This window comes from Podarcis muralis, chromosome 12 (genome assembly GCF_964188315.1).
Source record: "Podarcis muralis chromosome 12, rPodMur119.hap1.1, whole genome shotgun sequence".
In the NCBI taxonomy this organism is placed as follows: domain Eukaryota; kingdom Metazoa; phylum Chordata; class Lepidosauria; order Squamata; family Lacertidae; genus Podarcis; species Podarcis muralis.
In genome coordinates, this window is record NC_135666.1 from 29947714 (window position 1) to 30008661 (window position 60948).

The 60948-nt window shown below is 43.7% G+C and overlaps 2 protein-coding genes and 1 non-coding gene across 4 annotated transcripts; 2 read left to right on the plus strand and 1 right to left on the minus strand.

The window, feature by feature from the left end:
- Positions 1 to 10696: 10696 nt before the first annotated feature.
- On the plus strand, positions 10697 to 31605 carry TAC1 (tachykinin precursor 1). 2 transcript variants are annotated; one of them, XM_028751182.2, is made up of 6 exons: positions 10697 to 10814; positions 11037 to 11308; positions 19686 to 19782; positions 21725 to 21748; positions 24911 to 24964; positions 30900 to 31605. In XM_028751182.2, exons 2-6 carry the CDS (start codon positions 11183 to 11185, stop codon positions 30947 to 30949), a joined length of 351 nt encoding a protein of 116 aa, XP_028607015.2. In that variant the 5' UTR covers positions 10697 to 10814; positions 11037 to 11182; the 3' UTR covers positions 30950 to 31605. The 2 variants fall into 2 exon arrangements, with proteins under 2 accessions (XP_028607015.2, XP_028607017.2); XM_028751184.2 differs by lacking the exon at positions 24911 to 24964.
- Positions 31606 to 36998: 5393 nt separating this feature from the next.
- Positions 36999 to 37076, plus strand: TRNAK-CUU (transfer RNA lysine (anticodon CUU)). The gene has a single exon. It is a non-coding gene; the product is annotated as a tRNA-Lys (tRNA).
- Positions 37077 to 44479: 7403 nt separating this feature from the next.
- Positions 44480 to 59441, minus strand: ASNS (asparagine synthetase (glutamine-hydrolyzing)). Its single transcript, XM_028750877.2, has 12 exons — positions 59252 to 59441; positions 57490 to 57756; positions 56375 to 56612; positions 53197 to 53382; positions 52551 to 52652; positions 50762 to 50889; positions 49226 to 49352; positions 48795 to 48901; positions 48138 to 48238; positions 47580 to 47661; positions 47035 to 47190; positions 44480 to 44939 (listed from the first exon to the last, which is right to left on the minus strand). The coding sequence occupies exons 2-12, from the start codon at positions 57736 to 57738 to the stop codon at positions 44730 to 44732; spliced, it is 1686 nt and encodes a 561-aa protein (XP_028606710.1). The 5' UTR covers positions 57739 to 57756; positions 59252 to 59441; the 3' UTR covers positions 44480 to 44729.
- Positions 59442 to 60948: the final 1507 nt, after the last annotated feature.

Genomic DNA, 60948 nt, shown 5'->3' on the forward strand with positions numbered 1-60948 from the left:
AGCCCGACTCTGGCTCTCCTAGAAGCCATATACTTCTTGGAAACTTTGTTTGGGTTTAAGTGCAACTAGCATTAGTTGGACTGAAGTCATTCTGTATGTGGCAAAGATGAGCACTTTGAAGTGGAAACAGTATACATTGCAAAAGAATAACAAAAAAATCCAAGCCATTTTATGTGAATATGAACATTTTCTACAATAAATGCAATACACGGCATGATTGAAAAAGAACAAAACAGTGTCATCCACTTTACACTTAAACTTTGCACAATCTGCTTGAAACTTCTACTGTGAAACTCCTTAAAATCACACTGGAGCTATGCAAAGGAGGAGGTTGTTTTCATTATAAACTGAATGCCTGATGCTGAATATGATGATTTGCCACTAAAAGCATAAGACTTCAAGGCGGTGTGTGATTTTCTGCCTAATGGTTCAAGCTACAGTGGTACCTCGGGTTAAGTACTTAATTTGTTCTGGAGGTTTGTTCTTAACCTGAAACTGTTCTTAACCTAAAGCACCACTTTAGCTAATGGGGCCTCCTGCTGCCGCCGAGCGATTTCTGTTCTCATCCTGAAGCAAAGTTCTTAACCCAAGGTACTATTTCTGGGTTAGTGAAGTCTGTAACCTGAAGCGTATGTAACCTGAAGCGTATGTAACCTGAGGTACCACTGTATATGCATTGGAAAACGTCTTTTGAAACCATGATTTGCCCAACACTGCATTGTTAAAACAAGTGATACTTGATTCAGATCCTTGTTGACTGTGTATGGAATGATTCTAGGCGATGCAAAACAAGCTTGCCAGAAATATTCCCATCAATGCCCCCACTTATATATATATATTTAACAGAGTAGCTCGGAGGCACAAGGGCATACAGTGTCATTTAACATTGAACCACAAAGAAGATCAGATAGAATATTTGCACAAAAGCCATAGCCAAAGGGATACAGGCTAAAACTCACAATCATTCCTCTCTTTGAAAGCCTGGGAAGAGTTTGTGGTCATTACTAACCTTTTGCATTTCTCAAGTTTGAAAAATTAATTGATTCACCCACATGCTCTTATGGCTGGTTGGCAAAGCGGTGAACTATTTTTTCCCCATAGTCAACAGTGTCAAGCTGTGAAGTTATTCATGTTGACATTACTCTTTTCTTTTTCGAAAAAAGAAAGAAAAGATAGTGCCCTGGTAGAAGCCTGGCAGGTCAAATTTGAAAAAAGGTTGTCATAGATGCTGTGGAGAAGAGCCTTTTAAAATTCCAGCCTGCATCCAGTGTACAGAATGATAGACAGGAAGCTCAAAAGGAAATTGCATCTTATGAACACCATTCTTATTCATTACAGTCAATGAAACTTTTGCCCCTGGTTTTCCTGCATTTGGCTGAAAGCTTCTCTGTACACATTGTGTACAACATTGCTTGTTGTGGGCTGTATCCTCTTCTCGGCAGCCTCAAACCTACCTCTAGGCAGCATATTCATTTAAGGCAAATTAGCATCTATACTGGGCAGGTGTTGACACCCTGGGGGCAAAAAGATGGTGCGTGAACCAGGCTTGAATTTGCAGGTGATGATTTCCTTGTATCCTGGATGACAGCACAGCAGCTTAGCATTTAACCGAGGCACCTTGAGAGAACAGCAAAGTAAAAGTTGTAGTAATAGCTGTATCCTCCAGAGTCCATTCTTCCTCGGGCTATAAAGAAGGAAGCTACATCTATTAGTAGTCTATTTAAGGGTTGGTGTCTCCCATATGCATGCCACCACAGGTGGTGCTTCCCTCAGCAAAGTCTGGTAGAGGAAACAGCTTTCTTATCTTGGTTTCTCATGGTAAAAGTACAATCTGCAGGAGTTGTGCCATATATTGGGACCAGGGGAACTGTAGGGGTACTATAATAAATTGGGTGTTGCTGTTGATATTTAGAAACCACACTGCGATGTTTAAACAAGGAGGGAAACGGACATCAGTTCTGTAAAAGAATTAGCAGTTGCCATTTGTGGTTGTGTGTTATTTGTTAAAGGTGCCACACTCATAGATTCCATCTAAAGGAAGTCCATTGCACTGCTCAGAGTGCCCCTGCCTTCTGAAGTTAAGTTAGGCAGCTGCAGGGAATAGGGGATGATCCGAAGGGAGACGCTTTTCAGACATTTCCAAGAGCATCAAAAGGAGCCTCTTTTAAAGCATTTATTATTATTATTATTATTATTATTATTATTATTATTATTATTTGAAAAGAATGTGAAGATGCTCACCTATGAAGAGTGAAGGCTTTGTTTGCCTTCAGTGACACCAGCCCATACTGAAATATTATTGGTTGCACTATAGCTTTGTCACAGCATTCCATGATCCCTGATTGGCTAGCATCATCCAGCTAGTGGACCCCAGAAGCTTGGCGCTATCTCTCCACTGGCCTTTTGCCCTCGATAATGTGATAGTATAATCAACTGCCAATGCAGCACCAGATGTTATTCCCTTCACTGTGTGAACCCTAGTTGGCCGGGATTACTCATGTGGCTAATCAAGGAAGACGAAAATGCAGTGATGAGAAGATGGAATATGAGGCCAAAAAAAATAATAATTGTGGAGATGGGAACAATGGGAGCAAACAGGATAGGGGAAACAGGAAATGTTTTTGCAAGTACTCTAGTATTGGGGAAACCACTATATCAAAATAAGAGAACATTTGGGGCACCACTTCAGTAGTTGCTCCCTCAATAAGGAACCTGCTTCTCATAAAATTCTAAGATCTTTTTTTTCACTAAGCACCCATAAGCCAGCCAACATGTGGTGTTTTTGCTCAGCTTTTCCTGATTATATATAGTCTAAGATATATAGATATGGCTTTTTAATTGGGCTGTGCTATTTTATCCTTACAGTCTGTGTCATTCTAATATGTATAATGTTAAGCATGTAGGATTCTTAAGCAAGGGAAGTGTGTGTGTGTGTGTGTGTGTGTGTGTGTTTCTGTAAATGAATCATCCATGTTCAGGTACAGTATACCTCTGAAGAAGAGATCCTGGGAACACAGAATTGCAATCTTCTTGCTACCTGCTGAATTGCATGGACTTTGATCTGACCTACCAATACAATTGTTGGGTTATTATGACCAAATGGCTATATTGAAAGTAATCGCACCATAATCATACATTCTAAAATTGCTCATTTTTTGCGGCACAGATGATGAAAGAAGACCATCTGCCACTATAAAAACCTATAAGAACGCAAAATTATTTATTATCTGAGATGCAGGAAGGATTATTCTCTTCTAAGAAAAAGGTTTGGAAGGTGAATGATAAAAAATGTTCTAGTTTTAATGAAGTTGAACAAGAGAAAAACAGGCTGCATTATATATCCTTGGTTTGTAGACCTAAATTCTAGGAATACCCCTTTTCTCCTTTGATGTGGTTTGACATGAAGTGTATAGATCATTTAGTATGCTTGTTTGGTGCATAAATTCCTCCGCTCATGAAAGGAATATCTCCTTCCCTTTAGCATCTAAATTATATATGAGGACATTGATAAAGGAAGATCTAATTCCTTCATTAAACAGTCAATGAATGAAGGGCCATCCATAGCAGGGCTGGGGAAGCTGTGGCTTTCCAGATGTTGTTGAACTCCAACTCCCATCAGCCCCTGGTAGCATGGCCAATGGTCTGGGGGTGATAGGAGTTGTAGCTCAGCAACAACTGGGGGGGGGGGACACAGACTCCTCATCTCTGATCTATATATATATAGTTCATTTGTATTAGCATTGACAATATATTCCATGAAGATTCCCCCGGTGGAGAGTATATTTCAAAAACCACACTTGTACCTAAAGCAGTAGAAGACAACATGTTAATATCATTGTCTGACCTCCCAGCAGGTGAGTCATTGCTGCTTACCTGGAGGGAGAAGGGCAGGGTTGAGATGGTGAGGAGGGAAGTGTGGTGCAAACACACCAACAGAGGCAGCAGATTAGCTCCACTGGTGTATTTGCACTGCACCAGCCACTCTACCACCTCGTCCCTCCCCATCTCAGTAAGCAGGAGGGACTCACCTGCCAGGAGAACAGGTAAGCACCTCCAGCCCACCACATTGTTTGCTACTAGCTTGAAGTTATTAGCTCATGGAGTTAAATATCTCCAGAAACCTCTGTCAACTACTTTTGCCATTTTTCTGGACATTTATTGTTGGTTTGCAGATAGTTGCCTTTGTGATATTATCTTGTGTTGATTGCAGAAGTCATTGTATCACTGCCCTGTTTGTATCACAGAGCAAGTCACCTTTTAAACAAAAAAAAAACACTTCTAGGATGAGATTTTAGCAAGTCACAGTTTCATCACTGCAGCCGGAACACAACCATGGGATCAGAGCAAGCCTTTTTTGCAACAGGGAGACCTAATTGCTTCCTCCTGAATCCTTCAAAAGCACCATCAAGCCTTTCATCCGTAACATCAAAATGAATTCTAGAAGATGCAAATGAAAAAAAAAAATCAAATGTAAATTTCCCAATATTCTCTGATGTATATCATATATAGGCATGTGGGAAGGAGAGAATTGGTGCCAAATATTTCATCATTCATTTCAGTGGTCCAAAGAATACCAAGTCAGTTCCCAATGCATTGCTCTTCTCTGATGTACATTTCCCAGTCTGCTTGAAACTAGCACAGAGAGAAGCAGCTGGCATCTGTCGTTTTTCAAAAGCTACTCTGTTGTCATCAGCAGGAAAGAACCAATCATTTTAATAAGCATATCAATGCAATTCTTTTTGATGTGATTGCTATTGTTTCTTGCAGGTATCAGATATTCTGTATCAAGCATGTCCATATCACTACTCATGTTTAATAAGAAGGAAAATCCACTGTGTTTAGTGGGGCTTCCTTCCAAGAATCATAGTGTTGCTTAAGTTAACAGAGTGCTGCATATGAATCCAACACATTTTTGCTCAGAAGTGAGTTCATTGAGGTTCAGTGAGGATTACTTCCAGGTACATAGGATTAGAGCTCTAAACTGGTGCTTTTCCTTCTTGTGGGTGGGGTTGGGTGGCAATGATCAAATCTGAGTACCCTTGGATTGTTTTGAATGCATGTCTGAATGCTTTAACTGGTCCGTCAAAGCCATTCCTGGGGTGTGGCCGCTGTCGCATGCTGACAACTTCTATGAACTACAGGTGAGCGCTGAGTTCAGGGTGGGGACCAAAGGTGGACAAACTACCCCAGAAGGAGCATGATGTGTCCCCACCCATGGTACTACCCCTCCCCTAACACCCCACACATTCCATGATATATTCTTCTGAATACTCGTGGCTGGAAACCGCAGAAGAGGAGAGTGGTTTTCTGCTTGGGTCTTGCACCTTAGGCACCAGGTTGGCAAAGACTTGGTGAAGAAGAAGAAGAAGAAGAAGAAGAAGAAGAAGAAGAAGAAGAAGAAGAAGAAGTAGTTTTATTTATACCCCGCCCTCCCCAGCCAAGACTGGGCTCAGGGAGGCTAACACCAGGTATAAAAACAATTGATTAAAATACAACTTAAAAACAAGATTAAAATACAACATTAAAATGCAGCCTCATTTAAGTAGAAACTCAAATCAAAAACTTTTTGTGGATGAAAACGTCAAATCTTCACCAAGGCCAACTATCCAGACTGGTCCTATGTGGCCAGAAAAAAGCCAGGGAAGTCCCCAAATAGGAGTTCCATCACAGAAGGTGAAAGGAAAAAGGAAAGAGGGGAAGGGGATCAAGTTGATTCCAAGCCAAAGGCCAGGCAGAACAACTCTGTCTTACATGAATACTATTTTCTCTTACATGCCTTTTCTTTTTAAAAATGGTTAGCAGCTAGTGTCAAACTTTGAATGAAATGGCTTGTCTAGAGGAGAATATTCAACATCCTGACAATGTGCCTACTGGGAAAGAGCCAAGGTTAAATGAGCACAATCATGCCTAAGTAACCTTGAATCTAATAAAACAAAACAGCTCCAAGATCTGTTAAGGGAACTTAAGTTGTTATTCAAATGGAATGCCATAACTCACGCAGGGCTGTCATCCTGGGGAGGGAATGTAGATCACAAGCAACCTTCTCTGTCACAACGAATGTTCGCTTTACATTCACACACAAAATGAGATCCACCGTGCCAAAAAAGCTGTTGTCGCTGAGAGTGAATTCACACGTGGACACATTCATCACTGTGTGAGATGGTCACCACTGATTAAACAAGGCAGAGGGAAAGTTCAGGTGCCCTGACACCACTTTGGACTATACTTTCCATTGGAGGCAATTCATGTATTCAGCTGCAAATCACTGAGTAATGTATGTGAATGTGTACATCAAACTTGAGCTACATTTTACTTTATATGCTCTTCTTATTTTACATTTATTTAACATCAACAGTGTGCGAGTGCTCTCTCTCCTTGTAGTAGTAGTAGTAGTAGTAGTAGTAGTAGTAGTAATAATAATAATAATAATAATTTATTAATTGTACACAGTGCTTTTTTCTGGGGGTACCGGCACCTTTCCCCCACAAATGTTAAAAGTGTGGCATTTATTAGAATTACTTCATAACGAGTACCAGCACCTTTTTTTCTTAAAAAACAACAACACTGTTTGTACCCCACCCATCTGACTGGGTTGCCCTAGCCACTCTGGGCAGCTTCCAACACAGGATACACCAGACATTTGCTTGCAAAAAGGTCAGTGAGATATAGGGGTTAGAGCAGCCTTAGTCCCCAGATGTTATTGAACTACAATTCCCATCACCCCTAGCTAGCAAGGCCAGAGCTCAGAGCTGATGGGAGTTGTAGTCCAACAACATCTGGGGACCCACAGGTTGAGAACCGCTGGGTTAGAGTGTCAGATTATGTTCTGACTGAGCTTTCAAAGGTTTGATGCTTCTGACTATCAGCTGCTGGGAATCCAAAATGGGGAGAGTGCCATTGCGCTCGTGTCTTATGAGTTTCCCTTCGGCACCTGGTTGGCCACTGTGAGAGGAGGATGCTGGACTTTGATGAGCCTCCCATCCGATCCAACAGGGCTCTTTTTATGTTCTTCTGTCCCTTAGAGAAGACCCTGGTGGAAAAAAGGACCATCATGGAAGGAAGCCGGAGATGATTCAGGCATATTGCTATGCACAAATAAATGTTCATTAGCAGACTGAATGTAATTTTCTATGATAAATCCAGCCACAGGGAACATGGCACAGGAGTGCCTTTTGAGATGCAAACCACAGGAATATAATATGAGAGGTTTTATAGACAAACAGGGCAAAACTGTTCCAGACTGAACCACTTTAACTGGGGCTGGGGGTTGCATGCCTGAACACATATCTATTGTTGCATGCCACTCCAATCTCCGAGTGGGGTTCCAGGCGCCTGCCAAGGGTTCATGATTCCTCTGGGAAATGAGGCAAAGTGGAGACTGTGGTGTCTTTATAATATATGGTTTATTTCCACCTATATACAATCCGAGCCTACAATGGACGGGCTCACAGCGTAAACACCCCAAAAGGGCCTTGTTTCTCCCATAGCTGCAACCTTGGATTCAAACAGAAATCAAACATTGCTCTCGAATATTGCTCTCCCTCTCATTCTCCAGATTGCTGCTTTCCTTGCTAGGTCAAATCACTGCTCCTGTTAACTCTAAACTGTTGAGTTATCTGTTGAGGGAGGGGCCCCCACATATTTGCTGTCTCACACCGAGCCCCTTAAACACCCTTAATGTCTCATCGCCCACCCAGGCTATCACCTGCCAGTGAGAGCTGTTTGACAGCAGAAGTTGGGGACTCTCCTTCCTTTGAGGTTTTAAGCAGGGGTAGGATGGCCATCTGTCATCTATGCTTTAGCTGAGATTTCTGCATTGCAGGGGGTTGGACTAGATGACCCTTGGGGTTCCTTCCAACTCTCTGATTCTATGAGCTCACCAGGAGGCTCGCCTGGCTATTCCAAGAGTTAGGAATTTTGATTAAATTTTAACACCTGCTGGATCCAGCGATTAGAGGGGGCTGGCACCCAGGTTAAGACCCCAACTCATAACTATACAGTGGTACCTCAGCTTACAGATGCTTCGGGTTACAGACACTTCAGGTTACGGACTCCGCTAGTAGTACCTCGGGTTAAGAACTTTGCTTCAGGGTGAGAACAGAAATCGCGTGCTGGTGGCATAGCGGCAGCGGGAGGCCCCATTAGCTAAAGTGGTACCTCAGGTTAAGGACAGGTTCAGGTTAAGAACGGACCTCCAGAATGAATTAAATTCTAAACCCGAGGTACCACTGTATTTTAAATCTCCCTGAGCATAAAAATTAGAGAAGGACTCTAATATATATTTCTCTCGGGCAGCGAATCAGCAAACGTCTCTAAAGCATGTGCAAAACTATTCAAGGATCAGAATAGGTGCTCCTGAATACAGAGTGAGCAGGAACTTTCTGTCCAGAATATTTTTTTTCTTCCCACATAAGAGTAAAGATTTCTCCTAATTGGACTGATTTGTTCAAATAATCCTCTCTTGCCACTAATCACACCCTGAGCCATTAAGTGGAAATTACTGTCAAGACAACTTTCTTTCTTGCTGTAAAGAGAATAAAAAGGAATGGGGGAATCTACAGGTGAAGGCAAGTAGACCAGTTCAGTTTCCATCACGCCACTACCACCTGCCAGAAAACCTTTTGGATGAGTACCTGATATCATATCTGACTCATAGGTTGAATCAAATGAGGGTTATTTTCTGTCCATCATCAATCAGCAGGGTAAAAACACAAAAGAATAAAATACATGGGTTATTTTTTTAAAACAACCACCACAACAAAGTACACAGAGCTAAAATCTTATGATGAGTTTTGTAAACTGGCCAAGAAAGTTCATCAAACTGAGATGGTTTGATCATGCCCTCTAATAGCCAACTCCAGTGGCTGAGTGCCTATCAGTCTGGAAGTATATGGTTCCCCTTGAAAATAAGGTTGCTTTTAGAGACATGTGTATAGCAGGGGTGGCTCACCTGTGATCTTTCAGATATTGTTGGATTCTCATTATCCCTGACTATTGGTCTGACTGGGGCTGATGGGAGTTAATCTAAGCAGCTGTACTTCATTTTCATTTATTTCATTTCATTTACAGTGGTACCTCGGGTTACAGACACTTCTGGTTACAGACACTTCAGGTTACAGACTCTGCTAACCCAGAAATAGTACCTCAGGTTAAGAACTTTGCTTCCGGATGAGAACAGAAATCGGGCTCTGGCGGCGCAGCGGCAGTGGGAGGCACCATTAACTAAAGTGGTGCTTCAGGTTAAGAACAGTTTCAGGTTAAGAACGGACCTCCAGAACGAATTAAGTTCTTAACCCGAGGTACCACTGTATTAAATGGGAGGATCCCCTCGGGGGAGGGTTACAATATAAAAAAAGGGGGGGGGAGTACATAACATAGTCACAAACAGAAACAATAGCGCCCACAGCATTTCATTAGCAGTACCTGGGAATTGCAATGGCTGTTTTGTGTGAGCCACCCTCAAACACAGAGCTGCAATCTTGGGTCTTGGATTGCACTGTTGCACAAGCAGAATTTAAAAGATATTGCCCACTGAATTCACCTTTCTGGGTCAGCAGAAACAGAGGAAAGCCTTTCTCCTTCAGACAAGATTGTCTCTTTGTTCCTGAGGTAGCCGTTACTTATTAAAGTAGAGGAACCTAACCTTGGCTCCTGCCCTAGCACCAAGATCCTAACATGAGATCTTGAAATGACACTAGATGGATTCATTCTGCAGCTCCACTCCCCTGGCTTCTAACCAAGTAGGTCAAAGTTTTCTACATTCCTCAAAATCCATATAACATGAGTGAGAGCCGTTCATATCCTTCAAAGTGCCAAAATATATGAAATCTAAGTACCACAATGCAATTGGGTTGTACCTTGATGTACAACTGGGCAGGAGGCAGAGCAGACTTCCTTCTCATTGCAGTTCAAGTTCTGAAGCAGAGGTGGGGGGGGGGTGCTGAAACAGGGGTGTTAGCAGTCCTACTGCCTAGCAAATGAATGTCCTTGTCCATCACTGTGGCATTTAGCAACTGAGCCTGGAAATAGTACATGATGGAGAAAGCAAGGAAAAAGTTTGCAGACCAGCAACCCAAGATTGATTTCTCTGCATCTGCATTATCAATGGCATAAGCATTTCGTGCAGCCAAGTCACACAGCTTATGCAATCATTTGCAAATTTGATGTCTCTATCATCTATCTATCTATCTATCTATCTATCTATCATCTATCATCTATCATCTCCTGATCTAGCAGTTTATTTAGGGCTTTGTAAAGAAGAAGTCATCCTCCCACTCCTTGAAGCGAGGCCTTGAGGCCCCTCTTCTTCAAACCAAGCTGGGCCTGGCATCCAAAAGCATCTTCACAAAGTCACCCCGGATGAGTCACTAAGATCTGCTTTGATGATTCATTGGGGGCCTCCTGGGACAATGGCACAAGAAGCATCTTGGGGAGGCCTGGAAGGAGAGGGCTCCTTCCTACGTAGATACAAACCCCAGATTGCATCATCTGGAAAAACCACACAGAAGACGGCTCTCTGCATACGGACTCTCAAGTAGGGGGCCACCCCCCCCCAAAAGAAGGAAGGAAGGAAGCGAGCGAGCCCTGAGGTGACTGGATGCTGATCCGTCTCCATCACGCCTTGGGGCGGCCTGTGCAGGTGGGGTCTTCTCATGTGACTCACATGATAAAATGATAAATACCAGGGAGCAATTAGGCTGAGGCAGAGGAAGCTCTCTGGCCCTCCCCACCGCCAGGAATATAAAGTGGAGAGGGTTGGCTTGCTGTGCATTCATTGAGCCCCACACCCAGGAAAGCAGCAGCGTCCTCTCTCAGTAAGTGCCCTCTCCTTGCTTCAGCGTTGGCTCCTTGCCTTAGGCATCACTTGCATCCAGGTTCCTGCATCTCTCCGCAGCATCCAGCGGGAGGACCAGCCGCCTTTGCCTTCTTTTCATCTCGTCTAGGCTGAGATGCGCTGGCAAGGAGGGGAAAGCCTGTATTCAACACACGCCCACCCCTCACTTTTCTCTCTCTCTGTCTCTGTCTCTTTGCTACAGCTTCTCAGAACTTTTCAGCAGCCGTAGGGCGAGAGGAGGGGACGACGGTCCGGGCTTTTCCTCGACGCCATCCTTTCCACCTCCTGCCGTCCCCACCAAGGGTTCCTCGGGCTGCTTCTCGACGTGGAGGAAAGCGGGCGGCGACGATGATGAAATACTTGGCGGTTTTGACCGTGCTGTTCCTAGTCTCGGCTCAAGCCTTTGCGGAAGAGCTGGGAGACAACGAGGAGCTGAATTACTGGTCGGACTGGTCCGATGGCGACCAAAACAAGGTGAGCGAAAGATGCTTTTCAAGCCCCGACGGCTAAGTCCGATGGTGGCTTTTTTTTCCCCACGGTGGCGCACGGGCGGTGGGGCGTTACTGGGATCGTGCTGGTTTTTGCTGTTGAGTTTGAACTGGTTCTAAAACCAGAGATCACGTCTGGGGAAAGTTCTGGACTTCACGGGTGCACAGCGATTTTCTCCGGGGTGTGTGTGTGTGTTTATTAGAAAGTGAGAGGAAGGCAAATCCAGAGGGTTGTTTTTTTTTTCTTTTTTCCAAAACCCTCGTCTGTCCATGCAACTTGCCAACATGTTTCTCCCCAGCAAAGGAATTCACAGCGTCGTCGGAGAAACTGCGGACGGTTCTGTGGATGCCCCGTTAAAGATTAGAAGCAAAGGAGACCGAGAGAGAAAGATATATTTTTTTCATCGCTAGCTATACTCAGAGCAGATCCCTTAAAAGTAACGGGCATGGATCCCGTATGTACATTAATTTCAACGGATCTACTCTGAGTAGGGCTTAGTTGGACGCCACCCAGCGCACTTGCTTTTTATTTCTTCTTTCATATTAAGGCTGCCGTCCTTTCCTTGCAAACGGCCAAGCCCCGACGAACGCAGGGTGGGTGGTTTATTCGTCGGACAGCGCCGCAAAACTCCAATCCGATGCGCGCTTAATCTGAGAGTAAATCCGAGCCAAGAGGGTGGGAGTTTGCTTCGGAGTTAAGCGTGTTTTAGATTCGGCTGGTTGCGCAGCCAGAGCTGAGAAAATGGGAAATTTTTATTCGTATCGGATACCGAAGATGCAGTATGTCTTTTAAGAACTCCTATACCATTCTAGTGGAACTTAACTTCTGAGCGGATTGCACTGGGAAGCGGCGCGCAGGGGTCGTTCGGAGTTTGATCCTTAAAATTCCCATTTCTTCCCCTGCCAGACCCCACAGGAGATAATAGATAACAAAGTTGAGAGGCTACTTCTTTGAGATTTGAACTTCCTTCCCCACCCTCCCAAGACTGGTTACATTAGCTCATGGGGCAAAAGTGTCACACAGGTTCCAGGTATAGGATAGAGGGATAGAAATACAGTGGTACCTCGGGTTACAGATGCTTCAGGTTACAGGCACTTCAGGTTACAGACTCCGCTAACCCAGAAATAGTACCTCGGGTTAAGAACTTTACCTCAGGATGAGAACAGAAATTGCGTGCTGGCATTGCGGTGGCAGCAGGAAGCCCCATTATCTAAAGTGGTACCTCAGGTTAAGAACATTTTCAGGTTAAGAATGGACCTCGGAACTAATTAAGTTCTTAACCCGAGGTACCACTGTAGGGAAAAGTCAGCTCTAAAGCGCTCCTGTCCTGTGGAATACCATTTCTGTCAAGCTCCACAGGTGCCCGCTATCTTTACCTTCTAGAAAGACACATTTGCTCCAACAGCCTTTCCAAGCCAGATAGGTGGGTCTTTGCCCTTGGTGTCTAGTTTGTATTGCATTACTTTTGTACTAAATGTATTGGTTGGTTGTGTGTTTGTGTTTTGCTGCTTTTTGCTGCTTTTGTTGTGCATCACCTTGGGGCGATTGCTTGGAAAGCAAATAATAAATTATTATCGAGAATAATAACAACAGCTCTGCCGGGTAGTGCCTGAATATAGGGATAAGAATCTGTGGGTCTCCCAGGTGCTATTCAGTTTGCTTACCTGCAAGCCACCTGCATGCCAAGGTTAGAGTGCATTCCCCACATTCAGGGTTGCCTGCAACAGCAGGATGTGGGAAAACACAGTATCTAGACCAGGGTAGACAGAGGTTGCTGGACTCCAAATCCCACCATCCCCAATCATTGGTTTTCTGGCTGGGGCTGATGGGAGTTGGAGTCCCAATAGGATCTGTAGGGCACCACATTGACTATTCCTGATCTAGACTATGCCGGTAGCACGGTGCCCATAAAACGGAAAGATGCTTCGGAGCCACATGAAACATGTGTCCTCCTGCAACAGTTCCTGGTCTTGCTTCCAACTTTGCACCAGAAAATTTGAAGCAGGAGGCTTCTGGGCAGACATGTATCCAATTTATTTAAAGACTCCAAGGTCCTTTCCATCCTTTCAGGTCAATTCCATCCATTCCCTGCTCTGTTTCAGATTGGAGTGGTGGCAGTGGTGGTTTTCTCTTCCCCCTTCTTTTTTCCAGTACTGGATACAACATCAGTCTTTGGGGATCTTTAAGGGTGATGGGAGACAATGGCAAGGATTCTTCTCTATCTGCATACTGATGGGTAGCTATTCACTGACACGCTAACACACAAACACAAACAACAGCAAAGTGCTCCTGAACTGTAATGCAAATTATAATGGGATGAGAAATAGGGAGTGATTACCAGTGGGCACAGGATAAAAGAGGAAAATATCAAGGGCAAGCTATATATTTCTTAATAAATAGAATATGCAGGCTAAGCTGCAGCTGTCAGTTTCTCTGAACTATGTTGTTTTACCTTGTCATACTGGGGTTCTGGGAAAACTTCCATAGCAATGGAATTTTCAAATCTTTATTGGCATGTGTATACAGGATTCCAGTAGGGTTCAATAACATAAAATCACTCATCAAAAACCTGCATCTAATACTTAAGTTAATGATGGATAACATCCACAGATCCTCACTGTGTGTTGCAGAAACCAGGCTACTAACTCTATCTTATCTCCATTCTAAGTAAGCATAATGAAGGCTACCTTACATCCGTCTGCATGCCATTCCCTACTAACAACCAACTGATTAATAAACTTAGATCGAATTGTCTGATAGCGGGGCAGTGCAAAAGAACATGCGCAACTGATTCTATTTGTCTCTGCCCACAGTAACAATGGATATAGGCAATAGGTGAATTGCAATGGGCTCTTAAGTTTGCTCCGCAGCGCTGCTCTCCAAAGGCATGTTTCTTAAGCAAATAATGTGAGACCGTGTGAGATTTTGTCAGTTTCAAGACTTCCTCTGCAGTTTGCTCAAATAATACAGTTTTAGAATGTGAAATTGGGTGCATCCGTACCACATATCACTCCAGGGTTCCCCACCCCTGCAAACGCAATGAGGTGGGATCTGGACTGAATGCCAGGGATTGCTTGCTATTACTTCCCCAATGGTTTAGAACAGGGAAATTGAATCTCTTTTACCTTCCTACAATGGGGGGGGGGGGGCTTAGAAGCCTAGCTCAGTTGGTAGAGCATGGGTTGTGGGTTCAAGCCCCACATTGGGCAAAAGATTCCTGCGTTGCAAGAGGCTGGACTAGATGACTCTTGTGGTCCCTTCCAACTCTACAATTCTATGATTCTATGTGACTTTCCAGGCATTGTTGTACTACAACTCCCATCATCTCTGACCATTGGCCATGCTGGGTGGAGTTGGAGTCCAGCAACATCTGGAGAGCCACAGCTTCCTCACCCATGGAATAAGACCATCTTCTGCCAGTTGGTTAGGTTGCTTGGGCTTGACAGGGAAGATGGCACCAACACAGAAGTTAAGACCCAGAATCATGCTTCAGTTTAGTGTCATACATGCTAGTCTTTAATTTTCATTAGAATCTGTCCTCTTAGTGATGGGGGGTTTTTTTTAGTGCTGATGAGGAAATGCAAGGGATTCTGCTACACCTTGAGTAAATGCCTACTAATTTCAGGGCAGCAAAAGTACATCATTATTACATAGTCATCAAAAATAAAGAGGACTAAAGATAAAGATAAAAAGTTGCGGGGTGGGGGGGAGTAAAAGGTCGTCTCCCAAAGATTTGGAGAGATGGAGCTCCTAGAGAAACATAGCATCCATTATCCATTTTCACAGGATGCTTAATCCTCAATTATCTTTTTCCTAAACTAGCCAACACACATTCAAATGTTATCATATTTAAAGTGAGCTTACACACCAAGTGATTGCTGAAACAACCACCACAGACCAGATACAACAGCTTTCATATCATACCCCACAAAACCTTAAGTGCTGTATGGGGCTCAATAGAATCAGCTGATAGACATCAAGTGACGGTTGACTGAGGGATGGGAAATCAAGCAATGTGCATTCATGGATGCAGCTTCATCCTGACCAAAAGCCACCTGGGTTGATTAGAAATGGTTGGGCAACACAACTGAGCAGAAATAGATTGTTGTTAGGTCTTGCTCTGAACCACTAACAACACCTTGTGATGTCTGAAGGCTTAAAGAAGATGTTCTAAGTTAATCTGAAGTAGTTCAGTAAGCAAGGGACATTCTACCTATTCCTTCGGTTCTCTCTGTCTCAACATCCACTTTTAAAATTTGGTGGGTGATCAAAACTGAGTTACACATGGAATTTGATACTAGCTGCAGCATTCAACTTTCTGAGAATCTTGAATTTTAAGAAATTCTCTGTCTAGTCTGGTTGGTTGGTTGGTTGGTTGGTTGGTTGGTTGGTTTATATCCCACCATTTCTCCCAAAGGACCACAGTCTACACCGACAGACAGGCAGGTTTTCAATATAACCTCAGCAGTTAGTGGGTGCCTAAGGGTTTGACACATTTCCAGTGGCTGGAGGAAGAAAGTCTTTGTTGCTGTGCAGATTCTCTTGCCCCTCTCCGTAAAAGAATTAACAAATGTGACTTGCCATGAAGTGTTGCAGTGTGCTGTGTGTCAGGGCTGGCCCCCATCACCAGGCAGAGTGAGCTGGCTGCCTGAAAAGTGGGAAGCAGTGGCAAGATGTTGGAAAACAGAGCTGCGCATCCTGCACAGCTTGCCCAGTTGCCCCTCACCTGTCCTGCTCAGGTGCTGTTAGAAGGTGCTGTTCCATTGTCAGTGCTGAATAAGCTTCAGTCACCAATCTGCTTGCCTTTGGTACCTGGAAAGGAAGGGGATGCTATTGTCTCATTTGCCTCGGGTAGCAAAACACCATGTGGATGAGCCCTGTGCTCACAGTTCTGGTCAGCCAGCCATGCCATTTCCCCTCGCTATTCCATTCCATTCCCTCTCCAACATTTGTTTGTTTTTCTGTTTGTTTTTCTCCCAAATCAGTCAGCATACCAAGATGCTAATACTCAATCCACACTGGACTACTTTTGAAGTTTCCCATCATCTTAAAATCTTGGGGTTCCCCAGAGCCTGCTGTTGCCTCCCTCTTGTGTACTATTTTGGCGACATGAACAGCGGCACGCTCCTCTGAACTTTGGGAATAGAGGGAGTTGTGCTAAAATAAGCAAATTGTTTTTAATAAATTTAAAAATAGCGACATTGGGATCATGGTGGCACAGAATGCTGTGCTGGTGTTGATTTTATTTATTTCTTTTTTTAAGTAAGTGTTTAATACATGCCTAACCACTGCGTATGAGAAGTAACGCAAATCTAAATTGTGGGTTGAGTGAGTCACACCTTCGTTCCAGCACTTGCTTTGAACTGATTGATTTGGGGAACATCTGGATTAATTATGAAAAAAGCTCCTCTGTGCACGTCTAGAGTGCCTCTCCTAAAATCCTGAGCAGCAATATATTTTGGTTTCAGGCTAGGAAACACGCTACGTCCAGCACACTCCTACTTTTTAAAAACAAGAGACCCAGCAGGGATGGTTTTGTGTTTATCTGGTGTGCAGTGATGAGCTTTGTTGCATGTGAGCTCACACAGAAGAACATAGGAAGCTGCCTAGTTTAGACTAGAGCATCTCAAAGGGGGGGGGGGTGTGCTTCAGTGTTTCCACTCCTATCTCCAGAGCCATTTCCAGAAAGTAGCCATGGGAGACTTTGATTCAGTGCCATGGGAGTTGTTATGTAGTCTCCCCCATGCTGTTTAACATCTATATGAAGCCTTTGGGAGCTGCCATCAGGAGATCTGGAGTGCATTGCCATCAATATACAGGTGACACCCAGCAGTGGCGTAGCGTGGGGGGTGCAGGGGGGGCCGGCCGCACCGGGCGCAACATCTGGGGTTAGGGCAAATCCACAGGTTAGGGGGCGCAAATCCACGGGTTAGGGGGCGCAAATTACTTGCCTTGCCCCGGGTGCTGACAACCCACGCTACGCCACTGACACCCAGCATTATCTCTCTGCTCCAACTGAATGAAGAGAGGTGGTCGAGGGGTAGACCAATGCTTGCAAGCAGTGATGGGTCAGATATGGGCCAGCAAACTGAAGCTGAATCTTGAAAAGACAGAGGTGTTACGTGTTATAAGTTCTGAGTCCTTATATTTGGGAGGTGGCCTGCCCTGGAAGGGGCAAGTTTGCAGTTTGGGCTTTTTTTCTGGATTCAACAGTGTCACTGAAGCCTCAGGTGACCTCAGTGCCTTTTTCCAGCTCTGGTTGGTTTGCCAGCTACAGCCCCCTTTGGATAGAAATGACTAGACTGCTGGACTCCATGGTCTGGTAACTTCCAAACTGGATCATGGGACGCGGGTGGCACTGTGGGTAAAACCTCAGTGCCTAGGACTTGCCGATCGTATGGTCAGCAGTTCGAATCCCTGCGGCGGGGTGAGCTCCCGTTGTTTGGTCCCAGCACCTGCCAACCTAGCAGTTCGAAAGCACCCTCGGGTGCAAGTAGATAAATAGGGACCGCTTACCAGCGGGAAGGTAAATGGCGTTTCCGTGTGCTGCGCTGGCTCGCCAGATGCAGCTTGTCATGCTGGCCACGTGACCCGGAAGTGTCTGCGGACAGCGCTGGCTCCCGGCCTATAGAGTGAGATGAGCACACAACCCTGGGGTCTGGCAAGACTGGCCCGTACGGGCAGGGGTACCTTTACCTTTACCTTTAAACTGGATCATTGTGATGTGCTCTATGTGGGGCTGCTCTTGAAAGATAACTTGGAAACTTCAATGGGTCCAAAATTCAGCAGCTGGATTACTGGCTGGCATACCCTTCAGATTTCATATAACCCTATTTTAAAAACAGTTGCTCTGGTTTCCAGTTCGTTTTCAGGCCCAGTTCAAGGGGTCCACATTAACTGAGACGACTCAGGTCTCAAAAATGGCCTCCTTCCCTCAGACCCTCTCAGGTGCTAAAATCAGCAGAGGGAGCCCTCTTGGTGGTGGGGTGGTGGCCCTAGAGAGGGCATTCTCTGTGGCTGCCCCTAAATTGTGAGACTGCTTCCCCACAGCGCTGTATCTGGCATCTTCATTATTCAGATTTTGGTAAACACTGAAGATGCACCTCTTTATGTCTGGGTTTTGACACTTGAGATGCACATTTTTGGGACCACTTTATTTCTGTATTTTAAAGTTAATTTAAACTGTTGTGTTTTACCTGCCCTGGGACCCTGAGGTGAAGGGCTGGTAATGAATGGTAATCTCCATCGTCATAGTAATGTCTACAATGGTTGACAGCAGCTTTCTAGCGTTTGAGTTCCTAGCAACCCTTAAACTACAGGGACCAGAATTCTTCAAAGGAAAGAATGTACTTTTAATGTGCTTTAATGTGCACAAGTCTTGACTGCCAACAGCTTCCGTCCAGGAAACATGTTTTCTGTATCGTCCATTGTATGTTGGGCCCAGCTTTTGGCCCAGCATAACCAAACTTCCTAAATATAAAACAGTGGTGGCCTTTATGTGTCCCGTGTGACAGTGGATCGAGTTTAAGTCCACATGACATGGGAATATGAAAGCTCCATTGCTTACCACACCCATTTAATTTCCCTTCCATGTCAACTCTCACATATACACCTGCCACAAACAGTGTCAGAAAAGTTCAAAAGCACACGTAAGCTTCTCATGTAAAAGCTCCTTAAGAGAACTATTAGCACATCCCTTAATGAATGCATCCCCATTGGGCCAAACCACATTTGACTCACCTGATGCTCTAAAGCAAATTTAAAATGTGCTGCAAATTTAAAACAATGCAACGCTGTGTGATGATAAGGATAATGATGCTAATAGTTGGATATTTTCATGAGATTCTAAATTTAACTGAAACACTGGAGCACCGGAGGAAATTGCATCTTACACTTCCAAACATATACATTCCTCTGATCTAAACTGTCCATCCTTGTTCTTATGTTTACCTCTTCACACCTATTTCAAAATGCTCATCACAGATCTTCAGCATCAGGTGTAGTTTGCCCCTAGTTTTGGGATTTTCTGACTTTGTATTTCCACTGCCCCCTAGCGGCCTCCTTGTGACAGAACATAGGGTACCGGTAACTTGATTCCAGATTGGATTTTGATTGGAGTTCTGTCTGGATTCTGTTCAAAATCTGGCCTTAGAGGAAAAGACATTTTCCTTTGCAACAGGATCATTTCTCCCTGGAGACTTTGGGAAAAGGCAGACAAGAAAAGTGAGGAAACTAAGGCACCATATGCTGAGTGATGCTTAATACCTCCAGACTGGAGGGCTTCTTTTTTCGTTCACCCAACATTGCGCTGTCAGTATCGCACACCGAGTGCTCCGCTAATAATACAATATCTCTGTTTCAGGAGGAGTTGCCTTTACCCTTTGAGCACTTCCTCCAGAGAATTGCCAGGCGACCAAGACCTCAGCAATTCTACGGCTTAATGGGCAAACGAGATTCTGGTGAGAACCCTTTTCCGATCTCACTCTTTCATGCAGCTCACTTGATTTATATGCAAGATGGTTTCAGCTAAAACTGTCGGCTCTTTTACTGAAATTGTTTAAACTTCCCTTTCTTTGGAATCAGTTTAAAATTAAAAGCCAACCAAAATGTTTAAAAGGTTAGATTTGTGAAGAATTAAGTTTATTATTATTGTCTATTTGTTTATTTCCACCCCCTTCCCCCCTTCTTCTTTTTCCTTTTTCCTTTTTTGTTTTTGTGTATCATTTTGCTTTGTGGTTTGTGTTATTACGGTGGAAAAAAATTTAATAAAAATTTATTTTTTAAAAAAAAATTAAAGCCACCGCAACTAACATTTAGTGGCTGGACAGAATGCGTTTAGCAAAACACCAAAACGTTTACATTCCCGTCCTGAAAAGTCCCATGGAAATAAACCCCCCTGCTGCATGCAATCAAAGTATTTTCTAGTGCTGGGCTGAAGAATTTCACCCAGTGATGCTTCATCATTTGGAAATATGGGCTTAATCTTGGAGGAGGGAGGAAACTCCAAACAGCATTGGGGTCTCTGCAGTAACAGGACCACCTCACCTCCTCTACTGGCAGAAGCTGGTGAAGCAGACAGGGATGTCCAATGAAACCTAACAGCCTCTAAACCTAACCTAACCACCGAAACCTAATCATTGCTACACAAGTTGAGGGTTAGGGTTGCAGCCTCACTGTGCATAATATCAGGGCAGCCCATGGTGAGGAGCCTCAAACTCAGATGCTGAATGCAGCCCTCCAATTCTCTCAGAGCACACCCCTCCCCCAGGCCACACCCCCTCACTAGCCACACCCCTCCCCCAAGCCACACCCCTCTCCTCAGGCCACACCCCTCACCAGGCCACACCCCTCACCAGCCCTGCTTCCCATCCTTCCTGAGAGTTTTTGCATGACTAAAATATGTCTTTGAGCTCTGAGAATGCCCTTTCCTTGCCTGAATGGACAGAGAGGGGTACATACAAAGTATCTAACTGTATAAAGGTTAAATATACATTTCTTCTTCTTCATTTTTAAAGAAACGAATTGTTATTGGTTTTTAAACAAATACAAGAACCGTTAAACGCTTTTCCAGCAGTACATCTAATTGTGTATGTTTTATCCATTGACTCTAGACAGAAACTGACACCTTCAGTGTTCAAACATATAACTTAACGTGACCTCTCCACTGAGAATATTGAGCTGCTGGTATAACAAGGTCTTGATTTTGATCATTAACATGGTTAAAGAAAGGAGCCCATGTTTCTTGGAAGGTGTCTCTGTTCGTTCTGACTTTAATTGTCCTCCTGTGTCTGGTGAGACGCTCAGACACTGCTGTATCCCAGATATTACTTTCTCATATGTTCAGGGGTATTTCAGTCTGGTTCTTCCATTGTTCAGCCATCGCTAACCAATATACATGTCTTCTTCCACCCACTCATGTCTCTGTCCCCCTCCACGACTTGCATACAGCCTCTGGGGTGTTACCCAGAAGGAAAGTTGGTCCTCAGGTAAAAATATATCTCCCCACCCATCAATGCACACACAGTAGTTGCAACAATACCAGTGAATCTGCTAAATTACACTGCATATAAAACCAGTCGTTAACAAAATCCATTTCATTTTATTGCTATATTTTGCATCCGGAACATCCCTCGCAGAGGGATTTAGTGGGGAAGTTGGGGAATGTATAAAGGCATGTTCTTTTTTTAAAGGAAGTTCGTGCAGGAAGCAATCCTGGCGTATTGTGCCTGTATTGAAAAGTGTTTCGTGGCCATGAATTATTTGGAAAATAATCAGTGCATTAACTGCAATGTAACGCTACTGAGCTGGTGCTAAACACTTTTGTTCTTTTCATGAAAACGACACAATGAAATGCCATCTCTACTACTTCAGCTAATTGTTTCTTTTTTTATTGTTTTCCAGGATACAGCCCTCTCTCCCATAAAAGTAAGTTAATGCTGGTTTTGCTGGAAATAATGCTGATTCCCTCCCCTACAATAATTCCCCAGTGTGCCGTTCCCGGCTGATTTCAATGCAACTGATATCCAGGACTGCAAGTTTACACCTGTTTCTTATTGCTTCCAAACCAGAAACAGGGAAATGCTGATGTACATTCTGGGGCTTCATGTGAACAAAAGCTGCTCTGTGATTGTCTGTACAGGGGACTTTGTGTAATTGCAAACAATATAATTCACGGATAATTTTTGCCAACTGGAAGGAATCAGGTGACCACTGCATGGCTCCAATCTGAATCTTAAGTGGGAGTCAGGACTTCTGAACACAGTGGCACTTACCTCTAAGTAAACACGCATAGGGTTGCTCTGAATTTCCATTGTGGCAACAGCTTGCTTACTCAGAAGTAAGTCCAAATGAAGTGGAGTTTACTCCCAAGTAAGAGGGGTGAGAGTCCAGCTTTGGTTCCCCTGAAGGCAACATGAATTCATACTAACTTTTCAATGGGACTTAGCCATGACTATCTACTGTTGATAGGGGCACAAATGTGCCCCAGTGTGTCATTGGATCATGGCCACTTTGTGAAAGTAATAACAGTATCGCTTATAGTCAGGGCTGGTTTTAATAGGGCTTCCATACGTCCAGAATTTCCCTGACATAGCTGTGATTCATCTGTCAAAAATGGCTTCCGTGAGGAATTCTCAAAAAGCGGCTAAAATATCCAGGAAAACCTGGAGGGAAGGCAGCCCATATTGTTGGTTTTTGTGTTGGTTTCTTGGTGATTTCTGTAAAAAAAAAAAATAGGTAAAAACGTCACTCAGAGATTTTGCAAAACAAAAGCAAAACAAAACAAAACCTCATAAAAAAAAGTTTTTTTATGAACCGCCCTAGCAGGGCAGTAATTGTTCCTTGCTAATTTGTCACCCGCCTCCATGATGGAACCTGGGGAGACCCGCCCCGCTTCCTACGCCCCTGCTCCTGAGTAGGCTTGCATGGCATTGCATTGTGATACAAACTTCATAGCCCAAGGTCTCAGGGTTTTTTTAGAGTTTGCAGACACATACACAAAATAGCACATTATTACTTCTGGAGTGGGAATGTCTTGTTCTTTGAACAGCTTGCAACCATAAATGATTGTTACAATTGTTAACACATTAATGCAAACTGCACCGATAGAGATTTTGGGTCAAACAGTACAACCTTGCACATGTCTGCTCAGAAGTAAGCCCCACTGTGGTCAATGGGACTTACTCCCGAGTAAGGGTTTATAGTATTACAGCCTAAATCTAATTCCAGCACTAGCTTGAACACGTCATTTGATTTAGGTTGTTCCATGTGATACTTTATATATAAGCCTAGGCAACAAAAACTGCAGGTTGCATTTTGTTAGAGAAAAAGCATATCAACAGAGAGAGATATTTTCCCCAAAACTGTCCAAAGCCATACAAATCCAAATGCTTTGATTTCAATAAGACCAATGCTAAGAGGGGTTTTTTGGGGGGGGGGGTTGTATTTTGCCACAAATTAATAAGACTCCTAGCCATCCGGGCTGGTGGCTATATTAAATCACTAGGATTACCCATTTGAATGACAATTAAAACTCTTCCAGCCAAAACTCATACAGCTGTACATAGTGGCTGCTTTCAAAATTATAGTGTGCTGAGCAATGCTGTCTCAGCTTGGGAGACAAATCTTTTATATACGCAGATGTCTGGCTTCTGAAAGCTTTGCCATTTATTTTGTCTTGATCAATAGTTTTAAATAGACAAAACTCTCTCCGAAGGGGGAATTTATAGCTGCCACTCGGTTTTGGGGTATTAAAGAATGGGGAAGTCTTTGGTCAAGTTAGCCTATTGCAGCTGTCTCCTTTCTGTAAGCAGTGGAGCCCAGGTGAGCCTTTACAATGTATGTTCCCTTTGGGAGGAAAAAGAAATAGAGACTTTTGGTGAGTAGATGCCAGAGCTTTGATCTAATCCAGCATCATTCTTCCAAAGCTTAGAAAGGAAGAAGGGGGCAGTGGCATGAAAGAAACACAAAGGAAAAACAGATAAGTTGAAAGAAACAGGTAGAGCAATAGCTGGCAAGTAGAAGGCACAGGAGAGGATACAGGTAACATCAGGAAGAATGTGTGGAGGGGGAGTGAAAGATTCTGCCAGCATCTTCTACTCTGGGCTGGGAAAGTTGTCTGTGATGCACCTAGATTGCACATTTCTAGTAACCGGTCCTTTCTATAGCACTTCTCGGTGCACAGCTGGTGTAATGTACCTGCCACCCTCCAGAAGTTACTTAACTACGACTCTCAATATCCATGCAAAAGTGTCTCTCAGTTCAAGGTAGTTTATTCAGTAGAGCAGAAGACTAAACCTAGGGTCTTAGGGTCATGGGTTGGAGCCCAACTTTGGGCAAAAAGATTGCTGCATTGCAGGAGGTTGAACTAAATGGCCCTTGTGGTCTCTTCCAACTTGACAGATTCTATTATTTATCCTTGCAAAAATTCAATAAGAACAGCTACACTGAGGGTCACAATTTGCCCAAGGCCCTGCAGTAAGCCCTGGTGCAAAGTCAAACTCAGTACTCCGACCAGTTAGTGTGACTCTCTAAAATTCACTTTCCCTACGCACACCAAAGGCTGTTAGCCTCGTCCTCAAAAAAAGTATTTTTGCAAGGCAACATTTTCTTACAGAACTTAGTAAATGCACTGTAAAATGTGTCATCACCCCCTATTTGAGCTCATTGGATTGGGACTCTTGGCTACAAAAACCAAGGAACTGTAACTGAAGCTAAGCCCCAAGAAACCTCAAGGTATTTTAAGAGAAAGAATTAAGCCATGATGCTTCCCAGCACATATTCCACCATTAAAGACAGCTCAAGAACAACTGTGGATTTCAACCGAGGCTGGTAGCTCAGTGACCACTATTTAACTGCTAATCCAAACCCATGTTGAATGAATAAACATTGGCAATTATTTGAGCAGGACAGAGAAGTAATAGATGAGGGGTACTGCTGTCTTTTCTTACACTAAGACCTAGTGAGGTGCCATATTTAATCATTTGCAGTTTGTTTCTACTATGTATTCACCATGAACACGAATTTCCATGAGAGAGAGAGAAAGCTGTATTTCAAATGTACTTAAACACCCCCAAATATATTTTTCAGGACATAAAACAGATTCATTTGTTGGACTCATGGGCAAAAGATCTTTAGATTCTGGTATGTATAAACTACAGCGAAGCCTGCAAGCACAACCTCTCTTACCTACTATTTAAAATAGTAATAATAATAAGTATGTTCATAACATATCCATCTTCACATAGGAAGTTGCCTCCCGCCATTGGCTCATCTTGCACCTGGAACCTGAGACTTTGTGCATGCCAAGCCTGAGCTCTGCCATTGAGTTTCAGTGCCTCCCTCAGTCAAACAGCTCTTGGCTGAAGTAACAACCAGTTGCATATTTTTGGGTGGCAAAACTGCTTCGTGGAGGGGAAAGGCACCATGCCATATCTCTCCAGTCAAACCTATCTTCACATTAAGCTGTCATTCTGTTGCTGCGAGTTTATCAAGGCTTCATTTACCCACTGAAAATGTGATGTCTGCTAGTGGGTCCACAAGACATGTAATTACTGAATAACAGGAAAAAAGAGAGACCGTGGTTAGTTTAAATGTGCTCTATAGACTATTGAAAGGTTTTAAAGGAACACCCTCTGCTATTTTCTTAAGTGGCGTAGGAAACCAAACTGCCTAACATGTTTAGCAATTATTTAAGCTTGCGTTGCAAACTATTTTTCTGAAATTCCAATTGTGGGTTGCTTTATTTCCAACCCAGTAGCGTTCATCACTGCAATATTATGTCGGTACTCTGTTTAGTTTTACAAATTGCTATGAATCATGAGCAATTGAGTGTAGGGTTTATCTCTGGGTAAAGTAGCCATTAGATACTAAGGCACTTGCAAATACCAATTGACAGATTCAAGCTCGAGTTGAGATTCTGTTCCTATTGTGATATGAAAATACAAGAAGTGCGAATAACCATGTTTTAAAAAAATATCTTATTACTTCAGAATTGCTGTAATGTATAGAATAATTTACAGCTAGTTGCCTAAAGTGAGCATGAACAATAGATATTCATCACCACACTTGGAAACTGAAATATTCTAGCCTGGAAGATTAAGTTCCGGTTTCAATCATCTCAGTATTCATTGTTCTTCTCTTCTACTCTGGTGTCACCCACAGAGCCTGAGTGGCTGAAGACAATGAAATATATAGATCTGATTGCAGAAATGAAAAGAGGACAGTGTCTTTCATTGCTAGAGATATATACCAGAGTTTTGTGTACAAAAAACCCCCCTCTTATTGCATTTTGGTGTGCTGCAGAAAAACAAAACAAAAAATGGGAAGTGGTTTCTTTTTAAAGAGACATTTTCCACACTTTAGTTCAATCAAATGCTAAAGTAGTACTGACATACCCAGTAATTTATTCACTTCAGAGTGGTCCTTTTAAATTCAGTGGGGCTGCTTCAAAATGTCCGAGCAAGATTGTGACCTAGCTCCAAATTCACTGTGCAACACCAGAGCTCTGGGATTAGTCACCTACTGGAAATTATGTAACAGTAACCTGAAATTAAGAAGTCTCCTTTCTGAAAGATATTGTATAGACATTAGAGATGGCACCAGGGTTACAGGCAGACGGATAGCTTTTGAGATATTTTGAGCTGTAAGGGAGTCAAGCAAGTCATTGCCTCCCAGTTTCCCAACTGGGAATATATGGTTTGTATAAGCTACTGAGCATGCTCAATCCTTATTATGTTTTTTTGTGAGGAAAGAGTAGCCTCATTTTGTTTTGCTCTTTTTTAAAAAAAAGGTTTTGTACATCTGCCTTCCTTGGGGTTCACACAAGTATGTTGATACCTCGCTTTCGCTTCTCCAGCATCCAGTCCTGTCAACACTCAGCCACCTGAGTCTGCTGTTATAGGGAATGACAGCACTGTGCAAACATTAGCAATCGCATAATATCATTTTCTTTAGGTGTCTCTTCCTATGTTAAATAAACTGTCATTGAAAGGCTCTGCCTCTAGGAGAATTGAACCAAGGCCTGTTCCAGACCATCCAAGTGTCCCTATTTTCCAGGGACAGTCCCTGATTTAGAGAAGCCGTCCCAGTTTCTAATTTGATCCCGGAATGTCCGCTTTTCCTTAGCATCCCTATTTTCATGGAAGAAATGTTGGAGGGGAGTTATCTGGCCCCTGAGCCACCTGAAGGCAGCCCTGTATAGGGAAGGTTTTCAAATGTTTAATGTTTTATTATGTTTTTATATATGCTGGAAGCTGCCCAGAGTAGTTAGTTAGGGCAACCAAATCAGATAGACAGGGTATATATAGTATAATTACTATTATGGAATGGGTTGTCCTGTTTTCATCAGAGAAAAAATGGAGGGTGTGCTGTTCTAACTAAGGGGAAGGGCAGATAGAAACTCTGAATGCTTGTGTGGAACTACTTTAAACTGAGTTTGCTGTGTGGGTCCATTTAATGCAGCAATGTCTTCCCTGACTGTAAGTAACCAGGTTCTCAGACAGAGGTCATTCCTATTGCCTACTAAGTAATCCTTTATAAATGGAGATATACAGGATTGAACCTGGCAACTTTTGACGGTATGCAAGTCAACTACTCTATCTATGATCCCATGAACCTCTGACCAGGCATTAATCTGGACTGAGGTCTTGGCCTATTGTTCAGCGAACCTGGTGAGATTCTGCTGCTTCCTTATGCATTCAGGATTTCGGGACTTCTTTTTAGAGTAGATGACTGGTAGAATCCATCAAGCAGCCAGGCTGATACCAAGTTAGGAACATTGCTTGTACAGGAAGGGGTTGTTCACAAGTCTTTGGGGTGGTCAAAGTTCTGAAAGTGACTTTTGCTACTAATATGTGGTGCCCTTCCCTTTTCACAGGTAGCTAAGATAATTTTTCAGCCTCTCTCGTCTCCTCAGTCTAGCCCCTCTGAGGCACCAGGGAATGTAGCCAGCCTCTGTCACACTGCCTCATATGCCACCAGTTCTCCCAAGTCTTTCAGCCAGCCAGACCTCCTAGGCTTTGTGAGTCAGACAGAGGCACACTCCAGGCTTCAGACCTGCCCTGAATATTGCCAGCTGACCCATGGAGATTGTCAGCTAATGTCACAGGCAAATGAAGACTCAACCTGCCACACTGAAAGATAAATTTCTTACAAACGCAGAATGAGTATTATGCAGCACATGTAGCAGTGCCAGTTCTGCAAATCAGAGTATACAAAGTATACAAAGCACTTCGTTTGCTACACCCCCTCTAATTCCAACCTCTTAACATAATGAAGAGCAAGTTTAAACTAGAGGCATCTTTTACTACAACTGCTTCCAGTTCTGTATTTCTAATCCGTTGCAAGTGTGGATTAGAAAAGCCCCACTCGGAAAACCACTTTATCTCCAACTGTAAGAGCAAATGGGCGATTAAACTAAATCTTGACTGTACAGGCCCTGATGGAGCCCTGGTTCTTATCTTGCAGCAAATGTTGAAGACAGGAAAATTCATGTTTAAGGAAAAGTGTGCCCGTGTGGGCCTTTCTCTGCTTCCTCGGTTCGACTGACATTCTAAAAATCCACCCCATAATAGTGAAATGCAAATAGAAGGGGCAGAGAGAGCAGAGCAGCTACCTTCCACATTTAGCCTGTTGCATGCTGTGTTTTTTTTCTCCTTCTCCTTATTGGATGATGTGAATTTTCACAGCAGCTGATAATATGAAAAGCCGGTGTGAAGGGGTCTTAGCTGCTCTTCCAACACCATAGGCAGGGCCACCTTGCCTATGAAGCAGGGTGAGGCAGCCGCCTTGGGCAGCAGACCTGGGTGGAGCAGCAGATCCACCTGCTGCCACCTCTGCTGCCTTCTCCTTCTCCACCACAGCACCTCCTCCTCTCATCCCAATGCTTCTCTCCACATTCCCCTTTCATTCCAATGCTGGTTTTCACTCCTCCCTCTCATCTCAACTGGCAGCAGAGGTGCCATTTTGTGGTTCACCTCAGGTGCCAAAATACCTTGGGCTGGCCTTGATCGTAGGGTATTGCAATGCTTCAGAATTTTTCGCTATCAGAAATGAGTGGCATCTCATTTGACATCTAAGTTAACCAGTAAATGAGCAACTGTAGCCACAGATCGACAATTAAACACCTCACTTCATCCCAGCCCCAAACCAATGCTGGCTACTGTGCCACGGGGCATTTCTTGAATAAATGAGTCAGCGATGTTAGTTATTATTTGTCAAAGGATGGGGAATAAATTTGATTCTATTTGCATGTAAAGACAAACCGACCTAATTCACAAAGGGGCATATATTAGGAGAAATTCACATTTTTATGAGGACTATTTAAAAAATCACAAACAGATATGGAAATCTGGAGAACTGAAGTTAAGAATGGGGGGGGGGGCATGATAAATTGAAATTGAGAGATTTGCCCATCCCTAGTTAACTGCTTTCTTTTTGCTGCTTTCCCTAGTCTCCCTTATCTTTTCTCCTCAGCATCCTGCACCAACAGTTCTCCAAAGGACTTCCACTTTCTTTCCTCACCATTCTGAGCCCCTCTTCTTTGCCAGCTCATGTTCTAAAACCACTAGGAGCAGAAGACCAGGGGTGAGGACCATGGAGGACCCTCGAGATGCTGTTGGATTCCAACTCCCATCAGCCTCAGTCAGCATGGCCAATAGTCAGGGATCATGGGAGTTGGAGGCCGACAGCATCTGGGAGCCACAGTTGGTACAGTAACCATGACTGATTTCTAGGGAAATTAATGCACTGGCAAAGGCACACACTTCAGTTGGGATGCAGAAGCGCAACTTGAGACCTACAGAGGAGAGATCAGACAGGTGGGGAATGCAAAGCACAGTACATTTCACACATTGAAACCAAAACTATACTGGAAGGAAGGACACTCTTGGCTGCAAAACACCTGATCGCAACAGCCTTATGCACAGCTTTTTCCTGGTCTCAATCAGCTGTGAGATTTGGGGACAGGGAGGATGTCATAAATTTGGATGCTCTACCATATTAAAAGTTAACAATAATCTGCACAGAAAATAAACATGTGAGAGACTCCTGCTTTCTGTCCTCACAAGCTAGGGGATGCGCAGGCTTTAACTTGTGGGAACGCTCATTTGATCCTCCCACACCTGTAATCTGAAGTGGCTTAGCCCAGCAACAGGTACATGAGACGAGGCTACCAACTGGGCTTCTTATTTAGCAGCTTAGCATGAGCAGCCCTCTGTGCCAGTCCAAAAGTTATTGTAGCAAATGCTGTCAGCACTACTGTGGAGAGAAGGGATGAAAGGAGAGGTAGAAAGGTATAGTGAAACCATAGGACGCCACCATTTTCTCTGGTTTTACTTTTTGGTACTTTGGGGCACTATCTACAAAGGATGGGTCCCACCCAGCGCTTGCCTCTCTGGGTGCTAAGCTACCAAGACAACCCTGATTTCAACATTGGCCTCCCCAAAGTTCCATATACTCAAAGAACCACAGAGGTAGAAGGTCCTATAGACTTAACTCCATATTCGGAATTGGCAAGGCAGGATCTTGCAACTACACCATTCCTGACCAATGACTGCCTAGCCTCTGCTTCAATACCTCCATCAAAGGAGAGCCCACCCTTTCTCTTGTCAAACAGGTTCTTCTTATGTTCCTTTGTTCTCTTCTCCAGGGTAAACATATGCAGCTCTTTCAACCATTTCTCATAAGACTATCCTGTCACCCTCCTCTGGATATACTCCAGTTTGACATAGGAAGCAGCCTCATACAGAGTCAGACTATGGATCCATCAGTAATGTTCACACTGAGCAGCAGTGGTTTTGCCAGTCCTACCTAGAAGATGCTAGGGACTGAACCGGGGACTTTCTGCATGCAAATCAGATGTTCTGCTATGGACCTACAGCCCTTCTCCATCCTTCTTCAATGTCAATGGCTTCCTTAATATGTGGTACCCGAACTGAGCCTGGAAGTCCAAATGCAGGCTATAGTGGAATAAGCTTATGCTTCTAGACTGATTTACCATGATTCATACAATGTCCGATAGCCGAACGGCATTCAAATTAACATACCATGTTTTGTTGTCGTTTTGTTTCCCTCCCAGGATCTTCTGAATGGAATGCAGCGCAGATGTACGAAAGGAGACGTAAATGAGACTTCCCTGTCCATTCTATGTTGAGATTTGTTTGTTTAAATGGCCAAGTTAGTGTAATATAGAAAAGCCATTGCAAGGAATTATTTATTTAAGACTGGTCTTTCTTTTTTTAACGTTGTAAATTTAATTAAAAAAACAAAACACAATTATTTCCCCCCACCCCTTCCTATTGTGGCATTGATACATACAGTAAAGTGGTATGCGGAAGATGGATTCTACTATGGCAACTCCGTACGGAATAAAGAAATCCGTGGTGTTTCACAACAAAGCACATTATTTGATATGTTCTGTGAAAGAGATGTTCACCAAATGTTTTAAAAAAGTGGTAAAGAAATAATAATAATAAACCTTTGTTAATTTATAGCAATTGTATCAGCTTCACTACCAACGCCAACTTGCTCTGGTGTTTAGTGCCTCAATTTGTGTTCATAGCCAAAAGGGGGGGGGGGGAATGTACTGTAATTTCTGTAGCTAAACTATATTTGTATCATTGCAGCATGGTTTTTTTTGTTTGTTTGTTTCATGCACACACATATATTTTAAAAAGAGAGAGCTTTAAATGTGAATCTAGAAGTCTTTGTTTCATTATCTGGCATTTTACAGCAGTTAACACTTTAAATAAAAGAAAAATCTACTCTGGAGATTTTGCAACTTGCAGGGAATGATGTAATTATTTCAAACCGAAAGGCACTGGATGTAAACACACACACACACACACACACACACACACACACAGCAGAGTGGGCGTGCAAGCAAGATGGAGATGGACAAATTAGGTATTAGTTGTGTTTTCTACCTTCTCTTGACTCTAATCCAAGTCCGGGGTGGGGGAACCTATGACCCTACAGAGGTTGTTGGACTCCATTTCCCATGATCCCTGACCATTGACTTTGCTTGCTGGCATAGGAGCTGGAGTCCAAAAATATTCGGAGGGCCACAGGTTCCACATCCCTGATCTAAGTAGCTAATAGCACTATCCTACACAGGTATACTCAGAAGTCGATCTCATTGTTTTCAATGGGAGTTACTCCCGAGCTCATAATCTCCATAGCACAATCAATGGGTCCAAAGGGAGGCCTGAGAGTACACAGCTGGTGCCTATCAAATATGGGAGAAGCATATGTTAGGTGTCAGGGACCGTGCTGAGGAGGGCTGAACTGTGAAGGAATGGTGGGAGCAGCTAGGAGAAGAAACACTGGAACAGAGAGGGTTAACAGATTCATAGTCTCTGGACAGCATTCCCGCCCCATCCCTAAGGACACGGAGAGCCCAGAGAGTGTTAGAACAGAAAGCACAGAGGGTACAAACTCAGATTACAAGATGTAGGAGTGACGTAGATTAATAGGGATGGGAGGGGGTGAACCTTAATTGGGAGCACCAGCATTCTAGGGGGACACTTTCTTTTATCCCTCGGCTTTCCCTTCATTTGATCTGCTTATTTCAGGCTTCCTCAACCTCAGCCCTCCAGATGTTTTGAGACGACAATTCCCATCATCCCTGACCACTGGTCCTGCTAGCTAGGGATCATAGGAGTTGTAGGCCAAAAACATCTGGAGGGCCGAGGTTGAGGAAGCCTGGCTTATTTACTGCCGGGGGGGGGGGAGCCGATACCCTGAAGCCTGACATTAGGACACTGGTAGAGGTTGCCCCCAGCAAGTCAATGGGCAGAGACTGCTGTTAATATGTTAATAATAGGGTTGGAACCAGATAGCTCAACAGGGCAGAGTCATGAGCTCTTCCCTCCAGTGAAGTTGCTAGATGTCCTTTTTATTAAACATTCATTGTGATGTTATTGGGGTGGTTCTACTCAATCGTATTTCCAATACCACTCACACCTGTAAGCATTTGGGGGCAGTTATACTGTTCGTTTGCCATAGATGTGCGTGTGTCCCATAGTTCCCTGCTGGAATCCTGTAACCTTTCATACTGCAAATATTCCTGAGGGAGAGGATCATCACCATACGAAGCAACTCCTAGGGCCACAGGTCCCGTCAGCCCCAATAAAATATTTGAGCCCCTCCCCCGAGTTGACAGGCATTGCCATCCAAATGGTATGCATGTGTCACATCTTGTGATTGATTCTGTGAAACAGAGTTTACCTGCCTCCCCCCCCCCCAAAAAAAAGTATTTTATTCAGTTTGGCACTCCTGGTCATTATTCTGCTTTCATTCCACTATAGCCCAAGAAAGCCCTTCCAGATTGCAATAATGCAGTAAAACTGGGGAAGCATTGCAAAATTACTAAAGCAGAGCAATGTGTGGATGGTCCAGTATAAATCCACAACTCGTGAACTAGAATGGCAGCAATGATAGGTTGCACAAAACACTAGCAAAAAAAACTCTGAACCCAACACCTGTCCTGGAGGGGCCCTTCGCATTGGTTTTCCTTTAAAACAATGAGAGTTGGGGGCAGCTGTAGCTGTTCATCAGCCCTGTTACTTGCTAGTTGATCAGCATACCTGTAGAACTGGTGAAATCACTGAACAGGTTGAGAAGGGGGTGGGTTACTGCATAGATGCCTGGGGAGGAACGTCACCAATTGCTGCCAAGTCCTCACCTACCGGTAAGTGTTATAAAAGAGGGTGGGAGGGAGGTATTTTGACAAGAGTTTAACAAACAAACTTGTTGCTTTCTATAGAAAGCACATAAGCACTGATGGAACATAGATCCACATTCCTTAACCTGGATTACCTCCAACATTCAGCTGTGAAAAGTTTCGCTTTAATAATATAGGTTATTTTTGCACAAAGCAGGGGGTGGGGGTTGGAACTTCCAGAGAGCTACATGAGAGCTGAAGCAATTGCCTATCCTCTCAAACCAGTGAAGTGGAAACATTTCAACAACTACGGGGAAAAATGAGTGGATGTTTAAAAGACATTTTAGCGCGTGTCCTTCATGGGTACAGAGATTTATTCACTAAGTGCACGCATAGCTTTGGACTATTATGAATACTTGTTTGTTTTGTGTACCACAATATAGATTCAAGGATGCTACAAATTTACAAGCAAAACTTCTTGTCATGATGGATTTTTAATGGACCATTCAGGAGCAAAGGTTGACTGTAGTTTGGGTAAGAATGTAGAGATAGGAGTGCATTCCAGCTTTACAAACAGCTATCACAAATTGCACATCTTGCAGTCTTTTGTCCTACTGATTATATTTCCCCAGTAAATATTCTCCTATATGCATCCTGTGGTGTGTTTCTGCCAGTGCTATTTTTTTCTAGAAAAAGGGGTATTGGAACTCAACATGAATGCCTCTTTTGTTCTCTTAGAATGGCAATGGTGCCCACTTGAGAGGTGCCGGAACTGGGTTCCTGTGAGTTAGGGCTGAAAAAAGCCTTGGTTCCTACCCTGCCTAGCCTGTCCCTTCAAGATCCCCTAGTTTCCTAAATCCTTCATCATATTTAAGTGGAGAGATCAAGTCTCCCCTTCAATACACAACCTGAGGGAAGTGTATCTGAAGAAGTGTGAATGCACACGAAAGCTTATACAGTGGTACCTCAGGTTACATATGCTTTAGGTTACAGACTCCACTAACCCAGAAATTGTGCTTCAGGTTAAGAACTTTGCTTCAGGATGAGAACAGAAATCGGGCTCCAGCGGCCCGGTGGCAGCAGGAGGCCCCATTAGCTAAAGTGGTGCTTCAGGTTAAGAACAATTTCAGGTAAAGTACGGACCTCCGGAACGAATTAAGTACTTAACCTGAGGTACCACTGTACCAGAACAAACTTAGTTGGTCTGTAAGGTGCTACTGGGCAATTTTTTATTTTAATTTTTTTATTTCAACCTGAGGGAAGATGGTTGTCTAGCGGGGAAGCAGAACAATTCCTGTAGTATTTTATTACTTTGACAGGCCTCATCTTCCTGCCATTAACACCTAGATCACCTCTAACCCCCAGGCTAAGTGTAACTCCTGTGATTGGCTGCTCAGAGCCAACCTGTAAAAAGCAACCAACTTTTTCTATCACCAGTGTTCAGGGTTGTTTTGGTTTTCTGTCCCAGTTTTCTTAACACAAGAGCATCCCTCCAGTTGGCAATTATGCAGTGACACTGGGGAGCCATCGCAGAACAGCTAATAAAGCAGAATGGTTTGTGTGTGAATGGTTAGTGTAATAAACCCACTGCTACATGCACAATTATTTCAGCAGAGACATGTTGCAGAATACAAACCTGGAGGTGCCCTTAGGCTGTCACGTAACATGCACACGGAAGGAGCTCCCCAATTGTACTGTAGACATTCCTGATCAATTATGCTCTTTGTTTCTCACCCGTGTGACTTGCCCTGGCATTTCTTCCACATTGCATTGCCAGCTTAGATTGCTTTATGTTCACTGCTTCTCCATGATAGTTTTGTTCTAAGGAATAAAGGATTTCATAAGGCCCCAGTTTAATGGAGGACTTTTAATTAAAGGTCATTTCTCAGCAGGCCTTTCTAAGTGGGTAAGAGTTTCATTCTTGCCTCTCCAATAACTCAGTTGCATGAGACAGGATTCAATTTGAGCCATTTATTGCCTTTTGTCTGTTGCCCATTTCTCTCTCTCTCTCTCTCTCTCTCTCTCTCTCACACACACACACACACACACACACTTACGTACATGCAAAACTCAACTGTTGCTACCCAGCTGTTTCTCCATGTTTCACAAGGACAGCCACATTCTTTCCCGATAGGATATGATGTGATTGACACAGGTTGCCACGGTTCTCTTATACATTTTGAATATGGAGATCTGGGAATTAGTTTCCAAGGAATCTGAAACCATACTACACCATTATTTCTCTGCATCTGGGTAGTTGCTATGGCTCAAAGGGAAAGACCATAGCTCAATAGTAGAGCATCTATTGCAGATATTAATATTGCACAGCTTGAAGCAGTTGGATACATAAAAACTGACTCCTCTTGGAATAAAACATTGTCCAGACCCATGAATATTATTCTAAGCTTTACTAACCAGAACTTATTCAAAACAGGTACAAAACAATCAATGATACACCCAGAAAGTTATATAAAGCATATGCTTGTCCAAGCATAGATTCTTCTTTTGAAATACCTAACATAAGTATGACCAGAGCAAAAATCAAAGCTCTGTCTCTCCCATAGCTTGCATTCCAGCTTAAGGCTATGTGCTCCTGAAGAGGTATAATTATCACATTCTTTGTTCTCTGTGACTTCCAGAGATAAACTAACAGGCAACTACATTCAAGATGAAGATTTGTAACTGAATAACCTTCACATGATCTAAAGATAAACACCATGTGAGAGCAGCAGAGAACATCAACAGCTAATTATCACCCTGTTAATTAATAACATGGAGATAGCTTAGTGAGACTTTTAATCTCAGGGCTGTGGGTTCGAGCCCCATGTTGAGCTAAAGATACATGCATATCATGGGGGTTGTACTAGATGATCCTTGCGGTCCCTTCCAACTCTACAATTCTGTGATTCTAAAGAGCTCAGAGAGCTTCAGTATGCATCAATGGAATTTTCCAGTGTTAAACATTTCAGCAATATACATGCAGGCATTCTCCATTTCAGTGTGCAATGAAACAATTATACATAACAGCATCTGCTTTGCATGCAGACAGCCCTGGGTTCAATCCCTAGCATCTCCAGGTAGGGCGGGGAGAAACTCGTGCCTAAAATAGTGGAGGGACACTGGGCTCATCCACACATTTGTTTGACTTGCATTTTGATTGTATTGCATCCCGATTAATTCCCCCAGGTCCGAGAGCTTTTCTCTTGCTACATGGCTACCCCTTGCATAAATGCAGACTTACCCGCAGAACTGAAACTCGGTTAAGCAAAATCTCTCTTCAGGTTTTCCGCGCGTCTGATAAGATCCAATACAGCAGTTAAAATTGGCTTTTTGCAAGGCACAGAACAACAGGAAAAGCTCTCCAACCCAGAGGAATACTATCCCAAAAATGTGTCAAGTGAAAGGATGGAGGAGCCCACAGTCGGTCAGTGTCAACATTATCAAACTAGATCAATGGTCTGACGCAGTAAAAAGCAGCTTCCTATGTTTCATTTATTCATGCAAAACAAGTTTGCGTCTTGGAGTTGGCTCAGTTGGTAGAGCATGAGACTCTTAATCTCATGGTCGTGGGTTTGAACCCCACATTGAGCAAAAAGACACTTGTGGTCCCTTCCAACTCTACAATTCTGTGATTTTACATTACTTAGAAATTGGAACATGACATTATTTAAGCCATCCACACACCCCCACACACCCTCCCTCAACAGTACTTTCCCCAGTATCTTTTGAAGATCTTTCCATTCCACATTGATTTTTAGACTCCAGGCAATGAATGACTCAGTCAGCTTTCCTCTGAGATGTTGACATGCGCTTCAATGCTCACCAAACACATTCCTCACTCACCGTAGTCTCTCGCCCTTCTGTTAACATGGGTAACATCATGATTTCATTGTGCATGTGTGTTTGATGTTTTGCGAAGACCTGCGGGAGGGGGGGCGAATTGAAAAAGTTCCACACCCTGCTGACATTCCTCCTTCCACTATCATCTACAGAGACAGCACCATCTGTTAACTACTGACAGGTAACCTCACCTCCAGCTGTGTCAATTCACATCCCTGGGCACCTGCAAAATGGAGAAGGCAGCGGGGAGCTAAGTGACAAGGCATCAGAGGGACTGTGTCCAGGAGAGGAGAGGGCTGAAGGAGTCAGGAGCCGAATTGTCAGGAATTAAATAGACAAATCATGCTCAAAAGCTTTGAGTCTTGTCACACCTTGCTCTGCCAACCCAGCACCTTTCAGTTGAGGCCAGATAGGTCCTCTCCCTACTGAACTTCTGGCGTTTACTGAGGAACTTTACCCAAAAAACAAAAACAAAACAAAACCCCACAGGCATTTTGATTGACATTTTTGTATTGTATCTTTTATACCGCTTCGAGTCTAGCTAAGCACACATAAATTGTTTAAATAAATAAATATCAATTACGCTCTTCTAAGGGTAAGGAAGACACTGAACATTTATACGCCATTTGGTGGGGTTTCATTTCTGACATGTCAAATGCAGATATACAAATACGAAATTGCAAAATTTGGCATTCATGGTGTGCTTTGCAGCTTTTATTTTTCTACCTTATCAACTCTGTTTATTCAGAAAAGGCAACCCCTGCACTGCTCTTGCATTTTGTAGCTTTGATTACCGTTTCCTTTTTTTTTTTTTTTTTGTCTGTACATGTGATTTCACATTTTAAAACAACAACAACACAGAGAGACTCCCCAAGTGTCCCTATTTTCCAGGGACATCCCTGATTTAGAGAAGCCATCCCGGTTTCTGATTTGATCCCAGAATGTCCCCCTTTTCCTTAGGGTGTCCCTGTTTTCATTGGAGAAGTGTTGGAGGGTATGGAGTTATCTGACCCCTGAGCCGACTGAAGACAATCCTGTATAGGGAAGAGTTGTTTTTTTAATGTCTAATGTTTTATTATCTTTTTATATATGTTGGAAACTGCCCAGAGTGGCTGGGTCAACCCAGTAAGATGTGTGGGGTATAAATAGTAAAATTATCATTATGGAAGGGGACATCCCTATTTTCACTGGAGAAATGTTGGGGGGCATGCACACATGCAAAATAAAAATTGCAAATACTACCACTTCAATACATCTTTACATTGCCAAATGCATGCAAACACAGATTCTTTAAGCCTTTCAATGGAAAGGAGAAAAACCTCATTGGTACTCAAAGAACTAGTACTTCCATTTCAGAAATAACATGGCTGCCACTTCTCCCAAAGAATCCTGGGAGTTGTAGCTTACTCTAGCACTCTTAACAAATGAGTTTCTTCTAGGGAAAGTTCTTTAAATGTGCCTTTAAATGTGCCTTAAATGCATCGTGTGTGTGCGGCTTCTTACCCAGCTTCTCCCTGCCCCCGCCTCCCCAAGAGAAGAAAAACCACCAGAAGCATAAAAACTGAAGTTGCTTAAGGAGGTAAAGCAGAATGGCAAAAGTGCACTCTTGAAAGATGCGGAAAGCCTTTTTTTATTTTTTGTCTCTCTCGTACTAATGCTGTCATTGTAGGTGGAAAGCTTTTTGCTTCTTTCGAACAGCCAAGGCCATTTGAGCAGAGAAAGGTGTTAACTGCCGGTTCTTGAAAATGTCCTGCCCTTCCACATTATTATAACTGTAAGGACAGAATTGTCGTTTTCTCTCAAAAAGCTCCAAGGTTAATTTGTTTCATAAGCTAAAAAAACCCTAACATTTAAACTAACAGGAACTTTTCACAGGACGAGCTAGGCAAACAACAACACTGTGAGTGTAGGGGCAGGTATTTCATTAGGGTGAGTTACAGGGATGAGCTATGCTGACAATCGCCCAGGATGAACTCCAAAGTCTTTAGTTGAGGCTGGAGGAAAACAAAACCCGGAACTAGTAATCTCCTGAACCTACTTCTTTCCATCTTATCTGCTGTGCACCCTCTGCCATGGGAGTCTACGGTAATTTTTCCTGGGGTAAGTAAAGGGGCTTCAAATAAATGAGAATACATGACTGAAAGGTATTGGAAAGCTTTTAATGTTGGACATTTTACTATGTTTTTATACGTGCTGTAAGTCACCCAGAGTGACTGGGGAAATCCAGCCAGATGGGTGGGGTATAAATAATAAAATTATTATTGTTGTTATAAAGGTAAGAGCAGGCAAGTTTCTCTCAAAACAAAAGAGGAGAATGGTGCCAACTTGAAGAGGATTAGACAGATTCACAGAGGACAAGGCTATCAACAGCTACTGGCGATGGATGTTATGGCCTATCTCCACTGTTGGAGACAGCATGCCTCTAAATAAAAAGAGATGTGGGTGGCGCTGTGGTCTAAATCACTGAGCCTCTTGGGCTTGCCAATCGGAAAGTTGGCAGTTTGAATCCCCGTGACGAAGTGAGCTCCCGTTGCTCTGTCCCACCTCCTGGCAATCTAGCAGTTCGAAAGCACACCAGTGCAAGTAGATAAATAGGTACCACTGTGGCAGGAAGGTAAACGGCGTTTCCGTGTGCTCTGGTTTCCATCACGGTGTTCTGTTGCGCCAGAAGTGGCTTAGTCATGCTGGCCACATGACCTGGAAAGCTGTCTGTGGACAAATGCTGCCTCCCTCGGCCTGAAAGCAAGATGAGTGCCACACCCCATAGTTATCTTTGACTTAACTTTCCAGGGGTCCTTTACCTTTTGCCTCTGAATACCAGCTGTTTGGAATCACAGCTGGGCAGACTGCTGTTGAGCTCATATCCTGCTTGAGGACTTCCCATGGGCATCTGGTTGTCCACTGTGAGAACAGGAGGGGCCATTGACCTGGTCCAGGAGGTTCTTCCTATGTACTTACATTTTGCCTCGCATCTCAGGTTCCACAAATTCTAGAAACGTAATCTTAATTTAAAAAGGGGAACCGGGGATTGTGGTTCATCAAATGATCCACACTCCAGACCCTGGATGCTCATGTTGTCCTTCCTCCTCCTCTTTCAATAGACCGATTTCTCCCCATTACCCCAAATGTTGTTCAATGGTCCTTTCAGAACCTCCCTCCCACTTAACATTCCACACTCCAAGCCTCTTCCCAAAAACAAGCACCAACCCTGGTTCATTGTAACCTGTGCCCTATTTCCCCCTTGCTTTCGGAGAGCAGGATATCAAACGAACTATCTTCCTCTTCCTTCCTTTCCATGCTTCTTCATCTACCTTTCTGGTTTTGCTTTTTTCAAGAATTCAAGGCAATGCAGAGCAGGGGGGGGGGGGACCACAACTCCTCAATATAGGAAAGTAATAAGACTGTAAGATCTCCCTAGTTTCCATTATCAGGGGTTACTTATTTAAATTATTTTCAGCAATGAATAAAGATGTAGAATAATAACACCGACTCATCACCCTTTGCAAAAGATCTCTGGCACAAGGCATATAGTCTTGCATAATAATTGCGCCCCCACAGTTAATTGAATAAGCTTTTCTTTTTCGGCTTGGTTTTTTAAAAAATACCCCATATTGCAAGTAGTTTTTGTACAATACCTAAGATTTACCTAGGGACGCGGGTGGCGCTGTGGGTAAAAGCCTCAGCGCCTAGGGCTTGCCGATCGAAAGGTCGGCGGTTCGAATCCCCACGGCGGGGTGCGCTCGGTCCCAGCGCCTGCCAACCTAGCAGTTCGAAAGCACCCCCGGGTGCAAGTAGATAAATAGGGACCGCTTACTAGTGGGAAGGTAAAACGGCGTTTCCGTGTGCGGCTCTGGCTCGCCAGAGCAGCTTTGTCACGCTGGCCACGTGACCCGGAAGTGTCTCCGGACAGCGCTGGCCCCCGGCCTCTTGAGTGAGATGGGCGCACAACCCTAGAGTCTGTCAAGACTGGCCTGTACGGGCAGGGGTACCTTTACCTTTAAGATTTACCTAAGATGCCTAAGATACCCTTTGTTAAAGCTGGGGCTATCATCTAACTCAGAGGCTAGCAAGATTTGGTTTGGTGTGGTTAAAAATATGAACAAAATTGGTTCTCTGAACCCAATGTATCATTTTAAAACAAGAAAAGCAAGGTAAGATGGAACAGATACTGCCACCTGCAGGTGAAAAGGAAAAATTGTGTGCAACCAGGGGAGCGGGCGGAGAAGAGAGGACATGAAATGTTCTGTATGATTTGCAAAGGAGGATTTCTCAAGCTAAAGTGTGCTAGAACAACACACTTGGCACCTTCACAGTACCCAGGTAAAGGTACCCCTGCCCGTACGGGCCATTCGTGTCCGACTCTAGGGTTGTGCGCTCATCTCACTTAAGAGGCCGGGAGCCAGTGCTGTCCGAAGACACTTCCAGGTCACGTGGCCAGCGTGACAAAGCTGCTCTGGCGAGCCAGCACCAGCACAGCACACGGAAACGCCATTTACCTTCCCGCTATAAAGTGGTACCTATTTATCTACTTGCACTTAGGGGTGCTTTTGAACTGCTAGGTGGGCAGGAGCTGGGACCGAAGACGGGAGCTCACCCCGCCGCGGGGATTCAAACCGCCGACCATACGATCGGCAAGTCCTAGGCACTGAGGTTTTACCCACAGCGCCACCCACGTCCCCACAGTCCCCAGAGACACCGCCCAAAAAATCCTCCCTCACTGGCCCAAGCAGTAGACTAGACCAAATACTAGCAAATTCAGAACAAACTACTGTAGACCTTTTTTCCACACTTCCAGGTAATGGTAAAAGAGCACATCATACAGTGAGGGGCAGGGGGGGGGGGTTGATCAAGCAAATATTTTAAAAATAAGCATGTATGCAACTGCAAAGGGTTGGGGGCCCATTAAGTTTCTCCAAGATATGCTGTTGTTGATAGCACCCTTTTTTTTTTGCACATGCTCCTTGGTCTGAAACTCTTTTCCCTGAAATGATGCAACATTTGTTAGCAAGGCAAACAAATGGCAATTAAGGAAGAGCATTCTCTTTATCATCACACGGCTAGGGATAGCAGGAGAAATCCGACTTGAGTTTGCATTTCGAGGCAAAACTAATTCATTCCAAAACAATACCCAAATCGAAACACAGCCATCCTTCAAAATTTGCAGAGCAGTTCTCCAGTCAAGTCGTGTGTGCAAAAATGCATATACTAGGGCAAAGCGCAGATATAAATTCATATATAAGGGAAAAATAATATATATTAAAATGTGTTGTATTAAGAGAAAATGTTTTGGAAAAATGTATTTATTAGGAGAAATCTGTAGAAAGACACGGATGAATTTTCATTAGGACTTCTTATTTTATCTTTAAATTCACCAACTGAAGCAGAATTGTGGAGAACTGACCTGAAGACTGGAAAAATGACAGAAACCAAAACTGACAGATTTGCCAAACCCTATTGTACATCTTTCAATTTGCTGGAAGCCGCCCAGAGTGGGTGGGGCAAACCAGTCAGATGGGTGGCATATAAATAATGAATTTTTTATTATTACATACACAAAATATTTTCAGTTTTAATTTGTATTTTCTGTTCTTATCAGTCTTATCTATTGATGGAAGCCTTGCAAAGACACTAGGCCTAAATGAAGTTAGAGTATGAATGTATTAAATAAATGAAACTAGCCACTACTTTGACTGCAGACTTATACTGTAAATTATACAGCTGTGCAAATCTTCTTGTAACCAAGGTTGTACAAATGCCACTCTTTAAATATTATCCGAAAGTTATAGGGTGCCACCTTGTGGTTTCAAAATTGCTTTTAAATCAGGAAAAGACAGAATACTATCCAGAGAAAATCATCCGTTTAAAAAAAGAGGGTGGGGGGAAGCTCTTTATTTTATTAATGAGAATTGAATTCAATTGTTTCTAAACATTTTAATAAAAATATGCTATGGCTTGTTTGCCAGCTTGTGTAAAACTGTCCTCAAACTCTTAAAGTTCAGGGTGCTTATTTTGGACTGTGAATGCTTTTGTACAATAATTACCTATTATTATTATTATTGCCACCAGAATTTGGAAATCTGAAAAAAAAACCATGGCATTTTTTGTACTGAAGTTATAATGGTTATTGCTAAGGGAAAACATAACCATCCGATTCAAACCGATAAGGAGTACAACTCTTTCCATTTCTATTAAGAAACAAACCCCACAGAGTTCATTGCAGCTTACTCCCAGTTAAGTAGGTATAGGATTGCAGCCTGATTCTTCAGGCGTTCCTGAAACAAAAGTCTTTGGTCTTCTGGATGTTGTTGAGCAACCAGGTGTGCAGGCTTGGCCCCGCGACCGTGGATGCCTGGGGCCGTGTGTGCCATGCAGTGTGCATAGGGTCGCTGGTGGCGCTGTGGTCTAAACCACTGAGCCTCTTGGGCCTGCTTGGGTCGGCAGTTCAAATCCGTGCGACAGAGTGAGCTCCTGTTGCTCTTCCCAGCTTCTACCAACCCAGCAATTCTTAACCTGAAGCAGCACTTTAGCTAATGGGGCCTCCCGCTGCTGCCGCGCCGCTGGAGCACAATTTCTGTTCTCATCCTGAAGGAAAGTTCTTAACCCGAGGTACTATTTCTGAGTTAGCGGAGTCTGTAACCTGAAGCGTATGTAACCTGAAGTGTATGTAACCCGAGGTACCACTGTATCTGACTTTTAGAAGACATCTGAAGGCAGCCCTGTTTAGGGAAGTTTTTAATGTTTGATGTTTTATCATGTTTTCAATATTCTGTTGTAAGTCGCTCAGAGTGGAAAACTGCTAAACTAGCACTTCAAACTAAACTAGCACTTCAAACTAAACTAGCACTTCAAACTAGCAGACTTACAACAAATTTATTATTTATAACCAGCTGGGCAGGGTATAAATATTATTATTTATTATTATTATTATTATTATTATTATTATTATTATTATTATTATTATTATTATTATCATCATCATCATCATCATTATTATTATTATTTGCTGGCTGGGCCAGAGCAGAAAATGATCCCTGTCCCCCATCCAATTCCAAATCAAGGTATGTTAATATCTAATGACAATCAAGTTATTTCCACCACAGAGGCAGAATCAATCCACAAGGGCCTCTTCCCGGGAGTAAGAAAAGCAGTCAGTGAGTGGTCCCACAGGTTTTAATAATTACTTTGGAGTGTATTAGCTGTAAAAGGCAGCTTAAGCATAAACAGAAACTCTTGGGTTTTTTGCTGTCATATAAATCAGTAGTACAGTCCCATTTTATCCCAATTTGCACATTGCTTTATTTAAAAAAAATGCTTTGGGTTTTTTGCTTTCTCTTTTAGGCTAAGGACAATTATAGGCTCACAAGCCACCACCCACAGAGCAACTTCAAAACAGGTTAGAAACATCTATTCTTTCGTAGCCGATTTGTAATGTTGCAAAGTGCGAGCAGATGGATCTGTGGCCTTGATCCACTTCGGCATCCAGTAGTGAGGGAGCCAGTCGGAGCGGCCTGGAAAATGCTTCTCAAAGATCTGGCGGTAGTAATAGCCTTCTTTTGTTTTAGGGGGGTTGAAGGGGAATTTCTCCGCCGCCTTCTCCAGCAGAAGATCATCAACCTGTGGGCCCAAAAGGGAAAGAAAATGGAAAGTGTGAGAACTGCAAACATAAATCCCAGTTTTTGACTAGCTATCCAAGTTTACAACTCCCCCTGCCCAAATCATTCCATGTTTTCCTGACAGATCTGTTACATATTTTGGAAAAACAGCTTGTCTGAAATGCATTTGGACACCTCTGAAGATATTGTAACTCGATTTTGCATGAGGGATTCCTGAGATCTTAGAACTCCCAAGTAACACTGAGTATGAGAGGCTGCCAGTACAAAAGTTACCTGCCAGCAAAGCAAGACCCGATCGATCTTCACTTGTGAAAAGGATGGGGAACCTGTGGCCCTCCAGAGACTCCTGAAGCCCAACTCCCACCATCTCTGAACATTGACAATGATCCGTTTTGGAGGCCAACAACTACTCAAGGTCCACAGGTTCCCCATCCCTGACTGAAATTCTTTAACACAACAAGCCATGGAGTTTGTTTCGCAAGCCCGCACTGCAGCTGAGAGAAGCATCCCTGGGTGTAATCTCACAGCTACCACTTCACTTATTACAAGTGATTGGCACATCTGCATTTTCATTCACAAGTGTAAGAGTGCTAGTTTAGCAGTTTTCAAGCAAACACGGGGGTTTGGAGCTGGGTTCAAATCCCTCCTCAGTTGTAGAGCTCTCGGCAAGTGACTTGGGCCAGTTGCTATATCCCGGACTAAGTACCTCAACACAGTTGTTGCAAGGATAAAATGGGAGAGGGAAGAGAACTTGGTTTTTCTTTGTTAGGTAGTCAGGGTGGTGTGCAATGTACAAAGTGATATACAGGCACCACCACCCCAATTTACACACATTCAATTCACATGTGTTGCTTAGTACAAAAAGTATTGGTCTGATGTGTAGAGATCTTTCCTATTCTACTAAGTTCAAGAGTGCTCTGGAAGGTTTCTTTCTATGTGTAAGAAACAGGCAGAAGGTTTCTGATGTTTGGGTTATTCCTTCTGGGAAGCTGAGTACAGCTGGCTTAAACTGGTTCTTTTATCCTTTCTGTCAAGGTCATGCTGACTATAATAGTCAGGCCAGGAGGAGCATGGGTTTCTCACTTTCTCTTTCTATCTCTTTGTTCTGGTGTGGTGTTCTGTATGATATAGTGTTAAGGTTTAGTCTTATTATAAGTTATAATAATAACAATAATAATTTATTATTTATACCCCACCCATCTGACTGGGTTTCCCCAGCCACTCTGGGCGGCTTCCAACAAAGATTAAAAATACATTAAAACATCAGTCATTAAAAACTCCCCAAAACAGGGCTGCCTTCAGATGTCTTCTAAACATCAGATAGTTGTTTATCTCTTTGACATCTGATGGGAGGGCGTTCCACAGGGCGGGAGCCACTTCCTTACTGTGAGTTTAAATTAAGTCTGCTGCAACTAGATTTCTTATGGACTCTGCCAATCCTGAATGTATTGGATTTGTGAACATTATGCTCAATTGCTTTCAGTAGCAGTAAAGCTCTGCTGGATGAAATACAATTGCCTCTGGTCTATTTTTTGGCCCCAGAACCACTAACCCCTTGAAGTAGGGGGAGAGACCTGAAGCGTCTCAGCAAAGAAGAGAAGAAGAGGAGTTTGGATTTGATATCCCGCTTTATCACTACCCGAAGGAGTCTCAAAGCAGCTAACATTCTCCTTTTCCCTTCCTCCCCCACAACAAACACTCTGTGAGGTGAGTGAGGCTGAGAGACTTCAGAGAAGTGTGACTAGCCCAAGGTCACCCGGCAGCTGCATGTGGAGGAGCAGGGAATCGAACCTGGTTCACCAGATTATGAGTCTACCACTCTTAACCACTACACCACACTGCCCCTCCAGCTTGTGAGAAGACCCTCTCTGGAGCCGAAAGAGGATGTCTCCTTCAGGCTCCACAGAGGGTCTCCTCGCGAGGCACAGCGAGGTGTTCCCCATTTATGTGGATTTCACTTATGGGGGCATAACATAACCCCCACATAAATGGAGAGTCACATGTATAAATATGTGGACTCACCTGAAAGACACACAAAAAAGCAACTTGTATAAGTTTCAGACTTGTAGAAGAATATAAAACATGTAACAATGTACCTGAGTATCAATATAGTCTTGGAGGATTGAGAACCATGATTTCTTGACAGAAGTTAAGCCATCGCTGAAGGCTTCTTTGGGTCTCCAGAGTATTTCTTTAGGCAATAAGTTGGTATCTTCAAAGGCCTCTCTTAAAAGGTGTTTCTCAATTCCATTCTGTTAAGAGATACCACAAATATCAGCCACCAAAAGACTGACATTAAAATATAAAAAAGATTTAGACTAGAAACACAATCCGTTGTTTCAGAAGCAGCTCCGTTAGATAGTGCCAGACACAACACAGCATTTTAAGAATGAAGTTAGATAGGTAAATGCCAAAGTCAATCATACGGTTTGGTGTATTAAGCTGGACTTCTAAATAGACCTCCCAGGTGAGACTCAGCCTTTCATCAATGAGCCCACTGATGATCATAGCCTAAGCCTGAACTTCTAAACATGCTTAATAAGGAAGGCGCCTTGCTGAATTTAATAGGGCTAACCTCTCAGTAAACCTGTCTGGGATTACAGTATAAATTTCCTAGCTGGGTTATATGTGCATGGTTTACCTTTGGTGTTCTGAGTTCTGCTGGCAAAGACAGGTAATAAGCAGTAAACTGGTGGTCCAAAAATGGAACTCTCATTTCCAGACTGAAAAAGAGAAAACATCAATAGCTGCTTATTAAACTTATAAGTAGATGTTGTTTTTGTACGAGAATATATCTAAGAGACTTACAGTAACAACTAAGAAATCCTAAAGCCATTTGTAGTCAGACACTTGCATAAAGCTCTAAATGTAATCTTTTTCCTTGTGCGATGTCTATACATTTCAAAATCTTCTCACTGTGCTAGGTTATAGACAGCGCCACCTACCGGACAACAGGTTCTCTTGTCAATTTCTCGAAAAAACCCCAAACCACCATAGAGAATCAGTGTTAAAGAACTGATTTCAATTTAACTTTAAATAGGGACCGTGGTTTGTTCTGGGTTCTTCCTGGAGACTCGTTGCGGATTACTGAAAAACTAAAAGGTACCCCAAGTTTGACGTCTACCTTTAGAAGCAATGGCAATGCATTTTTACTTTTGCCCCATTGACACTGCAATATAGCATTACAAAGCAGAACTACCCATGGGCAGCTGTTGTCCTGTCCGCACGGAGGACATCGAAGAGGTAGAGTTCTCGGAGGAGCCTCTCGCTTTCCTCTGCAGCTTCTTCTGGGGTGGGTGCCTGCATCAAGGACACAGGAGAAAGATGACCTTCCTGGGCAAGTAACTTGGGCTAACACGTGCAAACGTAAATCAGCAGAGGACTGCACAGAGCTACAATTCCCAGCACCCTCAACAGACTACAATCCCCAGAATTCTTTGGGGGAAAGTTGCATGCTTTAAATGGATGCTATGGATGTGACGTCGGTAGCACAGAAGTTGCCTTGTATGCAGAAAGCTCCAGATTCAATCACTGGCATTTTCAGGCAGAGCTAGGAGAGAACCTGGCAGAGAGCTGCTGCCAGGCTGTGTACTCCTGTGTTTTCCCAAACTTGGGTCTCCAGCTGTTTTTGGACTACAACTCCCATCATCCCTAGCAGGGCCTTCTCTGCAGTGGCTCCCCGTCTGTGGAATGCTCTCCCCAGGGAAGTTCACCTGGTGCCTTCATTATACACCTTCAGGTGTACTCTGGTTTCACCTCAGATCGTATAGATCTTTCGCCTTTTACTCTCTTATTGTGGTGTGTTCATCCACAGGCAAGAATGAGCATTATTTGAGAAACACAACAAGCATTTTACCTTATGAAAATAGATGTATCCTTGCGTCAACTCATCTGAGCCTTCTCCTGAGAAAATGACGGCGCTGTCCGTTTTCTCCCGTATGTATTTGGAGACCAGATACATGCCTAGTCATGGAGAGACCATTTCAAAAAACAATTTTGTTTGTTTTCCCAAACTACATACTCAGGCCAAGGCTTCCCCTAACATGCCACTTAAGCAGTATCATCTGAAGAAGTGAAAAACCAAAGGCGTTTCAGAGACAAAGACAGGCCCTCGTATCTTTGTAAGCTTCACTTTATAGCAGGAATGGAAGGCCCGTTCTGGTGGGGTGACATCAGGTGACTGACAGGTGGGAAACCCCGCCCATGTGTCAAAATGGGCTTGTAAGGATGGAGGAGGGATCTGCTTCAACAGCACCTTCCCCTCAGGGGAAGAAAAAAGTATCTTACCCACTGAAGCTCGTACAGTTGTAATGTCGTAGGTTTCCAAGGAAAGTATAACGTCTTCTAGTACCTGAATCCCTTCTTCAGAATTAAAAATGACCTCGTGATGTTCACTCCCAATGTAAGCTGCTACCTGTTAATAAGAATTTATATTAAGTGACCTGCAAAGTGGCTCAACTGGGATTCAAGGCCTAAGTTAAGCTGCATCTAGAATGAAGCAGAAGCTTATGGTTAGGCAAGGGAGCACAGTCGTACCTCAGAAGTTGAATGGAATCCGTTCTGGAAGTCCATTAGGCTTCCAAAATGTTCGGAAACCAAGGCACAGCTTCTGATTGGCTGCAGGAAGCTCCTGCAGCCAATAAGAAGCCACGGAAGCCGTGCCGGATGTTCAGATTCCAAAGAATGTTCACAAACCGGAATACCCACTTCCAGGTCTGCAGCATTCTGGAGCCAAAACGTTCAAGGCACAAGGCGTTTGACTTCTGAGGTACGACTGTATATACACCAATCTATTTATTTCTTTTTTAAAAAATCTACACTCCCAAATAATCTCAAGACCAGGTCAAGAAAAGCTGAATTCTACTATGTTTCTTTTGCAAACCAACCTATTTAATTATGTACAATATAATTTGCTTCTGCTAGTTATGGGGTAGAGCAATGAGCTATGCAAAGCGCTGGTGCAAAAAGAAAAGCCCTGCAGGATCCAACCAAAAGGCCTTTGTAGTCCAGCATCCCAGGGTGGCCAACTATATATTTCTGAGACGCTCACAGGCAGGGCATTAAAGCCGCCTTCCTGCGAATGTCATTCAGTGGTATCTTCTGAAGATGGAGGTTTCATGTTTAATTGGCTAGCCTCCACAAACGTGTCTAATCCTCATTTTAAAAAAAGACCATCACCGCATCTTGTGGCAGTGAGTTCCATCAATTAAATTATGCATTGTGTGAAGAAGCTCTGTTTTGCCTGTCCTGAATCTAACTGTAAGAAGGCATGAACAACTTAGGCTCAGGATACCTTAACAACCGCCTTACTCTCCTATGTCCCAGGTCTATCATTGAAATCATCTGGGGCAGCATTATTAGTGAATCACCCATAGATCAGAAGCCCAGCTCACGTCAACAAGGAATCATGCCTTGTAGCAGTGTAGTGTAGTGGGCTACAAACTTGCTCATTTAAAAAAGTCTAGATTCTCAGCATGACGTATCCTGTGCTCAGTGTCATCTACTACACATTTTGGAAAGATGTTTGCTTGCTGTGCGTTTAGACACACTTCCAAACGTATTGTAACCAAAATCTCAATATGGATCCTGAGATAAAGGAGCAAGTTTTCACCTATGTTTGAGTACGACCGCACACCATTTTGAATCACAATGGCAGACCGAACCTTTCAAAGCTGTGCTGGTTTTAACCATGGATTTCAAATACTAATGTATTGGTTTCTTTGATCAGTGCCAGGTATGAGGTTGCTGGTTCTCTATAGAGTGTGATCACAATATACAGGTGAATATGGAGCCTGTGCCTTTTGAACTAAAATAGTACTATACCTTTCTGGCAGCCAGCAGGTCAGGGGCATCTTCCATGCCGATTGCAAAGGTTTGCAATGGGTAGCGAGTGTTTCCTTCTTTCATCAATTTGATTAGCATTGAAGCAACCAAGCTAGAATCCAGGCCGCCTGTCAAAACACCATTAGCAGTTATGCCTAACCAGGAACATGTAGCTGACATACAAAATGCCCTTGTGAGAAGAGAATATAAACATGCGTATTTTAGGTGGACCACGCCAGTAGCAAAGTGTGTCCGTTTGCATTTCTTAGTGCAGAAAGTATTGATCTGATGTGTAGAGATCTTTCCTATTCTAATTAATTCAAGAGGGTTCTGGAAGCTTCTCTGTGTGAAAGAAGCAAGCAGAAGGTTCACAATGTTTGGGTTATTCCTTCAGAGAAGCTGGGTACAGCTGGTTTAAACTGGTTCTCTTATCTCTTCTGTCAAGGTCATGCTGACTATAATAATAAGCCAGAAGGAGCCTGGGTTTCTCTTTCTGTCTCTTTCCTTCTGGTGTGGTGTATGCTTAGTGTTAAGTTAATAAGTCTTATTATAAGTTATTGTAAGTTTAAGTTAAGTCTGCTGCAACTGGATTTCTTACTGGACAACTTAACTAAGTTAAGTCAGCTGCAACGGGACAGTGCCAATCCTGAATGTATTGGATTTGTGACCATTATTGCTCATTTGCCTTCAGTAGCAGTAAAGCTCTGCTGGACGAAAAACAATTGCCTCTGGTCTATTTTTTGGCAATCCTGCAACATGTTTAAGTTTACACACTGCTAACTATACGTCGCAGTTCTGCTCTGGACCAATATAGAGTAGAATTTAGTAGAGCCAGCGTGGTGTAGTGGTTAAAAGCAGTGGACTTGTAATCTGGGGAACCGGGTTCACTTCCCCGCTCCTCCACATGCAGCTGCTGGGTGACCTTGGGCCAGTCACACTTCTCTGAAGTCCCTCAGCCTCACTCACCTCACAGAGTGTTTGTTGTGGGGGAGGAAGGGAAAGGAGAATGTTAGCCGCTTTGAGGCTCCTTAGGGTAGTGATAAAGCGGGATATCAAATCCAAACTCAAATCCAAACTCCAGAATTTCATGACAAAGTGTACTGCAATCAAACCTGAACAAACCTACATACATAAAGTGAGCATCTCATTATTTTGCAGTTTCCCTAGCCTAATCTTCATTACCATTGGTCAAAGACAAAAGTGACTAAATTGTGGCCCTCCGGACTACATTTCCCAACATCCCTGATGGTGGGCCATGTTGGGCGAGGCTGATGGGATTTGGAGTCCAATAATACCTGGGAGGACCGCAGGCTAGCCATTTGTGCTCAAAGAGCTTCCATTGGCTTCCAGCCCACATCCAAGCTCAATTCAAATTAACCATGAAGCCCCTTCCTCGATGTCAAAAAGGTTTTGCGGCCTTTCTCCAAGACCCTCAAGATGTGTCCTTTTTAAAAAATGGCCATGTTCACTTTTAGACTCTGGCCCCTGAAAGGTTGATCATAGGTCAGTGTGGCCCTTAGCCCTCTATGGAACTTCTGACTCATTGTCAGGTAAGGGATTTTTCCAGTTTTGGTCATGTGCTTTCTGCTGTATCCAGCCACCTGCCAGTCAGAATTACTTGCCAAGAAAAAGTGTTGCCTGTATTTTATGGTCTGGTTTAATGGTTTCCATTAAATTGTTTCTATATGGGGGAGGGGGGACCCATGCACCTACAGTAAGAGACCACATGCACTGCAAACAGGTTGTAGCTGTAAAGGCAATGGTAATAATAAAACACATTATTTTTTACCTGACAAGAGACAGCCAATTCTTCTGTGAGCCATCAAACGTTTTCTGACAGCATTTTCAAACAAAAGCCGAATGTTGCTTTTAACTGTTTCAACATCAAAACCTATGGGGGGGGGGGGGGAGAGAGAAAAGATTCATTTATTAATACCCCACCTTTTATCCAAGAAGCTTGTGGTGGCATGTTAAGTATTCCTCACCCTCTGTTTTTAATTTTCTTACAAGGTAGGTTAAGATGAAAGATAGCCACTGGCCCAAGGTGAGCTTTCATGGCTGAGCCCAATCAGCCTCAGACGTGGCCAATGGTCAAGGATTATGAGACTTGTAGTCCAACAACATTTGGAGGGTGACGTGTTTCCAAGCCGTAGTTCCCTGGGTTTGCACGTCACAGGGAACTATGGCTTGTTTAAAGCAGAACCTTCCAAGCATTTGAACCCAGTACTCTACCCACACATTGGCTTTTCAAAATCAGACTGTTTAGACAGAACTTAAAGTTCTCCATCAGAAACACATAATTTAATCAAGGTTTGATAATCCGCAGTCTATTCCCCAAGAGCAATGTACGAAGCCTCAAGGCATCATATCCCTAGAACAGTAAATTTACTCCCTTTACTAAGGGAGGAAGAAGACTATTTTAGATTTGCTGTTACCTGAGGGGAGATTTTGTACAGCGCTGTAGGCAGCATGCAGAGGTTCATCTTTAGGGCTGTGAAATTTCACCACTTCTACTGATGCAACTTTGCCATTTGGCTTTAAATCCAACACTTCATAGTGTCCTGGAGGGAAAGGGTCCACTCTGGGATCGAGGGACATGCTGTGCTTCAAGTTGACAAGACCTAAATATGTAACAAGGCATTGTGGGGCACAGGGGGAGAGAAGGCAGAAGAGGAGTTAGCTTTTGCCCATGTAACATAAAGTATGCACTGTCAAAGCATCAGAAATTTTCAGAACTGTAACAGCCAACTACAGCATTATAAGAAATGTAGCAAATCTAACCCTGGGCCAGCACAAGGTCAGGAAAAAGATATATAGGGAGACAGTAGCTTTCACCCTTTGCAAATAGAGGAGCCACCTACAAGACCAAACTGCAACACACACACCCCTATCTATATCTCTCTATCTCTATCTCTATCTCTATCTCTATCTCTATCTCTATCTCTACCTACCTACCTACCTACCTACCAAATATAACATGAGAGAGTGTGTGTGTGATTATGGGAATTGTAATCCATAACATCTGGAGGGCACCAGGGTGCTGAAAGCTACTATTACACATATACCCCTTTCTCCTTTTTCAGCATGACCAGATGCAGATGACTTATATCTACAGTCATACCTTGGGTTGAAGTAGCTTCGGGTTGAGCGTTTTCGGGTTGTGCTCTGCGGTGACCCGGAAGTAAAAGAACGCATTACTTCCGGGTTTAGCCGCTCGCGCATGCGCAGACGCTCAAAATGACGTCACACGCATGCGCAGAAGTGGCGAATCGCGTCCTGCGCAGATGCGGGTTGCATTCGCTTCAGGATGCAAACGGGGCTCTGGAACGGATCCTGTTCGCATCCAGAGGTACCACTGTATTTTGAACAGCTTACGAAGGGGAAAACGTGCAAAGCAAAAGGAGGACACACAAATTTGTCATTTTTGTTTGTCTATCAATAAAGGAGACAAGTACACATATCAGTGCGGTGACTCTAGTAAATGCAAACGTCTTTCTCTCTCGCCCAACCTCAAATCTAATCAAACCCTGCACACATTCGACCTGCTGAGAGCCCTGCTGGAGAAAGTCCATGCCGGAGGCATGATCACTGCCAGTAAGTGAATCAGCACTCCTTAGTCAAGGCTTGTGGCCCTCTCAGTGTTGCTAAGTTCCAACTCCCATCATTCCTGACCACTGGCCATGTTGACTGGAGGCTGATGGGGTCCGACAGCATCTTCCCCATCCCCACGAGTTAGAGCACCTCACTGCACTTTTGTACACGGTACCCTCTGAACTCGCCATCTTAGCAGAGAAACAGAACCCAGTGACACACAAGCTGAGATGCATTGGTCCTTCAGTATACTAGATACCTCTGTCTCATGTTCTATTAAAAAAAAACAGAAAACTTCCACTTTCTTCACATGACCCAAACCTGAAGGAGTTATTTCCCCAAATATTTGTTGTTCAGCCCTTGCCTAGATGGTGCCAATTCAAGTCGGCATGGCTTCCCTTTCGTCTTTGTTGTTTTCATACTCTGATCAACCGGAGCGCCATGAGAGGCACACAGCTCCCTTTGTCACAACAATAGTTCCATGCAATGCAGGGCTCAGGGGTATTTACAATGGCCCAGCCTCCACTCATTGCATTTCCTCTGGTTGCTTGCTGGCAACAAGAGGCACCTTGTTATCCATATGAGCCAGGGGGCTGATCCCCAAGAGTCCCCAGTAACACCCCCCTCTCCTTCCATTGTCCTGGTTTTGAGGACAGCCTCCTCAACAGAAGAAGAGCTGCTCTCTGCTTTTCCTGCATTAGAATAGCTCACACTTGGGCTTCAGATTTTCTCTTTCTCCCTTCAGCTCTGATGAAGATACCCCTGCTGCTTCTCAGCAAGGAAATGTAACACATTCTAGCTTCCCTCTCTAAACCGGCCCTGCCGTGCAGCCTCCCTCCTCAATGAATTCCTCCTGCCTCTCCTGCCCCTTCGGTTTAAGCAGACAATTGCTGGGCCAGCTTGACAATTGCCCATGCAAACTTATCTCTTATTTTTTTAACAACTGCATACTAACAAATCTTGCTTGTTCACAATAAAATGTACACTCTTCGATGATAATGATAATGATAATGATAAAATTTTATTTATATCCCACCCTCCCCAGCCAAAGCTGGGCTGAGAGCAGCTAACAACAGTAAAATAATACAGCATTCTAAAATCAATTCATTATAAAATCAGTTCAAATCAAACTGATAGCAACCATTGGGCTAGAGCTCTGTGAAGAATTACCAAAGGCCAAAGGCCTGGTGGAACAGCTCTGTCTTGCAGGCCCTGCGGAAAGATGTCAAGTCCCACAGGGCCCTAGTCTCTTGTGACAGAGCGTTCCACCAGATCGGAGCCACAGCCGAAAAAGTCCTGGCTCTGGTTGAGGCCAGCCTAACCTCTCTTCGGCCCGGGACCTCCAAGATGTTGGCCAAAGGTTCCCCACACCTGCCATAGAGTATAGCAAAACTTATCTCCATCTTCTGCAGTGTGTGTGCATGGATACTCTGTGTGCTAGGCTAGTACAGGCAAGAGGAGGTTTTGAGTAACTCCTTATCTCTGTCTAGACGTATCCCACTATGTTGGGTGAATAAGTGCAGCCGTGTAGGGGTGGCGCTGGACAGAGAGATGGGTCTTCCATTATTTACACTGCTTTATACACACCATAAATAATTTGAGGAATGGGGGCAGAGGAAGACAGAGAGAGAAAACTGGTCTGGAAGCCATTACACCCATCTTAAACTTGATCACATCCTACATATTTCTATCATGGGATAAAACAAACAAACAGAGAAAGCTAAGGTGCGCACCAAAACAAGGCACCAAATAACTACTGCAAGTTCTTTCAAAAACACACTGATTCTCTGCGATGGGTTTGCTTTCTGCTGAAAGCTGTCACAAATTTGGTCAAAGCAAGGTGTCAAGTAGACACTCTCTACTTCATTCAGGGCAAACGTACTTTCATAAAAGTGAGATGAAGCAACATCTTTCAGAAAGAGAAGAGATTAAACAATTAGGTTTATTGTGGCAGGATCAAGTTGCAGAAATATCTGTACCACATGAAGGCTGAATCAAAAGGGATTCAGAGTTTGAAGTTACCTTTGGCCTCGGAGCAGACACCCAGGAATCCATCATCTGTCAGGACCTTGAACAACGGTCTGACTCCGTATGTATCTCTTCCCAGAAACACCTTTCTATTTGCTGTGTCAAGCAAAATGAATGCAAACACACCATCTAGCAGGGAGGCTGTTTGCTCTATTCCTCCCTTGTTGTAAAGATGAAGGATTACTTCTCCATCGACCAAGGTCTGGTACTCAAATTCAAACTTCTTTTGCAGCTACAAAAGAGAAAGAAATGAGTTTTTTTTAAGAATGAAACCAATGCATATTGTCAGGCACACATGAAAGGAAGGCATTTTTACATCCTAAAAAGGGAATAATTATACATTAACGTTCAAATGCCATAGATTAGTTTTGTCAATAAGTGCTGGAAAGATGTGCAGTTGTCTCTTCAACATGCAACTTCACCATCTGAATAATTCAAAAAGTAGACTAAGGGGCTGCTGTCTCAGAATATCCAATCTCATGAACTAAGCTTGGGATAAAGTTCTTTTCCCTCATCCTACACCTTTCACGACAAAATGCGTTCAGAGAAGTACAGTCTTGAAGGTTAAAAAGGGGGGATCCTATAAAATATTTTTACTGAGCATTGTAAACATGGAGCCAAACCAAAAAAATATTTTGCAGCACAAACTTATATTTTTATTTATTATTATATTTGTATGCCATCTTGCTTCCAAGAAGCTCAAGACAGCAAATATGGTTCTTCTGCCCCCTGCCATTCCATTTTGCCCTCATAATAACCCAGTTACTGAGAGGCAATAACTGGCCCAATGTCAACTACTGAGCTTCATGACTAAGTGGGAATTTAAACTCTGGCTCCCAGGTCCAAGTCCAACACCCTAACTGCTGCATCACATGAATGATGCTTCTGTACTAATGCTTTACAGTTACTTAAAATGGCCAGCCCAAATTCCCAAACAGAGGGGGGTTGTTGTTTATAAACAATTTTTATTTATATGCTGCATTTCGGGTCAGGTCCTTCCAAAGCAGCTTACAAAAACTTGTTAAAACAACAAAGAAATATTTTGAACATGCAAAGTTAGCTCTAAAGAGATCATTGAAGCAAGTGTTGAGGTGGTTGTTGTCGTTTACCTTTTTGAAGTTATAGATTTCTCCATTGTAACACAGCCACAAGTAAGGGAATTTCTTCACCCGTATGGGTTGCATTCCATAGAGCTGGTCAACAATCGCAAGACGGTGGAAGCCAAAACAGCAGTTGGTGAATCCATTGACGTTCTCAAACCGAAACGCATCTGGACCTCTGTGGGCTATTTTCATAGCACAAAGACATTGAGCGGAGAGGCATTCGTCACTTCCGAAAAGGGCCCAAATGCCACACATGGTGGTATCTGCTCAAGGCTGTTGGGGGAAAGTAGCAAAGATCCTGAGTTCAGTTACAAGCCAGTGATCTCCAGAACAAGGTGGATAGCACAATGTTCTGCCCAACGGCTGCACTGCCTTCTGGACAAGCTTCCAGGTGCTTTGTGCCAGTGATGGGAAGCACCAGAGGCAAGGGGGCAGAACAATAAATGTACATTTAACCTTTGTAAAATTTCTACACCCAGCCACCCTTCTTTGTCCTTCATCCAGGAAAGCAAGATTCATGGACACTTGCCAGCTAAGCCAACAGGAAACACTTGGAGGGTTTGAAAGTTTTACACAACTATTCACACTATCCAAAGTTTTACTCTTCAGACAGTGAAGTCTTACTCATACTCAGAACAGACCCATGCAAAGTATGACTAACACTAGGTATATCACTTTGTAACTCCAGTCTGGCAGTATGTTCCACTGAAGTCAATGGGATTTACTTCTGGAGCAGTTTGTAAGTTTTACTCAGAGCAGGCCCACTGAAATTAATGAACGTGACTAACTGTAGTTCCATTACTTTCAACTTGAATACCACCCACTCTATGTTTATAGGATTGCACTGTTAAAAGGACTTTCACACTAGCACTCATCTTAAATAAATAATAATAATAATAATGCTAAGGACTTGGTTGGCAGTGAATGACAAGATCTGGAATAATTTCTGAAGACAAGAAAGGCTAACATATGGAGAGGGGAGAAGACAAGAGTGTATCCCTAGGGCAGACTTCTACACTCTTACACTTTATACTCTTTTCCCAAACTACAGAGAAAAGATTCTAGTCATTTTGCAGTTCAGCACATATTACTCATAGAAGTTGAGAAGGGGGCTCTTCCTGATGTTGTTTGACTACAACTCCCATCAGCCTCGGCCACCCAGGGATGATTGCAGCTGTCTTCCAACAACATATGGAGGAACACAAGTTAGTTATAACTCAGGGGTAGCTATCAGAAGAGAATGTCTAACATAACCAAAGGGGAGGGGGACCACTCCTTTTTCTTTTTGCCTGGCAACATACCCAAGTACCTGTAAGAACCGCATGACAACCAGACATTCAACAGGTGCAGCTAAACGAAATAGTCCCAAATGTTGCAACCTTTCCTGTCAAGTGGCTTGGTTGACCTTTTCTGAACCTTTGCCAACTCCGCAAGGGAGCAGAGGAGACCACAGACCGTACACATAATTGCAAACGTGCTCACATCACAGATCGGTATAACGGCATTATGACACGCCCCACAAACTCGGTGCCTGACGACCCCTAAGCATGGAACCTGCCTCTTTCTCTCCTTCCTTCCTTCCTTCCTCCCTCCCCCCCGCCCCCCCCCCCACAATAGCTACCACACACTCCGTCTGAATGCTGGATCTCGCCCTGCCACGCCTAGCTCTTTTTGTAGAAAGTGTGCCGGGGTGGGGCGAGAATAGCAACGAAGGACCAGGTACAAGCCGGACTCCAAGAAAGTCTCCCCTCGTCGCTTCGCCCGTTACCTGTCGGTGATCCTGCACCGGGAAATGAAATGACAGCTCCGCGGCAAGCCAGAAGAGATTGCACCCACCGGCCAGCTCCGCCGCTCAACCTCGTGCTGCCTTAAACGGGACTTAAACGGGAAGGAGGCAAGCGGAAGCCGCCCGCTGCCTGCGCCGGCCTCGTGTAACACACAGGCGGATTTCATCAGCCCCGTGCTACGCCCCGCCTCCTGCTCGGGCTTCCCGGTGCCGCTGGGCGGAGGCGATGCCGATCAGTCTGGGCGGGTTGGCTAGCGGCTTGTCAGCGGGGTGGCCGCCCGCTATTCTTATCACCTGTAGCTTTTTCGTCCCGCTCTTCTCACGAGGCTGTGTATATATCCGGCCCACCACCACCCCCCCCCAGTTTTGTCACCCCGCACAACGAACCCTGAGAGGTTGGCAGTGCCGGATTTGCGTATAAGCTAAACAAGCTATAGCTTAGGGCCCCACTCTCTTGGAGGCCCCCAAAAATTGTAAAGAAAAAACAACTGGATATACATTTCCAAAATATAAGATAAAAAACAAATAAAATAAAACCTACATATGTACAGCAAGAGTGTTTTGTGTTGTGTAGGCTCCTATGATGTAAGTAATGGGCCCCACCTGCTAGTCTGCTCCCTAAAATATCAGTGGTTTGTTCGTTTCTATATATAGGGTGCCTACATTCTTCTTAATTGTACAGTGGTACCTCAGGTTGCATACGCTTCAGGTTACAGACTCCGCTAACCCAGAAATAGTGCTTCAGGTTAAGAACTTTGCTTCAGGATGAGAACAGAAATCGTGCGGTGGCGGCAGGAGGCCCCATTAGCTAAAGTGGTGCTTCAGGTTAAGAACAGTTTCAGGTTAAGAACAGACCTTCGGAACGAATTAAGTACTTAACCCAAAGTACCACTGTATTTCAGTTCAACAATTACTTTGATAAAATACATATTTCGTTATGTGCAAATGGCTTTAGATACCTATTAGGTCCATAAATTACCATATAGCATATATTCCACACACAAAACAGCAACAATTTGTTGTTGACAGAGGACAGCTGGACATATAAAGGGCCCCATTACCTTCAGTAGCTTAAGGCCTCATCAAACCTAAATCCAGCCCTGGAGGTTGGTCAAGGAGAGAAAGTCATGGATACTGATTTCTTGCAGCTATTTCCATCCCACGTCGACCCTGCGAGGCAGGGAGTGGGAGAGAGAGAATAATAACTGGTGTTTATTTAATGTTTACAGTTACTGAGCTCCCACCTTTCGGGATCCAAATTCTTCCACTGTTTTTAAAACGGGAAAAAGCAATATTGACATATTAAGACGTCACCAGGCTCCTTCCCCAAGGGCACCTGGTGGCTGAATGAGTAGGCAGCTGCAGCAGGGTGGGATTGGTTTTGCCTGTGATTCTCTTTCTCCGAATCCTTCTCAAAGAGCAGCTGGTGGTAGGTGGCCCTATGCCCCCCCCCCCATAGCGGCAACCAGCTCAAGTATTCTTCTTAATCTGCCTCCCACTGGCATAAGACACCCAGCTGGCTTCACTGGCTAAATAGTGGGCATGAACCCAGATCTTAATTTAGGCCAACACACCTGCTTGCTATGATTATTATTGAAATGTTTTGTTTATAGCACTGTACACCCTGAGACCACATTCACACAACGCCGCCCCGCCCCCCGCAAATTCAATCCCTCCCA

Bases quoted from the DNA above. Each gene is read 5' to 3' on its own strand.
- TAC1 (XM_028751182.2), top strand. From the start codon at position 11,183: ATGATGAAATACTTGGCGGTTTTGACCGTGCTGTTCCTAGTCTCGGCT. The intron at 19,783-21,724 runs GTGAGAACCCTT...ATTGTTTTCCAG, and splicing joins AATGGGCAAACGAGATTCTG to GATACAGCCCTCTCTCCCAT. The intron at 24,965-30,899 runs GTATGTATAAAC...TTTCCCTCCCAG, and splicing joins CAAAAGATCTTTAGATTCTG to GATCTTCTGAATGGAATGCA.
- ASNS (XM_028750877.2), bottom strand. From the start codon at position 57,738: ATGTGTGGCATTTGGGCCCTTTTCGGAAGTGACGAATGCCTCTCCGCT. The intron at 49,353-50,761 runs GTATAGTACTAT...TCTTATTAACAG, and splicing joins ACCTGCTGGCTGCCAGAAAG to GTAGCAGCTTACATTGGGAG. The intron at 48,902-49,225 runs GTAAGATACTTT...CTCCATGACTAG, and splicing joins AACTGTACGAGCTTCAGTGG to GCATGTATCTGGTCTCCAAA.